General features: G+C 48.2%; 5 protein-coding genes and 1 long non-coding RNA gene across 7 annotated transcripts; 5 read left to right on the plus strand and 1 right to left on the minus strand.

Moving 5' to 3' along the window:
• Positions 1-32,553: 32,553 nt before the first annotated feature.
• LOC120969387 (uncharacterized) lies at positions 32,554-40,819 on the minus strand. Of its 2 annotated transcripts, XR_012188522.1 has the most exons (4): positions 39,983-40,819; positions 39,484-39,822; positions 39,327-39,383; positions 32,554-32,883 (listed from the first exon to the last, which is right to left on the minus strand). It is a non-coding gene; the product is annotated as an uncharacterized lncRNA (long non-coding RNA). The 2 variants fall into 2 exon arrangements; XR_012188521.1 differs by having other exon boundaries at positions 39,484-40,819.
• A 1,839-nt stretch (positions 40,820-42,658) lies between these two features.
• On the plus strand, positions 42,659-44,394 carry LOC109771210 (uncharacterized). The gene has a single exon (XM_040396567.3). It carries the CDS (start codon positions 43,557-43,559, stop codon positions 44,256-44,258), a length of 702 nt encoding a protein of 233 aa, XP_040252501.1. The 5' UTR covers positions 42,659-43,556; the 3' UTR covers positions 44,259-44,394.
• A 2,806-nt stretch (positions 44,395-47,200) lies between these two features.
• Positions 47,201-49,453, plus strand: LOC109771209 (uncharacterized). The gene has a single exon (XM_040396568.3). The coding sequence runs from the start codon at positions 48,616-48,618 to the stop codon at positions 49,315-49,317; it is 702 nt and encodes a 233-aa protein (XP_040252502.1). The 5' UTR covers positions 47,201-48,615; the 3' UTR covers positions 49,318-49,453.
• A 1,245-nt stretch (positions 49,454-50,698) lies between these two features.
• LOC109771208 (uncharacterized) lies at positions 50,699-52,911 on the plus strand. The gene has a single exon (XM_020329901.4). It carries the CDS (start codon positions 52,042-52,044, stop codon positions 52,723-52,725), a length of 684 nt encoding a protein of 227 aa, XP_020185490.1. The 5' UTR covers positions 50,699-52,041; the 3' UTR covers positions 52,726-52,911.
• A 2,808-nt stretch (positions 52,912-55,719) lies between these two features.
• On the plus strand, positions 55,720-57,240 carry LOC109771207 (uncharacterized). Its single transcript, XM_040396569.3, has one exon. It carries the CDS (start codon positions 56,008-56,010, stop codon positions 56,947-56,949), a length of 942 nt encoding a protein of 313 aa, XP_040252503.1. The 5' UTR covers positions 55,720-56,007; the 3' UTR covers positions 56,950-57,240.
• A 3,246-nt stretch (positions 57,241-60,486) lies between these two features.
• LOC109771202 (uncharacterized) lies at positions 60,487-63,615 on the plus strand. The gene has a single exon (XM_045231764.2). The coding sequence runs from the start codon at positions 62,746-62,748 to the stop codon at positions 63,451-63,453; it is 708 nt and encodes a 235-aa protein (XP_045087699.1). The 5' UTR covers positions 60,487-62,745; the 3' UTR covers positions 63,454-63,615.
• The last annotated feature ends 7,799 nt before the right edge of the window (positions 63,616-71,414 follow it).

Raw genomic sequence — 71,414 nt, forward strand, 5'->3', positions numbered from 1 at the left:
TAGTGGCGGCGAGGAACGGAACGGCGACGCGTGACCGTCCGCGCGGTGCAGCGAGGGGCACCTAGGGCTTGGGAGGGGCGATGCCATGGTGGTCGACGTGAGAGGGAGGGGGAGGAGATAGCGATGAACGTGAACGTGAGGGGGAGGAGATAGCGATGTCGTGGGAGGCGCAGTATTTATAGCGAGCAATGGCACACCTACATAAGATATGGACTGAGCTGCACTGACTTAACTGCAGGTCCAGTTGCGTCACTGACATGTGGGCCAGACCCCTGTTGGGCCCATATGTCAGTGACCCAATGCACCTGCAGTAAGTAACTGAAGCAGCGTCCCGGAAGATATGTTGCGTGATTAACGTAGTAACAGCTACGAGGGCATATTTGTTGGAGTAAATTACGGGGGAGGGAAGGGGTGGAAATATTGCTGGTCACAACGGATTGGACGAGCGCGGGGGGAGGAGAGTCATGCATGCATATTTTTTCCACACGGGGTGGAGTGGTGGGACCGCCGGAGGGAGAAGGAGAGTCTGGCAGGCATATTGTTTCCACACATGGAGAGGAAAATATTTGGAGACGAACGGGCTTCCTGCAGGTATGGGGAACGGTGCATAATAAGTCTCATCTTGCATGCCGGGCTAGGTATAGTCTCAAGTCATTAAAAACATACACGCCCCACACATGTTCATATTTCAAGGTGCACTAAATTATTGCATGCGATGGTTAAGGCTGGCCATAATGGTGGTATCTTAGCTGGTATCATGCACACGGGAATAGCAAACATGCTGATGTGGCAAAGAATTAAAGAAGAGAGGGGGTTAGAGTAACTAGTGTTCATGCATGCATTGGTAAACACATTTTTTTGTGAAGAACGACAGCATTAGTTGATTACTTTTGCAGACTACAAAAATTATTCCACCGCCTCTATCTTGCTAAGAGTAGGTGAAGTTTTTGTTAGAAGGGAGGTAGTAGTACTGTAATAGCTAACCTTGGCCCTGTTTGGATCCATGTGTTAGAGTTAGTTCAACTAACCCAAAAAAATCTAACCCACCCAAGAGGTGCTTATTTGGGTTAGTTCTTCTCGGGACACTAAAAAACACATTTTTCTCTCGCTCTCCCCGCAGCAGATCCCTCCCCACTTCCTCGAAGCTTCTCGTCCTCTCCCTCCCTCCCTCCCTCTCGCACCGCCCATGAAGGCACCTCGCCATATCCGCGCTCCATCTAACCCTGTCATCCAAACACCTCTTTCGCTAGAGTTACTTCAGGGTTAGTTTAGGATTAGAATCTTTAACTCATCTAACTCATCTAATAGTAGTTCTTATACTCATTATAATCAGTATTGTAGATATTGATATTTTTAGTATAAACGATTGACGGGAGTAAAAAGGACCAGAGGGAGTATCATGCATGCGGAGTAGGCAAAAAAATTGATCATTTATAGCCGGTCGAAGTCTCAAAGGGCATGACCACGCGAGGGAGGCGAAGGTCGTGGGAGGCGCAACGGTTGACGGAATTAATTGAAGTTACACACAAGCCGGCATGGCGTGCGAACAGGAAGAAGCTATACCGTCAGGCCTACGATATGGGTATAGTAGACATGACATCTTGTGGGTCCTGCATAGTTCTCGAGAACTCTTTGGGGGCTTGCAGCCTTTATCCACCGGGCAAGCCAGCAACCCCACGCCGTTTGCATGCCCTACTCGTCCCCGTCTTCTACTAGTACAGTACCTTACAACAGTTCGCTCCCAGTCGTCTCGTCCTTTCACATTACGGCAGTTCCACTAATCCTAACCCTCCTCCCAAATCCATGGCGTCCCAAAACTCCATGATCGGCGGTGAGTACAAGGTTAGAACCATCACCGGCGATGAGTTTGACGTCATCTACACCCGTTCTTCCGCAATGGTGAAAGAATGCCTTGCTCGCTTCAAACGCATGTTCGAAAACTCAAATGATGAGTGGGTCGCTGGGCTAGATGTTGAGTACACCACAGTCCTGGGAAGCGAGAAGAAACTAAAGGAGGCAGAGAAGAAGAAGCCCGCCGTGATCCAGGTTTGCGTGCATGACTTATGCTTGGTCTACCACATATGCCATGCCGACGTTGAGTGCGAGGAATTTAAGAAGTTCCTCAAGGGCGGCCGAGTCAAATTCGTTACTATAGACTTTAGGAACGACAAGGAAATCCTGGGTCGGATAGGCCTCATTGTAGGCCAGCCCTTCGATCTCCAGAAGGCAAGCCTGGTGTCCTCCTCTCAGCCTTCAATGCTGACCCTGGCAGCAGCCATGATTGATCGTTCGTACGCTAAACTGAAGAAACCTCACCATGAGTTTCATCATGCATGGGAGTCGAAGACATTAGATGAAGATCACATCGTGTACGCAGCAATGGATGCCTACCTTTGTTTAAATATCTACAAGGGTTGGATGAAGAAGCAGATCCCAGTGTCCGGTTCAAGCAAAGAAGCGTCGGCGAAGAGGAAGAGGAAGAGGGACGAGGACGAAGTCGAGGACGTGGACTCGGACTCCGAGCAGGTGGCAGTGCCGTCGCTCATGCTGGTTCTACTGCAGTGTCAAGCGAACTAGTTGCTTAGTTTATTTTCAAGGGTGTGTTGTGCTGAGGCCCCAGCAGAACTATGTTTATGTTCTTTCTCCTTATTTGAACTCTTTAGTACGTACAGTAGTACTATGTCTTACTACTGTTCTTCTGGCAGTTGGTACTACTGCTCGTATCTTCGTGTTCCTACTGTAGTTAATACATTCGTACTAGTAATATAATTTGGGTCAGTCGATTTGTGAAAGAAGTTCGATGGAGTGAAGGAAGAAGATGGCAGGGTGCCCATGATCTATCTAATGAGTGTTGGGTGTGGAATGCAGTTCGCTGGAAAAAAAATGGATCGTGCCCAGGGTTAAACGGATGGCGGGGGTGGGCGGAGCATGGCGGTGGCAGGCGGTTCAGGGGAGGGCGCGGCGGCGGCGGCAGGTGGTTAGGCGTGTGGCGGGCTGACAAGATGAACCATGCATCTATTTCAGAGGTTGAAGAAGCCCTTCTAGCCATCCATGTTGCATCAAATGACTCACAAGAGTCGACTGACCCAAATTTCTCCTTCAGATTGCAGGATCCACGTGGCATTCAAGGTCTCGAAGGTAGATTCCGCGTCCACACCCGGTTTGCGGGCTCGATGCGCACGCGACCGGCTTCCACCGCGACAGCCACCATGCGCGCCTCCTCCGCGCGGGCAGAGACGACAATGACACGCTAGTTCCTCCTCGCCGGCGTGCTGGAGCACGCGCTTGTCCTCCTCTTCGTACGCTGCGTGCATAGACGCGGCTCCACCAGCTGCTCGCGTGCTTGGCAGCACGGCGGCATCGCGAGGAGGGACTGCAGACAACGTGAGCGGGCGAGCCTTCGGCTTGGCGGCGACACGGCGGTGATGGGCGAGAAATTGTTGGCCGGAGCAGGCGGGCGCCGGCATGCGCAACGGCGGCGGCGGCATATTGATGAGTGCGCGTATGGGAGCTTAGTTTAGTTTTATATAGGGTTGGTCAAACTTAAAAGAAAACCGTACTAGTACACATAAACATTAGACTTAGGCAGCGCTTTTATTAGTTACCACAGCCACGATACGGAATCCTGTGCAAGCGCGTGAATCGCGGCCGCGCGGTCGATCGAACGGTGCGTCACCGTGTCGCACTCGAAGGACATCCACCGAACCTTTTTGTGTGTGTGAAAACAATCCCCGAATATTACTCAACTTTATTTTCCGGGAAAAGTTCTTGACGCTACAATATTTCCATATATTTGAATTTAGCTCCAGTTCGTCTTTATTTGGATTTGGACGTTTTAGGTGCGCCCTAGTTTTTTTTAATACTGATTTGGGGCTGTTTGGTTCCCAGCCACCGTTTGCCAAGCCAAAATTTGGCAGCCACAGTTTAGTTGGCATGTGTTTGCTTTTGCCACACTTTATTGCCCCTATGGCCCACTTGTCATAGAGACAATTTTTGCCAACTTTTGCCAAAGTTTGGCGTCCAATTTCTCAGCCACACTTGTGTGGCTTGCCATACTTGTGTGGCTAACCACACTTTGGCTTGGCCACACTAGTCTCCAACCAAACAGACCTTTTGTGTGTGTGACTGAGAGAGAACGTGTGTATGTGTCCATATGTGTGTTGTGGCGGAAGGGCAATGTGGAGACGTTGTGCGTGTGATAGAGACATAGAGAGGTGTGAATGTGCAAATGATCATGCATGAGTGAGACATAGACAGATGTCGATACGTTGTGTATACATGAGAGAACAGTCTTCTATTTTACTTGTGAGAGAGAGAGAGGAGCATCCGTAACACAACAACCATCTCTCTCGATTCGTCCGTCCCTCGCACGATCGCATGTAACACATGCATCAACGCGCACATTTTGACACCCTCACCCGGCCCACCTCAAGGCCCGCACATCGCTCTCTATCTTGCACGCACAATATCTTCGTGAATACCCTGTTTAGAAAGTAGCTTTCCATCACATACACACACATTTCTCTCCTTAGGTTTGTTTTCTCTCAATATCTGACACACACACACCCCCTCCCCCGAGCACACAATTCATCCCCATCCAAGGTTTTATGGCGACCACTTTCGCTTGTGCTTCTCTGCACCCCAGCATGCACAACACCTCAATCTTCAAAGAGGGCATCGAGGAGATCGAAGACGGCGACCACACTGCGCTAGAGAATGCGGGGCCATTTGGAAGCAGGATGATGTGACGACGGCTGACTGACTCCTCCCCCCACCCTCTCTCTCTCGCACAAAATTACCAATCCCTCTTTCCCCCGCACAAATTTATCAATCCCTCAACCCACGAGATCCTTCCCCTCTTGTCCATGTTTTTCTAGCTCTCTCATCAAACATGTTGTCTCTTCTCCTTCCACGTGTATAGAATCCGGATGCACACGCATCTCACATATATTACATGTCTCCATCTTTCTCACAGACCTAACTTCTTCCTCTCTCTTTCTCTCTCTATCTCCCTCTCTCTGTTTCGTTAGGTTTGTCTCCTACTCTCTCGTCCACATACATACAATCTTTCCCGCCCTATCTGCTCCATCTTCGCAAGCTCTCTCTGCACGTTGCATTCACACATTGGGATATGTTCAAAATGTTGCTTTTATAATGGCTGATGTAGAGTTATTGTTGGTTTTGTTGCATCCTACAAAGTAATAACTATGAAATGCATTTTGATTGTCATTTGACTGGGATTATGCGAGTTTGACCATGTTGTGAAGTACTATAGACCTCGTATACATCTTGGAATTCGACAATGATTGTAACTATTGAATTGTATAGACCATTACATTCGAAGTCAGTAGCCTAATATATTTATTTCACAATTTCAACAAATTATTAATTCACTACATACTAAGAAAACAAATGTGTACACCCTTCGTTTTTATTTAAGTCTGCGTATTAGCATTGGTCAAAGTCAAGTTTTGTAAACTCTCAGAAAGTTTACAACAAAAAATATTAACATATACAATAACAAATAAATACCATTAGATTCATTATTGAATGTACTTTCACATCATACATATCTGTTATGGTAAATGTTTATATTTTTCTATAAACTTGGTCAAACTTTAGGAAGTTTGACTTTGGTCAAACCTAATATGCAGAGTTTACTAGTACTACTCGCTAGTTGCTTAGCCGAATCACCCAACATGCCACACGGGGAGTTTAGTGTCACAAAATTTTGAGGTCAGCGGGAAAATCTCCCGCGACCCTGATTCGAGCAGTGGGAAGTTACCATCATAGCCTTCAGAACAGGCCTACGGATGACGGTTGGTAGGGGGCTGTTTTCGTAACTTCAGGTTCACCCTACCCAGCCAACCCCACCCCGGCACCCAGAGTAGTACACCTGAATACTCCCCATTTTCTATCCCCACCGCAAAATAGACTTCTCCACGGCACCGCAGCCTTCGTGCTCCTCCCCTTCTACATCAGCGCACTCATCCACCGCAACGCATCTGCCTCATCGACGACCTCGTACGCCGCACTAGATCCGGTCCACCGTCGTCGTCGTACACGGAGCCTCTTCCCCGGCACCGTCTTCCACGGTCTCGGATCTGCTTCCCGGAAGCCGACGCCAAGCGCAGAAGCACCGCCGTCGTGGACAATGAACTGACTCCCGTTGCCGACCATGACTCACAGAGGCCGCCGCGACCATCGTTCTCCTCCTTGATTGGTAATGTGTGTATTGAATCACTTAGCAGTACATGTGCAGTTCCAATTTTGTTCATACCTACCCTTCAAATTTCCTGGGTGCTAATGTTCCCGTAAAAGTAATTGGTTATAGCCTCCATTGTCCAACAGAATATCAGCTTGTAATTGTGCGTCGCTCCTGTATCACGCTGTGCTTGGGTAGGTATTTCATCTGCAACCAGTAGTGTGGCAAATGATGGATAGTTTTTTAGAACTAGCAAGATGCCCATGCGTTGCACGCATCAAGATGCATTTGTATGAGTAGTTTATCTTGTGGGAGAAAAGGATGAACGAGGGAATGCCTTATTTGCAAATGCGGAGAGGGGTGTGGGTATCTTTTTGCAAAATTGCCACAGTTTCCTTCCTATCCGTCAGATATAGATCGGATGGCCTATATTGCAGGATGGCAGGAACACCATCATCACCAACTCTGTTTTTTATAAGAGTAGGAAAAAAGTAGAGAAAAAAATAGAGAGTAGAGAAGTAGAGATAAATATTAAATATTAAATAAATATAACATTAGATAAGAGAGTAGAGATAGCAGAGACGTCGGGAAAGGATTGCGCGCGTGGGAAAAAGCGGCCGGGCGTGCGCTAGTTTTGGCGCGCGGCGTCCGACGCGCTTTATAAAATCCAACGCCATCACACCGCTCTGTGCCTTGCCACCACTCTCTCCCTGCTCTATGCCTCGCCACCGCTCTCTCCCCGCTCTTTCTCGCCTCGCCGCCGCCGTGCCACCATGTCGCCGCGTCACCGAGAAACTTGGGGATACCGCGGCGTCCGCGCGCGCCCCTCCGGCGGCTTCTCCGCCGAGATCCGGTTCCGCGGGATGCGCCTCGGCCTTGGCAATTTCGACACCGCCAACGAGGCCGCCCGCGCGTACGACGCGGCGGTGTGGCGCCTCCGTTGGCCTCATAAAACATTGAACTTCCCCAACGTGCCGACGCGGGAGCGGGCGCAGGAGCTCGCGCCTCTACCGCGGCTTATCACCGACGAGGATCGTCGCGACAACCGGAGGCGGGAGCACCATCTCGGCATCGCCGAGATGGACGAGGAAGCCATGGCGCTGTGGCGCCAACGCTTCCCGCAGGACATCATCAACGAGCGCGAGTTCTACGAGCAAAGGAGGTCGGAGAGGGATAAGAGGAGGGCGGAGCGAGCCGCCTATCGCGAGGACAAGCGTAGGCGAAAAGTGGACGCTCAATTCAACATGAGGCTAGGAGCAGCGTTGCCCTGGGAATCCGGCGATGATCGGTATCTTCACGCCTACAGTCAGACGTCGGAGGAGGACATCACCGAGGAGGAGTCGGACGACGAGGAGTAGTTGAATAATCTATTTTTTATCTATCTATGCAGAGAACTATCCTCTACTCTCTATCTCTACTTCTCGATCTCAGCACTGTAAACGCTTTTTTAAAGTGCCGCGCGTTGCGATTCTGTTGGAGGTGCTCTAACATGGCAGACGAGTGCTTTAATGTTGCCCACAAGATGCGCGAGTATTACTAGTAGTATATTTTTCTTGCCATGCTGAGATTTTAAAACCACGAGTGCGAACATGCAGAAGTTCAATGAAGACCAAACACGGGATATTGGGGACATCTTCAAGGAGCGTGGCAAGTTAAAGAGGAGCTGCACCGAACCTGTAAAACGAGCTTTGGTAAGTAACACCCTTCCAATTACTTTCGTTTAGCCTCGTGTTCTTCGATGTGTCGTAAGAAGAGTCTTAATCGTCCTAATGTAGGAAGTGGGTGTTCTCACCTTGTAGTCTGTTTTTATTTTATTTTCCTTTTGAATTCACTTCTCCCAGTTCTGTTTATCTGGCTTCTACTAAATGGATCTGGGTTGCTCTGAGTATTGATCTAAAAAAGAAGTAACTTCATGTCAGGATGTAGTTCCTGCGAGGAGGGAAGTATGGTTAACCTCGAGATCATGTTTCCAGAATGAGTCTGGATTACACACAAGGTGCCAGTTCCCTAATGATGCTGGATTAGACACAAGGTGCAAATTCCCAGATGATGCTGGATTACACACAAGCCAGGTGGAGTCGTCAGCTGTTTGTGTCCTCGTGGCTCTAGTAAAGGCTGAAAGAAAGCGTGCAGCAGCCCTTGAGAATGTAGCTGAGTTCCTGAAGAAGCGAAAAGAGCAATCAGATGCTCTCTTCACCCATGCCAAAGAAGAGATGGAAGAATCCAGAAATAAGCTAGCAGTGGCAGAGCAGGCTAGGCGTCTCCTGCTATCTAAAAGTGTTGTCAATACAAAATTTCCTTCATAGTAGCTAGGTTCAAATGTTTATCCAGTCAGCATGCTTGTTGTGATGTCCGTGCATCTACTGATGTGGCATAAAATATATTTTTCGGGTTATGTAATAACAGCAATTACTTTCCAAACAATAACAGACGAAGTATTGGACATGGTATAGTTCACGCGCAAGCCCGACATTCCAAGTTCAACTTCCACATCAAACTCATGTTCACAGATGTCTCCACATTCATACATAATGTCCACAACCATGATTCACTTCAAAGCCAAAAAAATTGAGGAGAGTTATGAATAAAGAAAAACATGTAGTTCCTGCTACAAGTGCGAGCACAACAAGTCAAGACCATGCGTAATTAATTATATTTTGGTCATTTTTTGTGTTCTAAAATGTCGGCCGGCTCGCGGAAGGACGTGTTGCCGGCACATGCGCGGAAAGCTGGTTGCATGCGGCGAGGAGGCGTGTTCAGCCGGGCCTGCAGCGAGTGGGGCCCTCTTGGCGGATGCGCCGGTTCAATGCGTGCGCTATGAGAAGTCGCGTCCGTGTCAGAGCAATCACTCCCTCAAGTCCTTTTTTGTTTGCGTATAACAAAATCTCGTTTTCCATTCACATTTTACAAGTAAAATTCATGGACAAACTTTGACCCAAAATACGATGGGGACTAGTAAACCAGAACGAAGGTAGTAGTTTTTTTTAATCAAAGAAGGGTTTCCCCCTTCAGATTTTCATTACTGAAAACCAACATCTAAATCTAAACCATAGTATTTGCCCTAGAACTACCAAGTTCAACATCTCGCAACATAAACCCATACAACCATACGCCAAGGAGGTACGTAGTACTATGAATTCCATTTTCGCTCCATACCAATCGTTCTAAAAACTACTTAGTACTTATAACGCGCCATTGAAAATCGGAACTCTTAACCCCGCTAAAAAATGATATTTTAAATGTGGCTATTCGATCTGTGGCAACTGGCGAGCCACCGCCTCCAAGTCGTTCACCTGTGGTCCCGACCATCAGCTCCTACGGATCAAATTATCATGCGAGCTGACTATTCCTACAAAGGTGCGCTCCACCACGTACCCGGTACCCGCGAATGCAGCAATCATGCACCTAGGGTTTTAGGGTTTATTTGTTAACGTTGCCTTTACGTAACACTCATGTGTGCGAGACAGCGAGAGACCGACTGCGTGCGTGCACCTCTTCTCTTCGTATATGTACTCCACCGTTTGTCTGGTGTCCAAAAAATTATAATAACTACTAGCAATGTGCCAATGCGTTGCCACATGATCAGAGTAGATTAATACATATTCACCGATTTGATAGAAAAAAAGTCTAGTTTTGAAATACGTATATCACTAAAAAATGTTATGTTTCACTCAAAATATATTCCTTTGGCAGTTTTGATGAGATAAGGGAGGAATGTTGTTGGTTTCAAGATTCGAGAAGTGGTATATGTCTAATTTCTACTCTTACTAGCAAGATGCCCGTGCGTTGCACGGAACATCAAGATCTTGTGGGAGAAAAGGATGAACGAGGGAAGGCCTTATCTGCAAATGTGGAGAGGAGTGCGGGTAAATTGCCATAGTTTCGTTCCTATCCGTTAGATATAAATCGGACGGCCTATATTGCAGGATGGCAGGCCCACCATCATCACCAACTCTGTTTTTATCCCTACTCTTATAAAAAGCATAGTCGGTGATGATCGTGTGCCTGCCATCCTGCAATATAGGCCGTCCGATCTGTATCTTACGGATAGGAAGGAAACTATGGCAATTTTGCAAAAAGATACCCACACCCCTCTCCACACTTGCAAATAAGGCCTTCCCTTGTTCATCCTTTTCTCCCACAAGATAAACTACTCATACAAATGCATCTTGATGTTCCGTGCAACGCATGGGCATCTTGCTAGTTGTTGCAAAAAGCCCATGTGTGTGAGAGAGAGAGGGAGAGAGGAGGAGGACGGAGTGCATGTGTGACAAAGACACAAAGAGTGTGTGTGCGAGAGGTATCAGCTTAAAATGAGGCGATAGTGTGTGTGTGCACGATCGAGAGGGCGTGTCTCAAGAAGGGAAGAAAAATCTACATAGATACAAGGAGCGGAAGAGAGACATGTATGCGATAGTGGAAGCACGAGTGTGCGGGTGTATAAACCTATCTAGAGGCTAGTCGATAAATGTTTGTGAGAGAAATACGAGTCGGGGGTGCGAAAGCGAGAGTTTTGTGTGTGTGAGAGAGAGACGGTAGTCGGGAAGGGGAGTGGAAGCAGGAGTTGTGTGTGTGTGAGAGAGAGAGGGGGGAGTTTGTCTGATCGGTAAACAAATGAATAATGTCAGTCTGGGATGGAGACGAAAAGGAGACCGCAACAAATGTTGTGTCTACAGGAGAGAGAGAGAGTAATTTTAGTGGTATGATTCATATCTAGAGACATATAGGGTGTGTGAGAGAATCCCATAGAGAGAAAGACAAAGTGAAAGACGAGTGGAGACTGTGTGTGTGGCGGTGAAAAAGAAAGCTTAGGTACCTAGTGATACGAGAGAATGGTAGAGACGTGAGAGATAATGAAAACCGTGTAATTTATAATGATAGGGAGAGTGTGACACTTCTAAAGGAAGACGTCGAGAGACCATGTTTGCGAGGATAGGAGAAACATGAAGTGAGCGTGCGGGTGAGCTGGAGAAAAGAGAGTGATAGCTACATGAAGGAGCATGCATGCGAGAGAGATGGGCATGAAAGGAGTGAACATAAAAGGGATTCAAATATTTGAATTCGAGATGATGATACATGTAATCCATACTCGAACCAAAATTGATCTATAAAACATGCATACTCATATGAATTCACGCGCATCTATGTTATTTAATATGTAGATATTACTGATCCATACATTTTAGTAGAACATAATTTGGTTTAATTTTTTGAATTCAACCTTATGATTTTGAGATCATTGTATTTGTAAATCATATTATACATATAAAGGAGCAGAATTCTTTGTTGTGCTTTTGAAAGTATATATAAAAAATGATGTATATAGAATTTTATTCCAATCGAAAATGGATCCTGCCCGAAAAAAAAGAATACAAACGGGAATCGAATTGAGTTGGCACGGTAAACGTGCACTCTGCAAAATTTGAACGAAGCAGGGAAAGTCGTAGTAACCGCCCGAAACCAAAATCTGCGAGATGGAAATTACTACTGCCTATCCCTGCCACGCAAAGCCTATCTACTCGATTTCTATAGGTTTCGATAGGGGTAGGTTTGTAATTTCACCCAAACGTGACATAACCGCCTCTCACCCGGATTCATACACGGTGGGCGCCAAAACACAGTGTGTCCTCGGCCGAAATCGACTCCCTCCCCGATTCATACACGGTGGGCGCCAAAAACAAACTCTCCTCGGCAAATATTCGGTGTATGCGAGATTACCGTCCTATCCCCAACCGACTAATATTGCTGCGATGTAGGAAATTTGAAACGGGCGCTAAGTTTGTAAATTTCCTCGCATTTGAGACAAGCGTGCCCTGAATACATGGTTCCCCCCCCCCTTCCTCTCCACCTCCATTTCCCCATTCGTACTCCGTGGGCGCCAAAACACCCTCTCCACCACAGCCTCCTCCGTCCGCCACCCCATCCACCGCCGTCCTCCTCCACCATGCCGGAGCTGATACCCCGACGCCGCCGTCCATTACAAGAGATCGACCTCTCTCATCAACGGCTTCGGACCGGGATCCTTGCATCCCATCCTCTCGCTTCATCCCCGCCGTCGTCCACCTTGCCGGCACCGCTCCTACAACCGTCTCGTCCACCGCGCCCCGCCGCCACCGTCTACCCTCCTAGATCTGCTTCCACGCCGCCGACATCCATCGCTACCGCAGCACCGTCAAATTCTCAGTAGATGCATACACGGCGCCGCACCAGAGGCGATACTCTTTCGTATCTGCTCAACTTATTTATCGCAGCAAGAAAATAGATCACCACTGCTTTACTCTGATTTCTTGTCCATCACTTACTTGCTAGTTGAGAGCAAACATTGGTTGCGAAGTTGCCTTTGTCCGGTTTGCATCTTCAGATCCGCCATGGCACGCTCAACACTATACTCCCAATGCTTATGGTTTTCCCCTTTTACATTCCACACTAGTTAAATCACAGTAGACTAAATTTCAAAATTGGGTCAGTCGATTTTTCAAAGCTCGCCGGAGTTCGCCGGTGCGAACGAAGGGGCTTGGGTGGGGACTTTGGTTGTGGGGGCAGTGGTGGGTCTCGACAAACGAAGATAACTCGACGCGGGTGGGGGCGGGGGTGGTGGAGCAACACAGGCGGTGGGGGCCGATGGTCCGGCCGGCGGCCCGTGCGGTGTTCTGTATGGGAAGAATCAGAGACGAGGAAGAAGAAGGGTTAGGAGACATAGGATCTTCATCCAACCGCCAGAAATGGTCGACTGACCCAAATGCAGACATGCCTTTATATTCACTACCATCATCGTACCTGCTTAGCACTGCTCCTGAATCCATCAAGCTAAACAACGTGCCACTCATAATTCCAAACTTGTTGCTCAAGTACAAATCTGATATGATGCTGATATCACTAAAACAGATAACATTTAATTGGTTAGGTAATGTTCCTACTTTACTTTCAAAAAAGCACGTGCACCACATATAGAGAGACAGCATGGAGTTTCTTTCTTAATGCGCTCTGGTTCATCATGTGTGGGCACTGCACAACGAACATTTTATTATCCAAAATCTGCTTGCTCTTCTTTAGCATGTTCCTCTTCCGTTCTTCTTTAATAAGTACTCTCTCCATTCCTAAATACAAGTCTTTGTATAGATTCCACCATGGACTACATATGGAGCAAAATGAGTGAATCTACACTCTAAAATGTATCTGGATACATCTGTATGTGATCCATAGTGGAAATCTCTACCAAGACTTATATTTTGGAACGGAGGGAGTATGATAGTAGTACAGTATGTTCCTTGTAGTGAATATGAGCAGGGACATTTGAAGTGTAGAGGTCTATACGGTCGGTTGGTATGGACACTTTGAACTCGTCGGGCCTCTTTGATTCGTAGGATTTTGTAAACATGGGAATAGGATTTGTAGTGGCCTGCCCACTTGAATCCTATAAGAATAGCAAGGAAATGCGGGGAGCTGTGTCGCCTTTGAGAGTTACACTGATATTAACAGTACCGCACCTTCAGTTGAAGAGAGATGGTATCCGAAGCCTTTCTAGCCATACCGGCAATACTAGCACATATATTCCAGCAAGTTCCACTTTGCTGATTTTACTCTGATGCTTACTATTTTCCCGTTATATCTACACTATGATCTGTGTAGCTGCTTTGTGTCGCACTAGCAGCAGTCCACTCTTGAAGCTAAACACTGCAATGACTTACAAAATTGGCACCAAGGCATTGAGTGCCATTCTGGATGCAATGAAACTCATACGCTCCCCACCTGTTGATTCTTGTTCAGAATATGATCCTAATGACTATTCTAACCTCGAGGAGTCAAAGGCAGATGGCCTGTCCTATTCACCCATCAAGGTGCCTGTTCTAATTTGGCAAGGTTTTATTGATTGCGCGTATCTTGCATATGTTGTCTTGCATTTCTTCTACTTTGTTGCACCGCCATCTGCTTAGTTTACTCATCATATATGTCGAGATGCCATGCCCATCCATTATCAATACATATTCCATCTGTCATCATACCATGTTTTTCCACTCAAATGTTGTTCTTGTGCATCAGACATAAAAAAGGAAGAGGGTGATTGCTGAACATGAAGGAGCACCAGCAAAGTCCTTGAAAAACGTGGTTGTGCCGGAGAAATCAGACAGCACCCCACTTATATTGGCTGTACAACCAGTGACACAAAACGTAGGACCGACTCCAGCAGACTGTACCCATACTTCACTGGCCACACCACTAGCCGCACCACACAGGACCTACACTCCAGCAAAAGGTATGCCTATTTCAGTTGCCATAGCACTAGCCGTACCATAGAAAAATCCCACTCCAGCAAAAAGTACAGCAAGTCCACTGGCCGAAGACCTATCCCAACTACAGAGACGGCCAATTCCTGCAGATTGGAACCCCATTCCAGTTATTCCCAGTTTAAAAGACAATGTTTTCAATGTTGTTAGGGACTACGTGCATATATTCCCATCATGGGAAGATTATAGTGAAGACAAACACCATTTTCACATCTTCCTCTCCCACTTACGTGTAAGTGCTATCATTCATGGTGATTATTTTCCTGTTTTCTGTTGATTGAACACATCAATGATTTACATTACATTGTTGTAAGTAGGCGAGGGTCAATCTGGATAGTCATAACGAGCAAAGCTTGCTTGCGCTTTTCAAGGAAGCATTGCAGCAGTATTGGTGTTACCTGAGGAAATCACACTTTGATGGCAAGTCTATAAACGAATTTCTGGTGAAGTCTCCTGTGCTAAATTTAGAAGACATTGAATGGAAAAACCTTGTTATGCACTGGTCTTGTTCCGAGGATGAGGTACTGCCTATGATATCGCATGACAATTTGAACTTCTACTTTTCCGCATGTGCCTTACGGATCTTTTTTGCAGGAAATCTGCTCGAAAAAGAATTCCGGTTTGAAAAGAACGACAGGATATCGCAAATATGCTGCCCGCTGCTTTGCTCTTGTTAGTACCTGTTGTCCTGTATCACTGTACTTGCATACATACCTGGTTCATTATGTGACAGCAGTATGCATGATAGCTTGCTTATCAATTGTTCGCTCCAAATTATCTGATCTGTATGAATGGTTACATTAGTGTAGAATATATCCAATGCCAATGAAATTTTTTAGCTCTGCATTGTTCTTGTAAGTACCTGCTGTCCTTTATCAGTGTACTTATATTGACAGGTAGTTGTTCATCTACCATCACTCTGCAGCTTATTTTCCTTTGACCTCCATTTTCTACACATAAGATCTATATTTACTCTTACCATAAGGTTGGATAACACCGATGGTACTGAAGAAGTTTAGCTCTGCATTGCTCTTGGCTGTACCTTTTGCCTGTATCGATGTACTTACATTTATAGCTACTTGGTTATGTAGCATCACTCTTCATCTTATCTTAAATATTCTCCATTTTTTCTTATATTGTCACATCTATATTTACTCTTAACAAAATGTAGAATAAAGGCAATGCTTATGAAGAAGATTCTGTGGTAAACTCCTTGAATTGCCCCCCCCCCCCTCAGCATGGACAAGGGCTTTATAGAGCCTGCCTTCACCAATCACTACTAGGAAAAGGCCTACTAGTGGCGCACCAGTTTTTCCTACTAATGGCGCACTACTGGTGCGCCACTAGTACCACGCCACTAGTATTAAATACTAATGGCGCACCACTGGTGCGCCATTAGTATCTGGTATACTAATGGCGCATCACGCCGTGCGCCATTAGTATAGACCAACATGCGCCATTAGTGTGCCTCCCAGGGGGCGATATTTACACATGTGCTTTGCCATACTAATGGCGCACTGTGGGGTGATGCGCCATTAGTATCCTTTGACATACTAATGGCGCACGTTGGGGTGATGCGCCATTAGTATGAATATTAGGCATTTTTTCTTTTCTGATATTTGCACAGGTTACAAAATATATTATTGGACAGAATATAGACAGCACCACACAGCAACAGCAGATTCATCGAATACAATAGAAGATTAGTCTCCGAATACAATTCATCATATTAGTCTCCGAATTCAAAAGACCGAACAAAGATAGAACATTACAAGTCTCGAGACCGCGAGTAGCGAGTTTGTCTTCACATTACAAGTCGATATCGATCATCTAAACTACCATCACATAGAAGAGAGCTGCGGTCATCACGATGAGCATCATCGCGATGAAACTAGTCTTCATCTGGTTCCTCCAACGCTCCCTCCTCTCTCCCGCTAGATAGCGCGCGTATCTAGATTCCGCCTCCGCCCTAGTGGTGTACCCTTTGTAACTATTACCGCTGAAACGGTGAACCTGTCTCCGACACTCCTCCCAGTCGTCGTAGACTCCGGGAACCATACCCTTGTACACGACATACGACGGCATCTCTATGCACTAGCCAAACAACAGACAATACATAAGCAATATATAAGTATGCAACAAAAGGATCGGAAGATAAAAGCAAGACATTAATAGCACGATTCATGGTCCTACTAATAAATAGCATCGATTACATCTAAGTTGAACGACTGTCCAAACCAAAGAGACATACAAGTTCATTAAAGTTTAATTAGAACATGAGCTAATCGATGTTTCAAAACTACACATAGCATCACTACTTTCGACTCGACTCATGGGACCGGAGCGTGGATGAAGCCGTCGTCTGTCGTGATGGTCATGAAGTCGCGGGCGTTGTCAGCCTGCATTTGTAGCGTTGTGTCTATCTCACTGTTGGACGGTTGATATTTGAGGTAGAACTGCCCCGAGGTACGAAGGACATCTTGATGGATGATTTCTGCAAACTCCGACTGGATGCGAAAGAATTCTTGTCGGATGTCCGCGTCCTGGATTGCCGCCAAGCTTGCGGCCCAATCTTTGAGATTATTTGGTAGCAGAAGGTGATTATGGTCCCGTACGATTGCCCGCATGTGATGGAGGGCATAGTAGGCATCCTTCTGACCGCCAGGCGGCTGCTTGACGCAGGGGAACGTCGTATTGTGGGTGAACACGTGCCTGCCGTACCTACGAGCTGGCCTCTTAAAGGTGCCTCCAGATGCGGCGTAGCCGGGGAGAGCATCATCAAGAAATTTCTTGATATTTGTGTAGTCTAGCTTGGAGTCACGGTCCGGGTCGAAATACGTGGCCATGGAATATTTCGGGCTTAAGAGGATGAGTGTGCAATGTGTGTCACTGCACAGAACACGGAATGTTAGAAAAAAAGAACAATCGAAATCTAAGAAATCATATGTTACGGGGCGGTTAGGGGATGACTTACTCGGGAAAGTAAGGCACGAGGAAGTTATCCTTATCTGGGTTTGCCAGAATGACGCCTTCGAGGTGTGAACTCGCGACTTGCCGGTCCCCAGCGCTGCCCAAGATCTTGGCGCGCATGTAGAAGGGGTCGACTATCACAATGTCCGGGGTCTTGTCTCTAATGATCCGCATCTCCATACTCAGCGAAAACAGCCGAACGAAGGTGTAGTGCAGCGGATGAAGGTTAAACATAGCAAAGATGTCATCAAACCGCAGGACGATCGTACCCCCGACGGCGCTATCCACAAAGCCCTTGCCCTCTGGCACCTTGGCCACGAAAACCGGGTATGCCACATCATTCTCTCTGAGACACCGCTTCTCCAAAGAAAGAACACTGTCATGCAGACTCCGCATAGCACCGGTTGCAGCATTGAGCATATTTGTCGGTAGCATCGCCCTACCCGCCACATGCACCCTCCTCGAGATATCCTTAGGTGAAGGTGGCCCGTCCTGAGCACGGATCGTACTCGGTGCCGGTTGGCTCGCACCGGCGCCCTTGTTACTCTTTCGTTTCCATCCCTTCTTCTTGATCTGCTGTAATGGGATCGAGTTCTGCTCACAGACCGCCTTCTTGAGTGTGTTGGGGCTGATAATATTTCGCACCTCAGCTATCTGACGCTCGGTGAAGGCGGCAGCTGGAGGCGTCTCCTGAGAACTGAACGCCAGACGACGCCTGTTGCAATTGGGTTTCTCCACCGTACCAGCTAGATCGCGGTCGTCTTTTTCAGGGTTGGGTTCTTGAGAAGGAGGCCCGCAGAACTCGTCACCGTACCCATGTTCGGCAAAGTACTTATCGATGTTGGTAAATGTACCGTCGTCGTTGTCGTCATCGTCCGGATCCTATGCCATATGCATGTCCAGATCCTGTGCCGAAGGGATGTCCGGTAGCGTTGCGGCGTTCTTGCCATGGCTTGGCGCTGGCACGACTGGCGGTCTTGTCTGTGGGGTGGTGTCCCCCGCCCCCAAACGAATCTGGCTCTTCGGCCAAAGCAGGGGCCAGCTTACGCAGGCGCTGAGGGTCATCACATCATCTTCGTCGGCCCTAGCGGGTCGAATCAGAGGTAACAACTCGTCGCAGCCTGGCAGCACCCGAACCAGTTCAACCCTATACAAGGTGGGTGGCATCAGATTACCGTGGAACACGCGGTTACCCGGTTGAACGATTCTGCCCTTGGCGACATCGACCAACTCGCCGCCCACGAAGTGCAGGAGAGTGCAAGGAACGTCGGCGGCGCCCTGCGAAAACATGTAGGGCGTCAGGGATGCCCAATCAAAGGCAAGGAGATGAATTCATCGGCCGAGAGGCTTAGTTACCGTGATGCCGTCGAGCTCGGCTAATGTCGAGGCACCGCAACGGCGGGCGTGCAACTGACGGAGGGGCCGCTTGCTGGCGAGGTGCTGGCCGGCGTACACCCGGGTGCATTAAGCTGCAATGCCCGTGCCGGCGCCGGAGACACGAATACCGCCTCCGCCGGAGACACCAATGGCGCCGCCTGCGCGTTGTGCGAGTTGCTGGCCGTGAAGCTGGGAACCGGGGGAGGCCCCTGTTGGCCGCCCGCAATCCACGTCGTCAGCCCCTGAATCAAGGTAGGCACCATGGCGGTGAGCGTCGTTCCCAGTTGTTGTTGCACTTGCTCTTGGACAATCTCCGAAATCCGCGCCACTTGTGCCTTGAGTTCTTGAACCTCGCGCGACTGGCTTTCCGAGCTGGTCTTTTTCTCCTTTCGCCCACCAGCGGTATAGTATGACGACCATTTTGTGGACAAGCCTTTGCCGGCCACACGACCAGCTGACGACGGCTTACTGAGCTTATCCTTGTTTTTCATTACGTTCAACGCCCTATTTAAAGGGGTGTCGAAAGGGGAGCTCTGAGACGACCCCGCGCTACTGCTTTCAGCCTCCTGCGGAAGGAATGTGAACCATTTAGAAATTTGGCTTCATTAATTAGAATGCAACCATATGGAGCTAATTACGCGGGGGTGTATTCCTTACCAGAACAAGCTCAAGTGCCCTGGTCTTCGGATCCGTGGTAAGCTCCTTTGTTACCGGGTCCTCCTTGTACCGGGCCCTGACAAAGTTCCTGGTCTGCTTGTCACGGAATTTCTCGAAGCGGGGGGGTAGGCCTTGCTCGGCACGCTCCGCGTCCTCCTTGTCCCATATAGGCTCCGCCACTCTGTAACCGCCGGGACCGAGTTGGTGGACCCCTAAGTTCAACTGCCGCATTTCTTTCCCCCACTGACTTGATTCGGAGGTTGCGCTGCTCTCGCACTTGATCTTGAACTCCTTGTAGTCATCTTCGCTGATCAAAGGATATTTCGCCTTGATCTTCTCATAACTATCACCTTTTTCAATCATTGCCTTCACCGTGCTTCTCCAAGTAGACAGGGCCGTGCTCATCCTCGTGAGGGCGGCACTGTTCACTTTATTCCCTGAGAGGCATGTGTTTGCAAATTCAGCGGGGAACTTGTATCGTTCGTGCAGCTTCGTGAAGAGGAGGCTGCGCAAATTCCCTCGGTCCTTATGCCTTAGGTTCTCGGTGTTGAACGAGACGGTGCTCCGGAGAATGCACCCGAGCTGAACCGAGTACCCCTTGACTACTTGTTTGGGCGCCGTTGGATGCCCGTCGGAGTCCACTTCAGTAAATTCCTCCTTGACGGTGCCGAGCACGCTCGGGCGCCGGTCCTACCGTTGCCTCTTCGGTTGGCTGCCATCTGTGCGTGCGCCGCCATCATCAGTGGTGGCATCCTCGGCGGCACCATCAGTGGTGTCATCCCCGACGCCACTAGGGGTTGTGTAGTCGGGATCGGTGTCTTCCGCGGCGTCCTCATAGCGGTGAGGTTCTTCCTCCAGCTCCTGGGACAGCTCCCAGAATTGCTTGCCGCCCGAACCGCCGGCCTCATCGTTGTGGGCCATGTTTGGCTCTAAATAGGAAAAAAGTTTGGTCAAAAAGTTGGTTATTGTCAAGGAACAAGATCATGGTCTCATCATTTAGGGTTTGTCGACACCGAGGCATCCTAAAAGCTAAGCTTTTATCATTTAGGGTTTGTCGACGCCGAGGCACCCTAAAAGCCTAAGCGTACATCATTTAGGTTCTCATCGACACCGAGGCACCCTAAAAGCCAAGGTTTTATCATTTAGGGTTTGTCGACGCCGAGGCACCCTAAATGCTAAGTTAAGTTTTCATCATTTATGGTTTATCGATGCCGAGGCACCCTAGGTTGACTGATATATATGGGTATCTTCTAATAATATACCCTACTTAATTAAGGACAAACACCAAGAGATAGTAAACATATCACACTTCTATATGTATAACACAAGAGGCAGTTGATCCTACTTAATTAAGTACTAAGATACCTCGGCCCATGCATTAGTCGCAAGTACCCCATATGTCCTATTTTTAGCAAAGTCATGCTAAAATTCACGGAAAATTTCAGCATGACCTTTGCTGAAAATAGGACATATAGAGTACCCAAATTTGCCGGAACGGAAGTTAATCGACATTCCAGCAAACTCAAGGGCCTCTCGGGGTACCTACAAAATCATCACGACACGATGGTCGGAGACATGACCTTTGCAAAATGGTCGGAGACACGATGGTCTTTCTCAATGTGATCAATTGATGGATCAACACGTAAAACATGTCCAATAAGTATGATTTATAGAGTCAACATCAGTATGAATATATATAAAGTTTTTCTTCATCAGCCAGGCCCATGCAAGTAACTGCATCCAGCAACTATTTCTGCAACTCTGTAACTAACTACACTCTGTATTTATAGAGTCATTTCAGATGAGATCAGAATGAGCTCCAGCTGCAGCTGCAGCTGAGGGATCCATGAGCCATCATGCCAGCCAGCCAGGAAATAAACTTTACTTTCCAAAGGAAATAAAAATACAATGCATACATACATACTTAAGCAGGTAGATAGATAGATAGATGAGCATGTTCAGTTTACAAGAATGAATATAAACAAGCAAAGAATGCATGCATGCATATCAAGAGTTGGCATCTACTGCTACTGCTACTGCTTGCCTCTGCTGCTATTGAATATTTATAATTAACTGAAATTGTTCCTTTAATTACAAGTAAATGCAACTTTTCCATAATTAAAACTAAACTGTTCCTTCATGATATTCTCTCTTCATCTACCCCTGGCTACTTTCTCTCTTCTCTTCTTCAGTTAATTAACTGAATTTTACTGATGTTGTTGTTAACTGAATTTTACTGATGTTGTTGTTGACTTGCTGTTAATGAACAGTGGCTAAAGATATATAAAACTCCATTGCAAATGTGCCATGTCAATACAACAACTCTTAGAAGTGAAGAACAGGTTCTCCAAAATGAGTAGAAAGGGAGCATGCTGACATCTATACAAGCCAATAATGATTTACTACTTAATGGAACAGGGTAAGATAAACACCAGTCAATAAATTTACTACATCAAAAGGAGTAAAACTCAACAATGCAGCACTATCTCTGAACCTAACCTTTGTTTAGTATGGGTATGACAAATCAATGAGTTGGTCATCACAATGTCAAATGCCATTGGAAGACAAGAAATCAGGTCATCACATAACAACAATTGGATGGCCTCGTGACCAACCAAGACATCCTTGAATGGCTGCCAAGTTACTACTAGCAGGCTCAAAAGTCAAGTGTAATCACATGTGTGCTAAAGCCAAAACCAGATGTGTGCTAAAGCCAAAACCAGATTGATTAATCAGCTATCACCACCACCATCTGCTTAAATAATACACACTTTTTGAAATAATTTGATGGGATGGCAGGTGATGTAATACCTTATATAACAATCTTGCAGCTAGATCAGCAGCCATGTGCTCTGTACTTTGTGTACGAGCAGGTCAATGGCCAGCAGTACCTCTGTACTTGTTCATCCAGTTTAGTGGTTCCTAGGTATGCATGAGCTGTGTTAATCACTATATGATGCTGATACCAACACAGTACACTAGTCCAAGTTGTACTAACCTATGTCTAATCCACCCTAAAAAACTTATATCTAATGCGGTTAGGCCGGATCATTGTCCGTTCCCTCTGCAGCATCTGCACATGACCAGAGAAAGGGTTGTGACTTTGATACTTACTGTGGATCTTGGATGGAGTGTCCAGTGGGATTAAAGTAATCCTTTGCTGAGTAGGATTATCTTGGATCGAATATCCAGTAGGATTATTCCATATTTAAACAACACATACAGATTATACTTAACTACATTTCTCGAGGATCAAGCCATCTTCGTTTGATGATATCTGATCCCTGAATACTCCAAATAGCAACCTAATCAATGGCTGATTGGCAATCATACAAATGATAAGTTAGCAGCTATCCACAGTTGGTCGCACAGTTTGCACACACTTGTTTTTTAATCTTATATTTTAAGGAGAAAAACACAGGTTCCAAATGAGATGTTTTCTGCTCCAAATTGCAAGCATTGGCTCTCCATTTGAAGGCACCAACAATCCAACATAGCATCTAGCTGGGAATTACTCCAGTTCCATTCCCAGATAAATAGCTTAATTGGGGGTGGTTCGGTACTATTTATCCTGGCAGATTTGATTCCTCTGATAAAAAAATGGAAAACATCACATGGGGCAACAATGCAGCACACAAGAGACACACAACAGGGCAACATTTATACATATATCACAACATGGGCACTCCCTTTCAGCAGGGCGCCAACAAAGCATTTCAGTCTAAAACCCTCTCATCCATTTCATCTACTGAACAAGACGAAACACGGCGGCCCGTAACACTACAATAGAGAGATTCCCAAAATTCGAGGCCTGGGGCGAGGATCAGTCTCGTGGACAGGAAGTACTAGAGCATCTGGATCGTTTGTTATTATCAGGCCTGCGGGGTGGTGCTGCTGGAGATGCTGTCGGGGCGGCGGGCGCTGGACAAGAAGGAGGAAGGAGGAAGGAGGAGAGGTACCTGGGCGGGCGCGGCCGGTCGCCAGAGGGGTCGGGGTCGGCGGCGGCGGCGTCGAAGGGATGGCTCGAGGGCGTCCGAGCTCGTCCGGGTCCTCGTAGTCGAAGAGGAAGACGGCGACGGTCCTCCTGGGCGCCTCGGTTGGTCATGGGGAGGCCGGCGGCCACGTGCTTCGCGGGTCGGCGCGGGGACGGCGGCGCGGGGGAGCTGCAGTGCTGGGGGCGCGAGGGCGGCAGGGGTGGAGTCCGGCGGGGGTCGGGGCGGCGGCGTCATGGGTCTGGTCAGCGCGCAGGTGGATCTGGCGAGGGAGAGGGGCGAAGGGGATCTGACGAGGGAGAGGGAGGAATTAGCTAGGGGGAAGCTTACTAATGGTGCACCCCGAAGCGGTGCACCATTAGTATGTTTTTTTAGATAGCAATGGCGCACCCACGACCGGTGCGCCATTAGTAATCTTTTTTTTATATATAGCAATGGCGCACCAGCCAGAGGTGCGCCATTAGTAATCTTTTTTTATATAGCAATGGCGCACCAGCCAGAGGTGCGCCATAAGTAATTTTTTTAATTATTATTTTTTGTTGCATCTAATAATTTTTTAGAAAATGAATATGAATACGAAACAGTAATATATTTTTATAAAAACAGTAATATTTTTTTAAAAAATATCATCAAATTTGTTATTTGAAAATATTTATGAATATGAAAAAATATCATCAAATTTATTATTTGAAAATCATCAAATTTGTTATTTGAAAATATGATCAAATTTGTTTTTTTTGCAATTTCAGTTGCATTCATTTGTGACGGTGGAGCGGGCCGGGGAGGGTGCGGGGGGTCGTCGGCGACGGTGGAGCGGGCCGGGGAGGGTGCGGTGGGTCGTCGGCGGCGGTGAGGCGGGGGAGGGTGCGGTGGGTCGTCGGCGGCGGTGGAGCGGGGGAGGGTGCGGGGGGTCGGCGGCGGCGGCAGGTGGAGCGGGGTAGAGGGTGCGGGGGGTGCTCGGCGGCGAGGGGGACCGGATCTGGCGAGGTGGGATAGCGATCGAGATGGAGGGGGATCGAGATCGAGTGTCCATGAAATTTAAAAATATTCATGAGTTCAAAAAGTGCCCATGAAATACAATCGAGAAATGAAGGCTACAATTTAAATACAATCGATCTTAGCTAGCTATTTGTTCACAATCTTCTTGCCCTTATTTTTCGCAAATGGAGTTCTTCTCTTGAACGGACGTCCTTTAGGTAGGGTGGTCCTGCTTCTTCTTGTGGTGTATGCTGATACTTCATCGTCGTCGTCATGTTCCATCTTCGGGTCGCCGTACTTGTCGAAGTCTTGCTCATTGGCGACTCCATCCATTCCAATGATCTTCCTTTTGCCTCTCCTCACGACAACACGACTGGGCTTTGACGGGTCGGTAATGAAGAAGCATTGGTCCACTTGGGAAGCCAGTACCCATGGCTCATTTTTCGCGGTGACGTTCGCGCCTGCGGTCTTGGATTTGGCTTCGGGTATAACCATGGTGGTGAAATACCGGTCTTCTTTTATGACGCTCTTGGCCCATCTGACACGGAACATCGGGACCTTCTCTCCAGCGTAGCTCCGCTCCCAGATCTCCTCGATCCTTCCGTAGTATCTGTCCTTGTCGTTACCGGTGTAGGATTCCATCGTTACCCCGGAGTTCTGATAACCATCACTCTTCATGTCCTTGTCCTCGGTGTAGAATGTGTAGCCGTTGATATCGTACGCCTCATACATCATCAGGTTATGCTCGGCGCCCTGTGACAAGGCGAATATGAGTTGTTCTTCCGCGGAAGAATCCTCATGTAAAGGGTACGACAGAAGCTTCTGCTTGAACCAACGCGTGAAACATGAGTTGTGCTCTTTGATTATATCTCCGTCCGTCCTCTGTTGGCCTCGGTCATTGTACGTCTTCTCAATAAAGGTTTTGTGCTCTACCACCCAAGGATCGACCACGTCTATGTGTTGTAGCGCGACTAGGTTTGCTCTTTCAAAGTCGGCGAGTCGACCCTCGAAGTCGACATGCATTTCGCGGCGACCCTCATGGTGACCCCATCCAGCGAGCCTGCCGAGGTGCCTGTTGACGGGCAGACCAATGGGGTTCTCGATGCCTAGATAATTCGTGCAGTAGGTGATGCACTCTTCGGTCAGAAAGCCCCTGGCTATGCTTCCCTCTGGACGTGACATGTTGCGAACGTATCCTTTGATGACACCATTCATCCTTTCGAATGGCATCATGCTGTGCAGGAACGTCGGCCCGAGTTGGATGATATCCTCCACGATATGGACCAGCAGATGCACCATAACGTCAAAGAATGCGGGCGGGAAGTACATCTCAAGCTCGCATAGTATCACCACGATCTCTTCCTGTAGCCTTCTGAGTTGCCTCACGCCAACCGACTTCCGGGAGATGACGTCGAAAAAGTTGCATAGGCCAAATAGCGTTTCACGGACGTGCGCGTCCATGATCCCACGGATTGCAACTGGAAGTATCTGCGTCATCAGCACGTGACAGTCGTGAGACTTCATCCCGCTGAACTTCTGCTTCGCTGAGTCTAGGTATCTGCTTATCTTCCCCGCGTAACCGTAAGGAAGTTTTACTCCTACGAGGCAGGTGAAAAACTGATCGATCTCCTCCTGACTTAGAGTGAAGCACGCGGGAGGGAAGTCATTTCCGGTCTTCTTGGCCTTTTTGCCTTTGCGACGACTTTCCGTGTCCTGCTTCGCCTCATCATCATCATCATTAGCGTGAAGCTCCTCCCTGATGTCCATTGATTTCAAGTCTGCCCTTGCTTTCGGCCCATCTTTGGTCCTCTCTGGCATGTTGAGCAGGATACCAAGCAGACTCTCGCACACATTCTTCGTGATATGCATGACATCAAGGCTGTGAGGTACACGGTGGATCTTCCAGTACGGCAAGTCCCAGAAAACAGACCTCGTTTTCCATACCTTCAGCAGCGGCTCTGGCGCTTTTTGCTTCTTTCCCGTCTCTGGCGCCTTTTGCTTCTTTCCCGGCAGTGGGCAATCTTTCCAATTTTTCAACAGCTCATCTATTTCCTCGCCGCTCCTCATATGCGGGCATCTTCGGGGTTCGGTTTCACCATCGAACAGATCCTTGCGTTTCCTCCATGGGTCATCATCACGAAGCCACCTTTGATGTCCCATGAACACGGTTTTCGAAGACCCAGATCTCTATCTAGCTGGCGATACGTTGTGTCATCCATGCACCTGACGCATCCAGAAAATTTGTGGACCACCTGCCCCGCGAGATATCCGTAACCGACATAGTCGTGCACCGTCGTGAGCAGTGCGGCTCTCATAGGGAAATATTCTTTCTCTGCGGCGTCCCACGTATTGGCTGGCGTTTTCCACAGCATGTCTAGCTCCTCTTTCAGCAGCCCCAGATACAGATTGATGTCGTTCCCTGGTTGTTTCGTCCCTTCAATTAGCATACTCATGTGAATGTACTTCCTCTTCATGCACAACCAGGGGGGGTTGTACATCCACACAAACACATGCCAGGTGCTATGTGTGCTTCTCTGGCTGCCAAACGGATTGACTCCATCGGTGCTCGCGCCCAGCACGATGTTCCTTGGATCCTTCCCAAATTCTAGGTGTTCGAAGTTCAACGCTTGCCACTGGCTCCCATCCTTAGGGTGACTCAGCATCTTGTCTTTTTTATTTATCTCCGGATCATTTGCGTCATCTTCTCGCTTCTTCTCCTCCCTATCCACGTGCCAACGCAGGAGCTTTGCTACCTTAGGGTCCGCGAAATACCGCTGCAGACGAGGAGTGATCGGAAAGTATCACACCACTTTTTGAGGAGCTTTCTTCCTCTTCTTGTATCGAGTGACGCCGCACACCGGACATATGGTAGACTCCGCGTGCTCGTCCCAATAAATGATGCAATTGTTCATGCACACATGGTATTTCACGTGCGGTAAATCCAGAGGACACACGATTTTCTTCGCCTCCTCGAAACTGGTCGGGCACTTGTTCCCCTTGGGAAGACGTTCGTGCCAGAATGACATGTTCTCGTCGAAGCATGCGTCGGTCATTTTGTGTTTTACCTTCATCTCCAGAGCCATGAGCGTTACTTTCAGGCGGGTATCCTCGGGCCTGCATCCTTCATACAATGGAGTAACCGCGTCTATCTCCAGTTGATCCAGCTTGGCTTTCTCTCGGGCGGCAGCTCTTGCGTTATCCGTCTGCTTGAGAAGCAGCTCTTGAATATGAGGGTCCTGCACCCAGCCCATCGATGGTCCATCGTCGTCTGCTCCGCCAGCATCTTCATCTTCATGATCATGCCCTTCGTCTGCTCCGGCATCTTCCTCATCATCATGTCCGGCATCTTCTACATGATGACTGTATACAACATCACCGTCGTGATCATGTCCCGGAGATTCTTCGTCTTCTCGCCCGCCCGAGCCGCGGTGGTTGTCTTGCTGTCCTTCCTCATTTCTTGCCCGGCCCCCATGGACGACTTCATAGTCATCTTCATCACCTTGCCACCGATAACCATCCATGAAACCACGCAAGAGCAGGTGGTCCCGCACCTGCCCGGAATCCGGGTCCGCAATAAGGCTCTTCAGCTTGCATCTTCGACACGGACATCTTATCTCCGTCTCGTTCTTTTGAAGCATCTCGGCCTTCGCGGAGCTCAAAAACCTATTCACGATGCCTTCGGTCATCGTGCGGACCATGGTCGCCTACGGGGTAGAGCAAAACGATATTTTAGAACCAAGAAAAAATTTGGCATGACTTTCCCTAAAAATAGGACCAAAAAGAATGCATAGTGCCAAAATTCTCGCCGAAACGGAAATGAATCAACATTCCAGCAAAATATTGGCAACTATCGCATTTCAAATACCGGTACCTGCAAACACAAACATATATGCAACACCACAAACATATGCAACACCACAAACATACATAGATCTAGCTAGGCCATAAAAAGTGCATGTGCACGTTGTTGGAGGGAGAACAACATAAAGATAGCTTCCCCCTTACTTACCTATAAAAAAAAGGTAATTTAACCACTTAATTTGGATGAATTTATGGTGCAAATGAGGTGAGGAGGAGGAGGCAGCCGAGACAAGCTTGGAGGAGGAGGTGGAGAGAATGAAGTGGGGAAAGTGAGTGGGTAGGTGTGGCTGTCCAAAATATCTAGCTGGTCCCAGGTTACTAATGGCGCACCACCTACAAATGCACCATTAGTAACCCTGGTTACTAATGGCGCACCTGCTGGTGGTGCGCCATTAGTAGTTTCGCAAAAAAATAAAAAAATATACACTAATGGCGCACCAGGGCACAGTGCGCCATTACTAGTTTAAACTAGTAATGGCGCACTATACACTGGTGCGCCATTAGTAGTTTTGCAAAAAAAATATAGTAGTGGCGCACTATGAGGCTGGTGCGCCATTACTAGTTAGAACTAGTAATGGCGCACTCTGCCCTGGTGCGCCATTAGTATGTTTGGAAAAATAATAATAATAAATTTGTTACTAGTGGCGCACCGTGTGTCTGGTGCGCCACTGCTATATAGTAGTGGCGCACCACATGTCTGGTGCGCCATTAGTGGTCATTTCATCTATAGCCCTTTTCCTAGTAGTGAATAATGTAAGTTTGTCCTTCTCAAGCCTTCAAACTTTGTTGTGTATATTTGGTTAGGCATGACTGCAACAGCTGTTTATTTTTGGTGTTTGCATTAAATTGCATGTTTAAAGTTTAATATGTAGTTCATAAACAAAAGTTTGTCCTTCTCAATTTAAGTTTTCAGTTGTACAACCAAGTTCCTTCTTCATACCATGTAAATTAAACTATACAGAGCAAGTGATTTTCTTTTGCACTGCATGTATGCTTATGTTCTTGATCCGTAATCCAGTGGTGTGGTGAACTTACCCACTACAGCACAATGTCATATTCTGCAATGTCTTAACTATGAACAATGTCATATCATTCTACTATTATTTAAACCGTCTCTTTATTTGCCAATCTGAAATGGGATAAATTGACAGCACACTAACCATTGATACTTATGAGTTCTTGATCTGTAATCAAGTGGTGTCGTGAAGCTGCCAACTCCTTCACAATGTCATTTCCTGCCATGTCTTAACCTGAACAATACCATATTGTGTTAATGCAATTTTAAACTGTGTCACTTTATTCGTCGGTAAGAAATGTGATGAATTGTCAGCACTGATACTTTTATGTGCAAAACCTATCATCTGTCTGCTTGTTTATCTTTCAGAGTGAGGAGGATATAAGTGTTAAATAAGCGCAGTCTCATCAGCTTGCTCAGCTGCTTGTGCTGCAGCTCCCCAGCAGGGCTAACCTTTCTTGAACTCTATTGAAGTGTTGTCGGTTTTGTATATTATTTTGTCGGCGTGTTTGGTTGCACCGGTGATGATCTTTGATGCCCCGTGTATGTAATCTGCTGTCTGCTTGTGCTTTATTATCATAGTGGCGAACTTTGATGCCCAGTGGGAGTAATATGCCGTAATTTCTTTATTGTATAGTCTAGGTTTTTTCTTATTCACGATGTTGCAGTTATTTTACTGTATATATATATATCCTGTCTTCGCAGTAAACCGGCCAAACCGTAAAATTACGGTACATAATCGGGCCGTCATGCAATCACGATGTATGATCCGCATCATGGGCCCCGTCATCTTGGTCTGTTAGAAGGCCTAAATGTAAAGTGGCCCACTAGTAGAGTCGGGCCTTTAATAGGCCGAGTAAACCGCCCGCCCTCTTTTCGCAAGAAAACTCAATGGGCTTTTAATAGGCCAAAATTGTCTCGGTCCTTGTTTGGCCCAATCAGATTATCAGCTGCGAGCAGGCCGGATGCAAACCGGGCCATAGTTAGGCCCAACTATATGACGGGCTTTTAACAGGCCGAAATTAATATAGGGCTAAAATGTTAAACGGGCCCTTAATAGGCCGAAACTAATATCAGGACGAATTACTAAATGGGCCTTTAGCAAGTGGGCCCAAAAGCATAGCGTCCAGTTGACGGGCCGAATCTGATATGGGGCATAATTTAGCCCAAAGCCTCTTAAAGGGCTGGACCTGATCTGGGCCATAATTTGGCCCAGAACGTGGTAGGCTTTTAACGGGCCGGATCTCATATGGGCCATTATTAGGCCCGGAACGTCGCAGCCCATTAATGGACCGGATCAAATATGGGCCGGCCGTCCAAAACATGGCAGCCAGTTAATGGGCCGGCCTACTAGGGTCCTCAACATCTTGTGGGCCTATAGCTGGGCCGGCCCATTAATGTCGGCGAAATCTCGTGGGCCTTTAACTGGGTCGGCCCATTATGGTCCACAAAAATCTTGCGGGCCTTCACCTGGGCCGGCCCATTATGGCCCGCAAAAATCTTGTGGGCCTTTACCTAGGCCGGCCCATTATGGCCCGCAAAATCTTGTGGGCCTTTAGCTGGGCCAGCCCATAATGGTCCGCAAAATCTCGTGGGCCTTTAGCTGGGCCGGCCCATTATGGTCCGCAAAATCTTGCGGGCCTTTAGTTGGGCTGGCCCATTTAAACTTTATGGGCCACTTTTGGGCCGGTCCACGTGCCAACATATCATAGGCGCATCTCGCCCATTGGATGAGTGACACATGTGCCAACGCGGAGCTGACACGTGTTTCCGTCAGCCATTTTACACGTGGAAAATCCCCATTGGTCCGGGCTGTTAACGGGTTATCGGATCCAAAACCGGACCCGATAGCTTAACGGCGTTCCGTTACGGTGGATGCCACGTGTCAGTCACCCTTGATGAAAGCACTTCTGTGACGCGCGATTTATCATCATGGAAGTGGACACTTCCGTGATGATAATTTTGGTAATGTCATGGAACACTTCTACGACATCACAGGTATGACTATCTTGATTCTGTCATAAATTTGTCATGGATGTACATGCATGACAGAAAACGTGACCTACTGTGACAAACACGTATCATCACGGAAGTGTATTTTTTGTAGTGTTGATGTCTACTACGTAACTTTATTCTTATAGACACGTGTTGGGCCTCCAAGCGCAGAGTTTTGTAGGACAGTAGCAATTTTTCCTCAAGTGGATGACCTAAGGTTTATCAATCCGTGAGAGGTGTAGGATGAAGATGGTCTCTCTCAAACGACCGTGCAACCAAATACAAGAAATCTCTTGTGTCCCCAACACACCCAATACAATGGCAAATTGTATAGGTGCACTAGTTCGGCGAAAAGATGGTGATAAAAGTGTAATATGGATGGTAGAAATATATTTTAATAATCTGAATAAATAAAAACAGCAAGGTAGCAATTAGTAAACGGGCACAAAAACGGTATTGCAATGCTTAAAAATGAGGTCTAGGGTCAGTACTTTCGCTAGTGCAATCTCTTAACAATGCTAACATAGTTGGATCATATGATTATCCCTCAAAGTGCAGAAAAGAATCACTCCCGAGTTCCTATTAGCGGAGAACAAAAGATAGAAGTTGTTTGTAGGGTATGAGACCACCTCAAAACTATTCTTTCCGATCAATCTTTCCTAGAGTTCGTACTAGAATAACGCAAGCTATTCTTCCCGATCGATCTAATCAAGAGTTCGTACTAGAATAACACCAAAGAAAATTCATATTCATAATACTCAATCCACACAAAGAACTACAAGGAGACCCCAAAGTTTCTACCGGAAAAGATAACAAAAACGTGCATCAACTCATATGCATAGATTACCCCAATATCACCATGGGAATCCGCAAGTTGAATGCCATAACACATATCAAGTGAATCAATATGATACCCCATTTGTCACCTCAAGTATTCATATTGCAAGACATACATCATGTGTTCTCATCTCTGAATATTCAATCCGACAATACAAAACTTCAAAGGGTAAAGACTCAATTCATCATAACAAGAGTATAACGGGGAGAAACATCATATGATCCGACTATATTAACAAAGCCCATGATATAGATCACGAGAGAGAGAGAGAGATTAAACACATAGCTACTGGTACAAACCCTCAGCCCCGAGGGTGGACTACTCCCTCCTCATCGTGGTGGCCGCCGGGATGTGACGCCCCCGATTCGACCGTACACTAATCATGCACGCAAATGTGTACGATAAAGATCAGGGACTCACGGGAAGATATCACAACACAACTCTACAACATAAATAAGTCATACAAGCATCATAATACAAGCCAGGGGCCTCGAGGGCTCGAATACAAGTGCTCGATCATAGACGAGTCAGCGGAAGCAACAATATCTGAGTACAGACATAAGTTAAACAAGTTTGCCTTAAGAAGGCTAGCACAAAAGTAGTAACGATCGAAAAGGCAAGGCCTCCCGCCTGGGACCTCCTAACTACTCCTCGAAGCCGAACTCCATGTAGAATCATCCTCGGGATCTCCAGCTCCTGGACTCCAGCATCTGGTTGCGACAATCAGGTATAGAAAGGGGAAAAGAGGGAGAAAAGCAACCGTGAGTACTCATCCAAAGTACTCGCAAGCAAGGAGCTACACTACATATGCATGGGTATATGGGTAAAGGGCCATATCGGTGGACTGAACTACAGAATGCCAGAATAAGAGGGGGATAGCTAATCCTGTCGAAGACTACGCTTCAGGCCACCTCCATCTTGCAGCATGTAGGAGAGAGTAGGTGGTAAGTTCACCAAGTAGCATCGCATAGCATAATCCTACCCGGCGATCCCCTCCTCGTCGCCCTGTTAGAGAGCGATCACCGGGTTATATCTGGCACTTGGAAGGGTGTGTTTTATTAAGTATCCGGTTCTAGTTGTCATAAGGTCAAGGTACAACTCCGGGTCGTCCTTTTACCGAGGGACACGGCTATTCGAATAGATAAACTTCCCTGCAGGGGTGCACCACATAACCCAACACGTTCGATCCCATTTGGTCGGACACACTTTTCTGGGTCATGCCCGGCCTCGGAAGATCAACACGTCGCAGCCCCACCTAGGCACAACAGAGAGGTCAGCACGCCGGTCTAAATCCTATGGCGCAGGGGTCTGGGCCCATCGTCCATTGCACACCTGCACGTTGCGAACGCGGCCGGAAGCAGACCTAGCCTAGCAGGCGTTCCAGTCCAATCCGGCGCGCGCCACTCAGTCGCTGACGTCACGAAGGCTTCGGCTGATACCACGACGTCGAGTGCCCATAACTGTTCCCGCGTAGTTGGTTAGTGCGTATAGACCAAATGGCCAGACTCAGATCAAATACCAAGATCTCGTTAAGCGTGTTAAGTATCCGCGAACGCCGACCAGGGCCAGGCCCACCTCTCTCCTAGGTGGTCTCAACCTGCCCTGTCGCTCCGCCATAAAGTAACAGTCGGGGGCCGTCAGGAACCCAGGCCCACCTCTACCGGGATGGAGCCACCTGTCCTTTCAGCCCCCTCACCAGAATCACTTGCGGGTACTCAACGAGCCGACCCGACTTTAGTCACCACATGTGTCATGTATATAAAGTATATAGTATATACCCGTGATCACCTCCCGAAGTGATCACGGCCCAGTAGTATAGCATGGCAGACGGACAAGAGTGTAGGGCCACTGATGGAACACTAGCATCCTATACTAAGCAGTAGGATGGCAGGTAAGAGTAACAACTGTAGCAACAATGACAGGCTATGCATCAGGATAGGATTAACGGAAAGTAGTAACATGCTACACTACTCTAGTGCAAGCAATATAGAGAAGAATAGGCGATATCTGGTGATCAAGGGGGGGCTTGCCTGGTTGCTCTGGCAAGGAGGGGGTCGTCGTCGATGTAGCCGATCACAGGGGTATCGGCAACGGTCTCGGAGTCTACCGGAGAGAAAGGGGGAAGAAACAGTAAATATAAAGCAAACATAGCTTCACAAAGCACAACGTGGCAATATGATGTGCCGGGTGTGACCTAACGTATGGCTACACGATATAGGTGAAGGGGGAATTCAACCGGGAAGGTGTTCCCGGTTCCGGACCTGTGTCAGTCAGATGACCGGAGGGAAAATGTTCCATGTTCAGCATGCTAAGGGCATGTGACAGATGAACGGACCGCGTATTCGGATTCGTTGGATTTTTCTGAGCAACTTTCATATAGAAAACATTTTCATCGGAGTTACGGTTTAATTACTATGAATTTCTAAAGGTTAAGGTATTTTCTAGAATTATTAATATTAACATAAAAGGAATATTGCATTAGCATGACGTCATTGTGACGTCAGCGGTCAACAGGACTGCTGACCAGGTCAAACTGACCTGTGGTTCCAGTGGGTCCCACTGGTCAGTGACTGGACTAATTAACAGTGGTTAATTTAACTAAACTAAGTTAATTAGCTAGTAGGCCCCACCTGTCAGTGTCTAATTAGTTTAACTAAATAAGTTTTAATTATTAAAACATTGATTAAAGGAATGGGGCCTGCCTGTCAGTGGCTCTGGGCTGCCCAGTCAGCGAGTTGACTGGGTCAACATAGTCAACAGGGCCCCATGGGCCCACACGTCAGCCTCACAGGGGAGGCCACGCGGCGCCACGTCGGACACTGGCCGGAGACGCGCCGGAGTTGACTCCGACGAGCCAAACGCGGCGGCGCGGCTCGGGAGGGGCGCGGGTTTCGCGCACAGGGGGTCTGCGGGGTTGTGGCTGGGCGCGTTCGACGCGGCTCGGCGCCGCGCGTCCAACGGTGGTGGCCGGAGTGGCTGGAACGGACGGGGGCGAGCGCTTCGAGCTCGCCGGCGGCGAGGTGCTTCGGGCGAGCAACGGCAACGGTGGTACGGCGCGAGATCGGACAATCCAGATAGCGGGGCGAGGCCTACGTGCACGCGCGAGCAAGATGGGCGCGAGCAAAAGACCAAAAGGTCGCCGGAACGACGCCGGCGACGAGCTACGCGGAGGCGCATCCGGTCGGAGCACGGGGTCGGCGCTACGGGCTCGACAAAGCGCGGGGGAGGGGGGCAACGGGCCCGCACGGACGTGCTGAGCATGATCCCGAGCTCATCTGAGCTCGACGTGCAGCAACGACACGACTACGAGCACGCCAGCGGAAGCAGAGGCACGGCAACGGCGGCGAACTAGCTAGGGACGAATGCGGCTGCGGGAAGGAGGAATGGAGGGAGAGAGGAGCTCACCGAGCGGCCAAGAAAAGCCCTCGACGGATTAGTAGCTGCGGGGTTCGTCGGAGACGACGAGGATCGTCGGCGACAGAGGCGGAAGGGGGCGGAGCAGAATGCCCTCAGCGGAGCCTCCCAGCTCCTGCTGATGGTCGGAGACGAAGGAGCGGAGAACGCCGGAGCTCGTGGAGGCACTGGTGAAGCTCGGGGTCGCCGGTCGCCGTGGCGGTGCGAGAAGAACAGGGACGACAGCGTCGGGCGACGTAGGGGGGAGAGGCCAGAGGAAGAGGGGGCGCGAGGGGATAGGGGTTAGGGTTCCAGGGGGGAGAAGGGGGCGCCGGGGTCGGCTAAGTAGGCGGGATGGGGCGCCGATGGTCGCCACCACGGCCATGGCGCCGTGGATGGCCGCCACGGCATCGTCTGCTTCTGTAGCGGGAGGAAGGGGAAAACAGGGTGTGTTGGGCTGGGCTGTGCAGGCCGGCTAGATAGATGGGCCGGGTGGCCCAAGGGAGGGGGCTTTGTTTTATTTCTGTTTTCTTTTGTTTTTTACTTTTATTTATTCTTTTCTATTTCGGCTAATTGTTTGGACATCAAATGAGTTTTGTAAAATATGAGAGCTGGCCCACAATTCACAGCACAATATATTCTACCACCAAAAACTAGTTTGGGGTAAATATCATTTCATAATTTTTTTGTATTAATAAAGAGGTTATTAAATAATGTTTTCAGCCACTGTTTGAGGTTGTTCAAGTCACTTAACAAATTTCATTAATGTTGTTTACAATTTTATCCTAGCCTCTGATTTATCTACTATTTATTGAACATTTTAGTTTTAATATTTGAAAACTTTTATTGTTTGCTTGATTTTGAATTTTGAATTATAATCGGTTTCGAACTAACACCAGATTAATAACGGTAATCATGGTGACGTGGCATCGTTAACAGAGGTTTACTGTAGCTTAATTATCCGGGCGTCACACGGGATGATGAAGATGGCCACCGGAGATGATTCTCCCCTCCGGCAGGGTGCCGGAATGGGGTCTAGATTGGTTTTCGCGGATACAGAGACCTTGCAGCGGCGGAACTTCTGATCTAGGTCTTCCTCGAAGGGTTTCGGAATATTTGAGAATTTATAGTGCCAAAACGGCGTGCGGGAGGCCACCGAGTTAGTCCAAGTTATGGCAAGATTGCCACCACCAAGTGCCTTTCCAGTACCGGTTCGTCTAACTTTTCTCTCCTTCTCCAACGCATCTCTCTAGATCCCCGAGACCCACTGGTCGTGGTTGGCAGACCAAGGCACCGAGAGGCAACCACCGCCGAAAGAGACCTTCCTGGTCGACCCCCCTACTCCCGGGAAAGGACTGTTGTTCAAGAGTCATGGGCTTCTTTTTGTAGATGGTTATTGTGATACGGATTGGACAGGTTGCCTGGATGACAGAAGATCAACTTCAGACCATTGTGTTATTGTAGGAGGAAATCTAGTGTACTAGAGAAGCAAGAAACAACCTGTTGCTTCCAAATTATCTGCAGAGGGTGAATACAGAGTCATGTCTCAGCGACTGGGTGAGTTGTTATGTACAAAAAATCTATCATAAGAGCTAAAGATATTGATGACCAGTTAGACATATGCTTTATCAAAGAAAAGCACGACACTGGGATTATCAAGATAGAACATGTGAGTTCAGGGCAACAAATTGCAGATTGCTTGACTAAAGGACTAGGAACCAGAGAATGCAGCTTAGGGTGTGACAAGATTGAAATGATAGATATCTATCACCCTCTTGAGAGGAGTGTTTCAAAGACTCGCACCCATGAGCTCACGGTCACAAGGCAACAGATCTACCATTGCGCCAAGCCTCCCCTTCAACCATAGTGATAGTATGCGTGCACAAAATCCAATCTCGAAGGTGTCAGCCAAAAGGATAGCTCATTTATGCCGAGAAGGAGTATCATGCAAATTACTCAGAGGTACGATACCTAACAGAGTAATTTTTGGTATTGAGCTTGGCAGAAACAGCTAAATTCCAGCTTGGAGATACTGGACGTATACAGCTCAGGGGCGCCAGACCTATAGTGGACCGGAGGCGGGAGCAAATTGAGAATGCTCGAATGTGTTGGATAAAATAATTCAGAGGTACCAGAGTTAATAGAGATGGGTAAGAAAGAGTTAATAGAGATGGGTATGAAATGTAAAGAAGCTCGGAGGTGCTGAGAACGATATTCGACACTTTTGGATGAGACTTAGGGAAAAAGGTAGTTTGCTCAGCAGAACTCTCACAAGTCGTTGAGTTTGGTACTACCGGCCGACAGGTCAGAAGGTACCAGATAAGTGTAAAAGTGGGGAATGTGAGAGATATGAAGTGTAATATAAAAAAGGCTTTATCCCGCTTTATATATAAAGCAATGATCATTCACAACCTGGTACAAAACACACGCCATCACAATATACGCACACACCCAAGGCAGGATACATAGGCGCTGATCGCAGCAACACCACCCCTAGCACTACAAGAGCAACCAGGGTCCTCAACCGTGAGCACACCACCACAAAGAGATGAAGCCGCATATGACGAATCGTGGGCTCCAAGGCGGCGCCTTCAGGAAGGTTACGACACCAGAGCGCCGCCACCGCCCGACTCGGGGATCAGAGTTTCCCCTGGAGCAACACGACGGGTAATGAGAGCCACGACAACGCCTTCAAGAAGGGAACGAGCTTCGCCGCCACCGGTCCATCCGAAGATAGATCAGGTTTTCACCCCGGCCAACACACATCGCCACCGAACGTCACACCCCGGCAACCACGCCGCCCACACGACCATGGCCATCGGGCAACATTGAGCCACGGACTCTGCCCATGAGCACCGCAGAACCACCACCAGGGCCGCCACCCCGGCATCCAAGACCTTGACACCACCTCACCAGAGACCCTCCGCTACCCCAACGAAAGATACGAGCGGAAAGGACCCACCTTTCACATTTGGATGACCCCCAGCGCTCGGCCAAAACTGGTCCTGCAGCCGGGCGCGAGACGAGCGATGGACCACAGCTGGGGGAGGGGCCACCCTTCGACGAAGGTAGTGACCGGACGACAAGGAAAGGGATCGAAGGTCGAAACGAGCCAACGCCGGATAGCCAGTGCTGCTGCAGCCGGCCCGGCGAATGAAAGCCACCCAGAGGGCCGAGTCACCTCGCCGCCACTGCCCACAGCCGGAGCAGCAGCTACGCCGGGCTGGTGCCCCAACCAGCGCCTCTCACCGGAAAAAAAGCGTCAGATCCGGCCGGCACGCTCCGCCACCATGCCACCGCTACCCCTGTCAAGCAGCAAGGGAAGAGCACACCACGAACCATGCTGCCCGCAGCCCTTGCCGCACGACGGACCGCCGACGACAGATTCAGCCGGATCTGGCCGTGGCCGTCCCGCGCGCCACCACCCGACTTGACCCCCACAGCCGCCGCACACCAGCCGACGCCGTCACCATCCCGCGCACCAGCCGTCGCGCTGTCGAGCCCCATTTATTTGAATTTTTTTCTCCAAGCAGTTGTAACATAGCACAGCGATAAGCAACTGGATGTGCGTGTGCAGCAAAAAGGAAAGTTGCACGAAACTTGGCTTCTTTTTGAGATCTTGATATGTACTTCCTCCGTCCCATAATATAAGAACGTTTTTGGCATTAATGTAGTGCCAAAAACGTTTTTATATTATGAGACAGAGGGAGTATCATATTATAAAACTCAGATGAGATACCAAATGTTTCGGATACCTTACCAGCCAGCGATGCTGCACGAGTGGAATCAAATCCTGCCGCCAATACTTTAGACATGGCTACAGAAAGTAAACAAGAAAGCATCAGCTTGTCTTGCGCATGATCAACAAGATTCTTCTTGTCGCAGATTGTTTTTGTTATAAGTAGAGAGGAACCTACATAGGAGTTTCTCTGGTTCTCACCAGTCACCACTTCTCTTCCAACTCCATCTAGACAACACAGGAACGCTCTAGCTTCCATTCCAAGCATGGATAGACTAGCCATCTAGAGTCGGTGTCGGCAAACATCTGGCCGATGAAATTGGGGTCGAAGAATGGCCACCGGAGCTAAACATGGATGTCTCTTCAGTTTCTGCAACCATCGAAGACGAGATTATCTGAGGTCAGTTAGAAATATGTACATCTGCGTTATGAGATCATCGGGTTGTCTAGCAGCTAGTCCAGCTTTCCAGAGTCTCCACATACAAAGGTGATGGTGCTCTGTGATGTTGCCCGATGTCTGCAGTGGCATCGAAGAAAGCAGTGAATTGAAACATGAATGACCAAGAGCTGCACTTAGTTGTAAAGAGTGAACATGCATTATGCAACATCATCTGACGCAAGCTGACAAGATAGATAACTGATGACAAGGAGGACTACAGAGTGGTCAGATTACTTACATGAGTAAGCTATCAGAAGAAAGTTAAGGAGACGAGTACTTCTGAGTTCTGGTCTGAAGGAAACAGAGCGAGCAGATTACCTGCAAGAGGGAGGGAGACAAACACTTTTGAACCAAAATTGCAGCTCATGTCCAAGCAAACGGGGAAGACAGCGTCTACCTTCGAGATACCTTTCTATGAATCTACGTGATTGGTGTCCACCTTTCAAGGTTACCATTATCCATTCAAACGAATTTCAATGTACAGAGAAGTGAAGATCTCAATCACTAAAACCAAGAATTTTCCACCTTTACCGGAAAAGGGTTTCCCCCGCTTTGTATTCCAAAGCAACCAACACCGATACAGGATCGCTGGGGCGAACAGCACAACAAGCCCAAAAGAAAAAGAAGAAGAAGCAAATGCCAACAACGGCAGCTCGACAGAGCACGGATGACCCGCCACCGCTACGCCCACCAGACACAAACCACTACAACCCGAGGCTCCGGACCACCGCGTACAAAACAGCACCTCCAAAAAGGAAAGCGACGCCGATGACGCTGCTGCCCGGACATGTCCTAGGGTTTCCCCGGCACGCGGAGGGAGGTGGGGGATGGATATCACCGACACCCTCCAGGAAGGAATGGTGGCACCCGCAAGTGTCACCGCATCGGGGCCGAAGACTGGCAAGGATTTCTCCCGTACTCCAATCCCCACCGCCCCACAGACCGGAGCCGACCAGCCAGACCGCCGCCCACCACCATGCGCCATCGCGGTTGCGCCGTCACCCACGCCGCCTCACTGCGAACACCAACACGAGGCCAAGAGGATCGGGGAGAAGCGCCCCGCGGAGGGAGAAGCACCACCGAAGCCGAACGGGAGGGAACCACCTCCACCGCCGTCGTGCGGGAGGCCAGAACCTCCGGCACCGTCGCGGTAGCCATCCGGACGCGGCAGCAGGGCATGCCAGGCCACCCCTGGCCCGGCCAGGCCCGAAACAGGCCCGCTAAGCCCCGCCGCCATGCTGCAGCAAGCTGGCGATGGCGCCGCCAGCACCCTGCCGCTCATCGTCTCTCCCCCGCCTCCCGGAAGCCACGAAGCGGACCCGCCCCGCCGCCGGCCCGCCCAGGCCCAGATGGGGCCCGAAGGGCCCAGATCTGGGCCGAGCGGGCGCCGCCAGGCCGCGCCGCCGCGTCACCCCGCCGCCAACGGCGACGCCGCCGTCCAGAAGTCCGCCCCCGCTCGCGCCGGGAGCCCCCGCCGCCGCGCTGGACCGCCGCCGCCTAGAAGCACCGCCCGGGGTTGCCCCGTCCCGCGCCGGCGGACACCCGAGAGGGGAAAAGCCAGGGGGCCGCCGCCACCAGCGTCGCCCGGGCCAGGCCCGCAGCGGGCGCCAGCGACAGAGAGGAAGGGGGAGGGAGAGGCGCGCGGGGGAGAGGACTGGGCGCGGCCGGCCGCCCGCGGGGGCGGGGCGGCGCGGTCGCGGGAGAGGAGGGGAATCGAAATGCCTAATTAAGCTTGTGTGGAGACTTTAAGTTTGGTCTTCATTTTCCACCTTTACGATCTCAGGATGCATGGGTAATATTCTTCTATGTCCCACTTTCGAGCAGATAATTGATTTGGATGGCCACAGGAGCAATAGACTTCTCTCTCGCGACCGCGTCGCCCCCCCCCCCCCCGGGGCGACCGGCCGCGCGTCGGGCCTCCTCCCTCCAGGCTCCCCCCTCCCCTCTTCCTTCTCGCCGCCGTCGCCGGCGCCCGCGGCCGGCTTGGCCCTGGGGCTGCTGGTGGCGGCGGCCTCCTGGCCCTTCCCCTCCCGGTCGCTCTCCGGCGCGGGCGGAGCGGCTCCGGGGGGTGCATCTAGGCGGCGGCGGTCTGGCGTGGCGGCGGGGCTCCGTGGCGCATGCAGGCGAGCTTCTGGGCGGCGGCGCCGCCGTTGGTGGCGGGGCAACGCGACGGCGGGATCTGGCTTCGTCCGCTCGGCCCAGATCTGGGCCCGTTGGGCCCCATCTGGGCCTGGGCGGGCCGGCGGCGGGGATGGCTCCGGTTTGGCTTTTGGGAGGCGGGGAGATGCGACGCGTGGCTGGGTGCCGGCGGCGACGACGCCGGCCTGCTGCATCGTGGCCGGCGGGGCTTAACGGGCCCGCTTCGGGCCTGGCTGGGGCAGGGGTGGCCCGGCATGCCCCGCTGCCGCGTCCGGACGGCTACCGCGACGGTGCCGGAGGCACGGGCCTCCCGCACGACGGCGGTGGAGGTGGTTCCCTCCCGCTCGGCATCGATGTTGCTGCTCCCGTCGTGGTGAGCTTCTCTCCGGTCCTCTTGGCGGTGTTCGTAGTGAGGCGGCGTGGGTGGTGGCGCTACTGCGTTGGCGCATGGTGATGGGCGGCGGTTGGGTGGTCGGTTCCATTCGGTTGGGCGGTTGGGGTTGGAATGCGGGAGAAATCCCTGCCGGCTTCGGCCCCGACGCGGTGACACCTGCGGGTGCCACCATTCCTCCCTGGAGGGTGTCGGTGGTATCCACCCCCACCTCCCTCCGCGTGCCCGGGAAAACCTAAGGACTCGTCCGGGCAGCAGCGTCGTCGGCGTCGCATCCCTTCTTGGAGGTGCTGCTTGGTACGCGGCGGATCGGAGCCTCGGTCTGTGGTGTTTTGTTTCCGGTGGGTGCCGCGGTGGCGGGTCTTCCGCGCTTTGCCAAGCTGCCGTCGTTGGCATTTGTTTCTTCTTTTTCTCTTGGTGTGTTGTGCTGCTCGCCACAGCGTTATCTGTACTGGGTGTTGGTTGCTTTGGAATACAAAGCGGGGGAAACCCTTTTTTGGCAAAAATAGAGAGCAGTTTAGTTGGATTAAGGTTTGCTCATATAAAACTTCACCAAAAATAAAGATAATTCGTGTCTGAGATTCAATTCGTATGACTAACAACACGATTGCGTAAAAAGAAGTGATGATCATAAACACATAAAAAAATCGTTGCTGTACCGTTTTGATTATAAAATGATGATGCATCTCACACCGTAGGCACGTAGCTCAATCTGAAAAAAATGGGGGATAAAACGTTGAACAAATCGTACTCCTCCAGTGAATCTTGTCCTCCGTCGCCTAAACATGCCAGCTTCAAAGCATGATCATTCAATTAGTGATTAGCAACACTTCCCATCAAAGAACAAATCTTAATAAATTGAGAACATGGCAGTAGCCAGAAATGGCACGCTCACAGCTAGATGTTGCATTAGCATCCATTAAAAAATGGCTTGAGCATGCAACACCATCGGACCACAACCACACCGCTGGTTCTTGCTGCCAATTGCTGACTATGATATGCTGCCTCGTCTCGAGGACAGCGGACACACTAAAATATGCCCTAAACATGAGACGACTTTGCTGTAATAATCGCTATGCTTCTGCCAGATCTCGATCCATGGCAGACAGCATCTTGCAAATGAAATGGCATGATTCCTTGTGTCTAATAGTCGAACACTCTAGCTTGTATGCCTCTTTGGTATAAATAGGCATCAGAAGAACGGTAGACACATCAAACCAAAAGTCGCTCTTTCATTCTCCTCTCTTCAACCAGAATACAGAGAAAAGCTTCAAGATCAGAAATGGCCTTCCACCTAAGATCGATAAGTTTGCCATCAAGGCCTCAGGCCAACGCGACCGAAGTCGAGCAAGAGGTGCTGAGCCTAGAGGCGAGCATCTCTTCTTCGACCACCACCATCGGCACCATGTGTGCCGGTCTGAGGAGGCTCGGAGACATCTATAATGGTGTTGAAGAGATTATTGGCCTGCCAAGCAACCAGGTTGGCAAGATGTTGGATTCAGAGATTGAAGGCTCTCTCGAGCTGCTAGATCTCTGCAGCACCATGCAAGAGATCTTCGTCGAGATGAAGGCCATCATCCAAGAGCTACAGGTAGCTCTAAGAAAAGGAGATGCTGCAACTGCTCAAGCCAAGATCCAGTCTTATGTTCGTTTGGTGAAGACGGCCAAGAAACATTTCAAGAAGAGCGCGAAGAAGGCTAATGCTATGTCTGCAGGTTGCAAGATGGTCATGCTATTGACCAAAGCTAGAGAGATTTCTGTGTCTTTGCTGGAGTCCACAGTCCATCTCTTGTCAAAGGAAATCGGAATGCCAAAACAGTCTCTTGTCTCCAAGGCATTTCACAAGAAGAAGGCAGTTGTCTGCCATGAGGAGCAATTGCAGGAGTTAGAGTGTAGTATTGGAGATCTCGAGAATGGGGCGGGACATCTGTTCAGGAAATTAATCCAGATCAGAGTTTCTCTCTTGAACATTCTTAGCTCATAGATACTCCAAGTCACTCTACACCCTGTGATTGGCATCTGCCTTTTTGAGGATTAGCCGGTCTTCATACAATTTTGCCATATGTATACAGTACAAATGTACAGAAACTTAGAGAAAGAAAAGGTGAAGTTTTGATCTATTTCATGTCTTGTGATCTCTACGTATATTTCCTTTCGATGTCCTTGGATAGTGGATCATGTTCCTTGTGTGCTAGGTCAAAGCAGCGGTGCCTAAGGTTGTTATTAGCAGAAAAATAAATCTAATTACTCCTTGGGGATAAGCATGATGATTCCGTAGTTTAGACGAGCCAGGTCAATAGATCCTACATAAAACTCCTCGAAGAGGTCCATCACCTCAGGTTTGAGGACATTCCAGAAGGTCTGGAAGAACCTAACTGGGAGTCCATCCGGACCCGGTGCGGATGTCGGGTTCATGCCCTTGCTGGCCAACCACACTTCATCTTTGGAGAAAGGGGCCATGAGGGCCGCATTCTCCTCCGCCGTGATACACAAGTGTGTAGCCCAGAAGTCGGTAGCCAGGCCTACGCCTCCCCTAGGGGAGGAGGAGAAGAGAGCTTTATAGAAAGCATCGACGTGTGCGCGTATGTCGGCCGACCGTGTAAAAGGGTGTCACCGTCCCAGAGGAGGGGGATGGTGTTACGGCTCCTCCGACCGTTAGCGATGGCCTGGAAATACGCTGTATTGGCATCCCCCTTGAGGACCCATTTCTGAGTACCCCGTAGGCGCCAATAGGCCTCCTCATCGGTGTATATGACCGTCAGCTGATCCTCAAGATCGTAACGGAGCAACCACTCGTCAGAGGAAAGGCCTGTGGAGTCTGCCCGGAGGTCTAGGGCCTGTATGGATTCGAGAAGAGCCTTCTTCCATTCTCGCAAATCCCGACCAAGGTTCGCACCCGGCCCTTCATGAATTGTCGGGAGCGCTTGGCGCAGAAGTGCCAGGAGTCGAGGGCCGAGACCGGTGGGGAGAGAGGCGGGCCTCTACCCATCGTGCGCGAATGGCCTCAGCAAACTCATCCTGGTTAAGCCAGAATGTCTCGAAATGGAATCGCAGCGGCAGAGGGGGGCGATCGTTCTCCGAGGAAAGAAGGAGGGGTACATGATCAGATCCGATCCTAGTGATGGCCCTGAGAGAGGTGAGTGGGCACCGAAGCTCCCACTCAGGCGACATGAAGACGCGATCTAGAACGGATCGCGCTGGGTCCGCCTGGCGGTTGGTCAAGGTGAATCTGGCACCAACCCTATCTAATTCCCGGAGGCTAAGAGAGGCGATGCAATCATTGAACATCTGCATCCGAGGGTAGTTGACAAGGCTATTACTTTTGTCCTCAGTGGAGCGGATGAGGTTAAAGTCACCACCAACCACCACCGATAATTGGGCCACTGAGACCTTCCTCTGCAGCTCGGCGAGGAAGGTCTCAGACTGGCGGTGATCGCTGGGGCTGTAGACTATGATAATCTCCCATTTGAAATTCAGAGCTCGTTGGAAGACCTCCATGCTGACAAAGAACTCGCCCCGGTCCATGCTTCCTACCTCAAAGGTGGCGTCCTTTACGCCTAAAAGGATGCCACCCGAGTGGCCAGTGATCCCACTAGCGGCCGAGGGTAGTTTGCTCAGCAGAACTCTCACACCTCATTGAGTTTGGTACTACCGACCGACAGGTCCGAAGGTACCAGATAAGTGTAAAAGTGGGGAATGTGAGAAATATGAAGTGGAATAGTTGGGGATTGTTTAAAGATCTTGAAAAAGAGTTCATCTGTGGTTCTTCTACATGTGCCCATGTAGATAGTATGGTTGTCCTTAGACTCTCAATGTGAATCCTTGATCCACTAAAATACTAAAAATTTATAAATTTAAAGCCTTAGGCTACAACCATCTTGAAGAATAAAAGTAGGAGTCACATCGATGTTTCCACCTACAAAATAGACTAATCCTGAAATAAATTTACCAAAAATCGTTAGTCCTAATTGTCTTGCCATTAATCCCCAAACCCATATTGGGCCTAGATGTACTTTCATATATAAAAGCCCATCTTGGCCAGGCCCATGAATAGTGATCACAGTGGCAACATAAAAAAGAGGGCAGCCCGGTGCACATAACACCTGCTTGCGCAGGGGCCGGCCACTTTGAGTCTTTTGTATGTGGCCTTTCCCTGTATTTCTGCAATAGGTTGTTTCCGCTTTCCAGGACTCAAACCCGATCATAAGGCAACAGATTTAGTTCTGCACCAAGGCCTCCCTTCAATTATAGTGATAACATTCATGCACAAAATCTAATCCAACTATTTTTTTATTGATTTTGTTCCCCCCACCCACCCCAAAAAAATTATTCATTCAGTTAATAACTTAAATATATTTATTTGAATATTTTTGCTGCAGGCGGTTGTAATATAGCACAGTGATAAGCAACTGGATGCGCGTGTGCAGCAAAAAAAAAGATGCACGAAACTTGGCTTCTTTTTGAGATCTTGATAAGCATCATATTATAAAAACTCAGATGAGATACCAAATGTTTCGGATACCTTACCAACCAGCGATGCTGCACGAGTGGAATCAAATCCTGCCGCCAATACTTTAGACATGGCTACAGAAAGTAAACAAGAAAGCATCAGCTTGTCTTGCGCATGATCAACAAGATTCTTCTTGTCGCAGATTGTTTTTGTTATAAGTAGAGAGGAACCTACATAGGAGTTTCTCTGGTTCTCACCAGTCACCACTTCTCTTCCAACTCCATCTAGACAACACAGGAACGCTCTAGCTTCCATTCCAAGCATGGATAGACTAGCCATCTAGAGTCGGTGTCGGCAAACATCTGGCCGATGAAATTGGGGTCGAAGAATGGCCACCGGAGCTAAACATGGATGTCTCTTCAGTTTCTGCAACCATCGAAGACGAGATTATCTGAGGTCAGTTAGAAATACGTACATCTGCGTTATGAGATCATCGGGTTGTCTAGCAGCTAGTCCAGCTTTCCAGAGTCTCCACATACAAAGGTGATGGTGCTCTGTGATGTTGCCCGATGTCTGCAGTGGCATCGAAGAAAGCAATGAATTGAAACATGAATGACCAAGAGCTGCACTTAGTTGTACAGAGTGAACATGCATTATGCAACATCATCTGACGCAAGCTGACAAGATAGATAACTGATGACAAGGAGGACTACAGAGTGGTCAGATTACTTACATGAGTAAGCTATCAGAAGAAAGTTAAGGAGACGAGTACTTCTGAGTTCTGGTTTGAAGGAATAATAAATAGATTGACCAGATTACCTGCAAGAGGGAGGGAGACAAATACTTTCGAACCAAAATTGCAGCTCGTGTCCAAGCACAGGGAAGACAGCTTCTACCTTCTACATACCCTTCTATGAATCTACATGATTGGTGTCCACCTCTCAAGGTTACAACTACCCATTCAAACGAATTTCAATGTAAAGAAAAGTGAAGATCTCCATCACTAAAAATCAAGAATTTTCCAACTTTACGATCTCAGTTTGAACATCCAAGTATGCATGGGTGAAATTCTTCTATGTCCCACTTTCGAGCAGATATTTGATTTGGCTGGCCACAGGAGCAATAGACTGAAAAAAGAGAGCGGTTTAGTAGGATTAAGGTTTGCTCATATAGAACTTCAGCAAAAGTAAAGATAGTTCGTGTCTGAGATTCAATTAGTATGACTAAAAACACGATTGCGTAAAAAAATGATGATCATAAACACGTCAAAAAATCGTTGCCATGCCATTTTGATTATAAAATGGTGATGCATCTCACACCGTAGGTAGCTCAATCTGAAAGGAAAAATGGGGGATAAACGGTTGAACCAATCGCAACACCCATGATCCTTGTCCAGTGGATCTTGTCTTCCGTCGCCTAAACATGCCAGCTCCAAAGTATAATGATTCAATTAGTGATTAGCAACACTTCCCACCAAAGAACAAACCTGATTCAATTAGTGAATAGCAGTAGCCAGAATGGCACTCTCACAGCTAGATGCTGCGTTAGCAATCCATTAAATAATGGCTTGAGCATGCAACACCACTGGACCATAACCACACTGCTGGTGCCTGCTGACGATAATATGCTGCCTCGTCTCGAGGACAGCGGACACTCTAAAATATGCACTAAACATCAGACGACTTTGCTTGTGCCAGATCTCGATCCATAGCAGACAGCATCTTGGAAATGAAATGGCATGATTCTTCATGCCTAACAATCGAACACTCTGGCTTGTATGCCTCTTTGGTATAAATAGGCATCAGAAGAACGGTAGACACATCAAACCAAAAGTCGCTCTTCTATTCTCCTCTCTTCAACCACAATACAGAGAAAAACTTCAAGATCAGAAATGGCTTTCCACCTGAGATCGATAAGTTTGCCATCAAGGCCTCAGGCCAACCAGACTGAAGTCGAGCAAGAGGTGCTGAGCCTAGAGGCGAGCATCTCTTCCTCCACCACCACCATCGGCACCATGTGTGCCGGTCTGAGGAGGCTCGGAGACATCTACAATGGTGTTGAAGAGATTATTGGCCTGCCAAGCAACCAGGCTGGCAAGATGTTGGATTCAGAGATGGAAGTCTCTCTCGAGCTGCTAGATCTCTGCAGCACCATGCAAGAGATCTTCGTCAAGATGAAGGCCATCATCCAAGAGCTACAAGTGGCTCTAAGAAAAGGAGATGATGTAACTGCTCAAGCCAAGATCCAGTCTTATGCCCGTTTGGTGAAGACGGCCAAGAAACATTTCAAGAAGAGCGCGAAGAAGGCTAATGCTGTGTCTGCGGGTTGCAAGATGGTCATGCTATTGACCAAGGCTAGAGAGATTTCTGTGTCTCTGCTGGAGTCCACAGTCCATCTCCTGTCAAAGGAAATCGGAATGCCAAAACAGTCTCTTGTCTCAAAGGCATTTCACAAGAAGAAGGCAGTTGTCTGCCAGGAGGAGCAATTGCAGGAGTTAGAGTGTAGTATTGGAGATCTCGAGAATGGGGTGGGACATCTGTTCAGGAAATTAGTCCAGATCAGAGTTTCTCTCTTGAACATTCTTAGCTCATAGATGCTCCAAGTCACTCTACACCCTGTGATTGGCATCCGCCTTTTTGAGGACTAGCCGGTCTTCATACAATTTTGCCATATGTATACAGTACAAATGTACAGAAACTTAGAGAAAGAAAAAGTGAAGTTTTGATCTATTTCATGTCTTGTGATCTCTACATATACTTCCTTTCGATGTCCTTGGAGAGTGGATCATGTTCCTTGTGTGCTAGGTCAAAGCAGCGGTGCCTAAGGTTGTTATTAGCAGAAAAATAAATCTAATTACTAAGATTACCACCATCACCACATGGCTGTACAGTCTGGCTGTGCAATTAAAGTATTTATAGTTTTAGGATTGATATATGCCACAAATTCCAAACTTTTGAACTGAAACTTATAGATGCTCAAGCTCCATATCGTTCAAACATGTCGTAGTGACCAAAGTATTCCAAAAACATCTCAACTTCTGCTTGTTCTTGGGGACAATATAATACTAACATTAATTTGATCTAGATTTACTAGTGCAAACATTGCGTGCAAAATATACTAACAAGCAATGTTTTGCAAGCTAATATGATAGCTGTGTGCTGCAGATAGAACAGCAATTGGGACGGCTGGTAAGAAAGCAGAGTAGATGAATTAGTTAACGTCCGAGGCTAGAGAGTGGCCTCGTGGCGGAAGCACGGAGAGCCAGAGAAGGTTGGATGCTGGCGTCGATCCTGGCGGCATGCCGGGCATAAGTCCACCGCAGCATTTGGGTTGCCACTCCGCTGCTTCGGTCATTGATATCTTGTTTTTTTTCTCCTTTTGTTTTCCATTTCTATTTGAGAAATTTCTCATTTTTGTGTATAGGGCTGGATTACCGAAAAAGGCTTTCGCCCCGCTGGATTACACACTGGTCAAACTCTTAGGCCGTGACGTATCGGCTCATATAAAAGCACATCTTGGCCCAGCCCATGAAGTGCAACCACTGACAGCATGCGCGCACAAAGCCTAGCTACCTTTGCTAAAAAACCTATTTATTGTTGATTTATACCCAAAAAGATATTTCATCCATTCATTAAGTAACTTCAACTATATTTATTTAAATATTATTGCTGCAAGCAGTTGCAACATAGCACAGCAATTAGCTGAACTGGATGCGCGTGTGCAGTAAAAATAATTCTGCATAGCACATGGCTTTCTTTCGAGATCTCGATGTGCATCACACTGTATTCTAAAATTCAGATGAGATACCAAATGTTTCGGACACCTCACCAGCCAGTGATGCTGCACGAGGGGAATCAAATCTTGCCGCCAATACTCGAGACATGGCTACAGAAAGTAAACAAGAGAGCGTCAGCAGATTGTTTTTGTTATAAGTAGGGAGGAGCCTACATGGAAGTTTCTTTGGTTCTCTCACCAGTCACCACTTCTTCTCTTCCTGCTCCATCGAGACAACACAGGAACGCTCTGGCTCCCATTCCAAGCATGGCTAGCCATCTAGAGTCTTGAGCCGACAAACATCTGCCGGTGAAATCAGGGTCAAATAATGGCCGCGAAGCTAAACGCGGCTGCCTCATCTTCAGTTTGTGCGACAATCGGTGCGAGATTGACTAAGGACAGTTGGAAATACTTACATCTGCATTGTGAGATGATGGGTTGTCTAGCAGCCCGGCCAGTTTTTCCCGAGTGGACATGGATTATGCAACAACATCTGAAGAAAGCTGGGAAGATAGATAACTGATGACAAGGAGGATCGCAGAGTGATCGGGTTACTTACAGGAGCACAGGACCATCTCGCTACTTGAACCAAAATTGCATGCAGCTCCTGTCCAAGAAAATTGTAATGCCGAGTACAAAGAAGTGGTTTCTAGTCTCCATGATATTGCAAAAGAGAAAAAATGTACACACGGTACAGGTGAAGCAACTGCGCACATTAGAGAGCAAAGGAGAGTCTGTTCACAAATTGTTCTAGAAAATATGTTACTCTTCTAAGTACACTAAGCTTCTAGCCTTCTAGGTACCCATCTCTGAAACTAGCGACTGGAATCATCCTTTTAAAGGATTTGCTAATCATACAAACATATTTTAGTTTACAAACAAGTACAAATGTACATCAATGAAAAAAATAGAACTGAGGCCTGCTTCTTTACAACTACAGCAAAAAAAGGGTCATAAATGTTTGAGAATCATTTAGTATGATAAACAAGAGTATAAGATTGTACATACAGAAAGTATAAGAACAATATGGTGACCAAAGTGGATGAAAAAAATGGGCATACATGGCAGCTCCGACCTATCTTGTTTTCCATCACCTAAACATGACAGCACCAACCCACAAGGCTGCAACCTGTGGTTCTCACCAATGAAAAGACCTGATTAAATTAAATAATGGCTTGAGCATGCAATTATGCAAAGAGCCACCATACACACAGCACCACACGGCTGGTTCTTGATGCCAATTGCTGGAACATGGTAATTGATGGCTCATCTCGGGGACAACAAACACACTAATAGATGCACTGAACATGAGACGACTTTAGCTTTTGTAATCGATATTCAGCTGCCAGATCTCGAGCTATAGGAGACAGCATCTGGGGGATGAAATGGCACGATTCTTCGTGTCTAGAAATCAAATACTCCTGGTTGTATACTTCTGTGTATATATAGGGCTCAGCAGAATGTAGACGCATCAAACCAAAAGGCTCTCTTTCTTCAGCTCCTTTCTTCACCCACAATACAGAGAAAAGCTTCAAGATCAGATATGGCTTTCCCCCTAAGATCGATAAGTTTGCCTTCTAGGCCTCACATCAGTCAGGCGGAAGTTGAACAAGAGCTGCTGAGCCTAGAGGCTAGCATCTCTTCCTCCATTACCATCGGCACAATGTGCGAGGGTCTTATGAGGCTTGGAAACATCTACAATGGTGTTGAAGAAATCATTGGCCTACCAAGCAACCAAGTATGCTCCGCCCAGGAGAGGAAGATGTTGGATGGAGAAATGGAAGGTTCTCTCGAGCTACTAGATCTCTGCAGCACCATGCAAGAGATCTTCGTCGAGATGAAAACCATTATCCAAGAGCTGCAAGTGGCACTAAGAAAAGGAGCTGAAGCAGCTTCTCAAGCCAAGATCCAGTCTTACACTCTCTTGACGAAGAAGGCCAAGAAACATTTCAAGAAGACCGCGAAGAAGGCTACTTCTGAAGGTTGCAGCATGGTCATGCTATTGAGCAAGGCTAGAGAGGTCTCTATCTCTCTGCTGGAATCCACAGTCCTCCTCTTGTCAAAGCAAATTGAAATGCGCAAACAGTCTCTTATCTCCAAGGCATTTCACAAGACGAAGAAGCCAGTTGTTTGTGAGGAGGAGCAATTGCAGGAGTTAGAGTGCAGCATCGCAGATCTTGAGAACGGAGCAGGACATCTGTTCAGGAAGTTAGTTAAACATCCTTAGCTCATAGATACTCCACATCACTCTTAGTGACCTGTGATTGGCATCCGCCTTTTTGAGGATTAGCCAATCTTGATACAGTTTTCCAGTATGTATACAGTATACAGTACAAATGTACAGAATATACAGAGAGAAAAGGCAAAGTTTTGATCTATTTCATGTTTAATGTTCTCTTTATACTTTCTTGATATCGACCTCACTTAGTGGATCTTGCTCCTTGTACATTATGTATGCCAGGTCAAAGCTAACAAGGGCTAAGGATGTGATTACCACAAAAACTATCAATTAATTACTATCACTGAAACAACCTCCATACCAAACATGTCATGGTGTACAGCACTGAAATCCATCCCCGCCCCCCCCCCCCCCCCCCCCCCAAAAAAATCCATCTCAAGTTCTACCTGCTCTTGGGATAATTAAATCCGAACATCAAAACTTGCCCCGCCACTAAACTGTTTTGCTCCTTTCCATATAATGCTCAACAAACTAACACCGATGGGTTTCCTATACGAAAATAATAGCTGTGCCATGAAGATAGAATGTCAATCCAGATGGCTGCTAAGATAGGCTGGACGCCAGTGACGATCTGATGGAATGCCGGGCATATGCTGGTTACAGAGCCAAGAATTATGTGGACCCATCAGCTAATATCAAAACCAATCTTCGCTTGGCCCACGAACATCAACCAGACTGACAGCATGCATAGAATTAAATCCAACCATTTATTCATCTATTTAGCTAAAAATGAACCTATTTATTCATCTACAAGGTACTAAATATATCTGTTTCAAGATTATTGCAGCAGGTAAGTGCAACGTGTCACAGTATGAGCTCAATGTAGGTGCACGTAATGCGCTAAACTTTTCCACACAGCACATGGCTTCTCTCGAGATCTGACTATGCATCACATTAACAAATTCAAATGAGATGCCAAGTGTTTCAGATACCTTGCAAGCCAACTATGCTGCACGAACTGAATGAAATTTTGCTGCCAATACGTGAGACATGACAACAGAAAGTAAACAAGAGAGCATCAGCTTGTCTTGTGCATGATCCACAAGATTCATCTTGTCTCTAGGCAGATTATCTGTTATAAGTAGAGAGGAGCCTACAAAGGAGCTGGTTCGCTAACCAGCCTCTTTTCCGCTCCAAGAATGACTTCCCATCTAAAGTCGGAGCTGAAGAACATCTCGCCGATAAAATCAGGATCGAAGATCAGCTGCACAGCTAAGACACGGCTGGCTTTTCACTTTCTTTTTTTTTACTATAAACAGTAGGGTAAAACCCCACTGCAATTTTTGGCTTTTCACTTTCTGCAACCATATACACAGTGTGAGATGGTCGGTGTTGTTTCTTGATCTCTGGCATTGCCATACAAGAAAGCATACAGCTGAAGATGACTCTGCAAGAACTGCATTTAGTTCACAAGACATATATCCCCTCCCCACCTGATGACTGTTGAAAAAAAAGATCTGAAGAAAATTAATTAGAAATATATATCTGACGACAAGGAGTACTACAGCGTAGTATGATTAATGGGTAAAGGTTATGTGAAAATCATAATATAAGTATATGTCCAGGGGCACACACCAAATTAAAGGCTCATTTCTGCAATGGTTTAATATGAAACGGTCATGCTACTCACACGGTGGGTGGTTTGAACAAAAAAATAGGGATAATATTGGTCCAATAACCTGCCCATGATCCTTGTCAAGCGGATCATGTTTTCTATCACCATAGCATGCCAACACCAGCGCACGAAGCTTCAGTTTGTGATTGGCAAGAGTTTCCACCAAAGAAAATACCCGAACTGACGACAGGGCGGCAGCCAGCATTACACGCTCACAGCTAAATATGCTTCGTTAGCAATCCATTAAAAAATGTCATGAGCACGCAATAATACCAAGATCGACCGCCAGACTTCACCACACTGCTGGTTCTTGCTGCTGATTGTTGGAACATGATAATAGGATGGCTCATCTCTAGGACAGTGGACACACTAAAAAATGTACTAAACATGAGACGACCTGGCTGTTGTAATTGAGATGTTGCTGCCAGATCTCAAGCCATAGAAGACAGCATCTGGGAGATGTAATGGCGCGATTCTTCATGTCTACCAGTGGACTGCTACTGCTTATACACTTCTGTATATATAGGCCTCTTCTGCGGTGCTGGACTTCGCGGGGTTCAGCAGCTCGGAGGCGGGCTCGCGGGGCAGCCGGCTGGTGGCGGCGCGCCGGTGCCCTGGGTCTCGTGCGTGGCGGGGCGGCTGCGGCGCTCCCATCTCGGGAGGTGGCGCGCGGTCGGCCCCTGCTGGATCCAGCCGGATCTGGTGGTGGGGGTCGGCCGGCGGCGCGTGGTGGCGGTGGTGCGTGCCCGGCGACTCCGGCGCTATGAGCTCGCCGGGCGACGCGGGTAGGGCAGCGGCCGGGCGTGGCCGTTGCTCCGGCCGTGGGCGGCGACGTGTGGAGGTCCGGCGGTGATGGACTCACGGTGTCGTGGCGGTTCCATGGTGGCTTGGCGGATCTGCTTGCAGCGGCGGCTAGCTTCTCCGGCGTCGGCTTGTCTGCGATCGGACCGTTTCGGCCTTCACTCCATCTCCTCGGCGCTCGGTCACTTCTCCCTTCAAAGGGCTGGCCCTTTCCCAGCTACGATTCATCGCTCGTCTCGCGCCCGGTGCAGCAGGACCGAGCTCGTCTCGCGCACAGTGCCGCCGGACCGAGCTCGTCTCGCGCACGGTGCAGCAGGACTGACCTCGTCCCCGCCCCACGGTGCTGCAGGACCGATCTCGTCTCACGCTCCGGGCTGCAGGATGGGTCGATGGATGCCAGTGTTGGCCGACCTGTTGGGTCTCGATGCTGGGGGTGGGCCAGGGGTGCAAAGGCGGATCCTTTTTTGCTCGTCTCTTTGGTTGGGGTAGCGGCGGGTCTCGGGTGCGGTGGTGTCAAGGTCTTGGATGCCTGGGCGGCGGCCCTGGTGGCGGTGCACGGTGCTCTTGGGCAAAGCCCATGTCTTGGCGCTGCCCGGTGACCATGGCCGTGTGGGCGGCGTGGTTGCCGGGGTGTAGCGTTCGGCGGCGGTGAGTGTTGGCCGGGGTGAAAACCTGCTCTTTCTTCGGACAGACCGGCGACGGCGAAACTCATTCCCTTCTTGAAGGCGTCGTCGCGGCTCTCACCGCTCGTCGTGCGGCTCCGGGGGAAACTCTGATCCTCGGATCAGGCGGTGGCGGCGCTCCGGTGTCGTATCCTTCCTGAAGGCACCGCCTTGGAGTCCACGGTTCGTTATATGCGGCTTCATCTCTTCGTGGTGTGTGCTAGGGGTGGTGTTGCTGCGCTCAGCGCTTTTGTATCCTGCCTTGGGTGTGTGTGGTGTTGGCGTGCGTTTGTATTGGATGATGTGGATCTTTGCTTTATATATAAAGCGGGGCGAAAGCCTTTTTCGGCAATGGTACATCAAACCAGAAGTTGCTCTCCTCTTCTCCTCTCTTTCACAACAATACATACAAAAGCTTCCAGATTAGATATGGCTTTCCACATGAGATCCATAAGTTTGCCTTCTAGGCCTCAGGCCAATGAGACCGAGGTTGAACAAGAACTGCTGAGCCTAGAGGCAAGTATCTCTTCTTCCATTACCATCGGCACGATGTGTGATGGTCTGAGGAGGCTTGGAGACATCTACAATGGTGTTGAAGAGATTATTTGCCTACCAAGCAATCAAGTTAGCTCCTCTCAGCGGAGGAAGATGTTGGATGGAGAGATGGAATGCTCTCTTGAGTGGTTGAACCTCTACAGTAACATGCAAGAGATCTTCATCGAAATGAAGGTCATCATCCAAGAGCTGCACATGGCTCTGAGAAAAGGGGATGATGCAGCTGCTCAAGCCAAGATCCAGTCTTACACCCGCTTGGCGAAGAAGGCCAAGAATCAATTCAAGAAGACCACGAAAAAGACTCCTGCAGATTGCAAGATGGTCATGCTATTGACCAAGGCCAGAGAGATATCTGTCTCTCTGCTGGAGTCCACACTACATTTCTTGTCGAAGCAAATTGAAATGCCTAAACAATCTCTTGTTTCCAAGGCATTTCACAAAAAGAAGGCAGTTGTCTGCAAGGACGAGCAATTGCAGGAGCTAGAGTGCAGTATCGGAGATCTTGAGAGTGGAGCAGGACATCTGTTCAGGAAATTACTCCAGAGCAGAGTTTCTCTACTCAACATTCTTAGCTCATAGATACTCCCAAGTCACTCTTGACGCCCTGTGGTTGGCATCCGCCTTTTAAGGAATAGCTGATCTTCATACAAGTTTCCCATATGTATACACTATACAGTATAAATGTACAGGAAATATAGAAAGAGAAACCAAAGTTTTGATCCATTAGACCATTTCATGCTTGAAGATGTGTTTGTGATCCGAGTATAGTTTATTTTGATATCCTTGGTTAGTCGATCTTGCTCCTAATGCATGAAACATGCCAGATCAAAGTCACAACGTCTCCACCACCACCACATGGCTGTGCAGTCTGGCACTACAAGTGAATATATTTCTTGCTTCAGAATGCAACAAAGTCCAAATTAGTTAACTCAAATTATAATATAATCACCATCTGCATCATTTAAGCATTTAAGCCAAAAAAATAGCACAAACATGTAATTTAGAGCCACAACTCTGCTTTTGTCCTACAGGATTAACAATAATTTGGGCAAGTCCTAATTAAGAATTCAAACTTGCGAGGGCGCAAAGTTTGTGTTCCTTTCCTATAGTAATTCTCAGTACACAAACAACAACCAATGTTTTATATGCTTATTGGCACACATCAAAAGCGTGTTTTTGTACATGCTCATAAGAGATCTTCAGAATGGAGCAGGAAATTGTTCAGGAAATTATTTCAGAACAGAGTTTCTCGATACTCCACGTCACACTATGCCCTGCGATTGGCACCCGCCTTTTTGAGGATTAGCTGATCTTGATGCAGTTTTTCCATATGTATAGAGTACAAATGTACAGAAACTGTAGAAAGAGAAACCAAATTTTGACCTGTTTCAAATTTTGTGATATCAATATAATCGACTTTTTTTTGAAACTATGATGATTTTTATAGCAAATTCGGAAACTATACACCCTAATGCAGAAAAATCAAAAGTATCACCCTGTCGGCCTCCTATTGGCCGAAGAGGGACTTTTTGGCCTACCATTGGCCGAAGAGGGACTTTTCGGCCTACCATTCGCCGAAGAGGGACTTTCGGCCAACCGCGGGCCAAAAAGGACTTTTCGGCCAACAGTTGGCCAAAGAGTCCCTCTTCGGCTCTCTACTGTTTTAGAAAATTCATATCAATTAGGATTTTTAGTATTTTAATTTGATTCTTTTTGCATTAGATTAGAAATTTTATGAAGTTTTTGTAGATATCAAGTTTGACTAGATTTGAAAGTTTGAATTTGAATTTTTATGAATTTGCTCAAATCACTAGATTGCCTATAATTTGAGCTAGGAGTATTCTTTTTAGATGGTTCTTTTTGCTACTGGTTCTTTGTGACTTTGTTTATCAGTAGTAATTAATTGGGGAATTTTAAGATTATTTAAAATTAGGTTTTCACGAAAACAGTTCTGTTTTAGTGTTATATAGGTTTTGTGCTATTTCTTTTAATTTTAATTGCTTTAAATTGTTTTCTTTATTTTTTGACATATTCTTTTAGTTTCTGTTAAGTTATTAGTAGATATTTTATTTGTAGTATTTTTTTGTATTTTATTTCTTTTATCCTCCATTTTCTTTCCCGTTGTTCTTTCCCTCCATTTTCTCCCGCTATTTTCTTTGCCGCCATTTTCTCCCGCCATTCTCTCCCGCCATTCTTTGCCTCCATTTTCTCCTGCCATTTTCTTTCCCGTCATTTTATTTGCCGCCATTCTCTCCCTCCATTTTCTCCCGCCATTTTATTTCCTGCCATTCTCTCCCGCCATTTTCTTTCCCGCTATTTTCTTTCCCGCCATTCTCTCCCGCCATCTTCTTTCCCGCCATCTTCTTTCTCGCCATCCTCACTTCTCAACTTATTAAACGAGCCTCATGTTGTCCACGACCGTAGATAACATCGTCTGACACGGTCTGTGTCTCCTGCGTCGGTGCTGCTGGTAGAGTGTGAAACACTGTCTGAGAGAAGTCATAAGTGTTTGCAGCTTCGTCATCATCATCGGAGAGTGTTTCACACTTATGACTTCTCTCACACAGTGTTTCACACTCCACATGAAGGCATCATAGTCATCCTCCGTCGATGCAGCACTCCTTAGTGTGGCGGGAGAGAATGGCGGGAAAGAAAATGGCGGCAAAGAAGATGGCAGGAAAGAAAATGGAGGGAAAAAGATTGCGGAAAAGTATTTTTTTTTCATGTATAAAACGGCAATGGTTGTACAGGATTTATAAGGAACTTTTAAATATAAACTCCTATGAAGCTCAAAACAAGTTTTCTAGTAGGATAAAAGAAATAAAATACAAAAAAATACTACAAATAAAATTGCTACTGATAACTAAACAGAAACAAAAAGAATATGTCAAAAAAACTAAAGAAAACAATTTAAAGCAATTAAAATTAAAAGAAATGGCATAAAACCTATAAAACACTAAAACAGAACTGTTTTCATAAAAACCTAATTTTAAATAATTATAAAATTCGTCAATTAATTACTACTGATAAACAAAGTCACAAAGAACCAGTAGCAAAAAGAATCATCTGAAAAAATACTCCTAGCTCAAATTATAGGCAATCTAGTGATTTGAGCAAATTCATGAAAATTCAAATTCAAACTTTCAAATCTAGTCAAACTTGATATCTACATAAACTTCATAAAATTTCTAATCTAATGAAAAAAGAATCAAATTAAAATACAAAAAATCCTAATTGATATGAATTTTCTAAAACAGTAGAGCAGGTGTTGGCCGAAGAGGGACTCTTTGGCCAACTGTTGGCCGAAGTCCTTTTTGGCCAACGGTTGGCCGAAAAGTCTCTCTTCGGCCAACATGAGGCCGACAGGGTGATACTTTTGATTTTTCTGCATTAGGGTGTATAGTTTCCGAATTTGCTATAAAAATCATCATAGTTTCAAAAAAAAATCAATATAATCTCTCTAGGGCTTTGTGATGGATATGCATGACAAAAGAAAATGCTATGCTGTCAATCCATCTAAGTATTTGTTTGGTTCTGCTAATTATAGGAACTAAGCGGTTTGTTTTACAGGTTACATTTTTGCGGTAAACGATAACGTCAATGATGTTAGACCTACATGCACGTTTCTTTCACAAGTTAACATTGCAAATTTACTGGTTGCGTCATACCTGCCATAAGATTCATGGTTAGTACACGATCCTTATTTTGTGGATCTCACTGGTCATGCATGGGACATGCCAGGCCGAAGCCAACATGATTGATGGCTGTACTTAGCACATAAATCGACTAGCCAGATTTCCTTCTTAGCACATAAATCGACTAGCCATGGTATGCTCAGTTAAGATTTTGGTATATATCTACATTGTTATTCAGTTCAGATGATAAATCTTGCATTGCTGTCATATAACTAAGTACGATGTGATTGATCATATTATTTTTAGTTGCAATCTGGCAAATTCACTCAGAATATTTTCACTATTGACTGTTACGGAAGTAATATGTATTTATTTCTTCCAGTTTATACCTGCAACACTTTGGTGTGAGTTAATGAGATGGTCATGCCAATTGCATGCTATGCTCATCAAGACCTCAACACTATGTAATAGAAAGGATGTTGCTCTCCTCGAAATAGCATGCCAAGTTAGCACTACATAACAATTAATTAGGATTCCCAATTAAAAAACTATTTGAGCTAGCACGTATGACGAGAACAAGCAATAATCGAGTAAACTGCCGCGCCTTTCATTGCTGTCAGTAGCTTAAGACATGAGAACGTGTTAGGCCTAGTTAGGAGCACCTAATGCACCCTTAGGTTGCAACGGATCACATGAGGTAGTTAATAGCCCTAGTGGAAACATGCCAGCGATGCTCACCAGACAAACACATCGTGTAGCGTTGGAGCTCAAAGGTGAAGTCAACTGTTTCCCCACCACCAATAAGCAACAGCTAGCTCTTTCTCTCCACCAGCTCACCAATCTCATGATCTGGATCTGGATCTGACATCAAACTGCACGCTCGTGCAGATGATTTTGCTGCCCATAGTGGAGCCATGACAAGGTGCCCATAAGCTCAACCAGAGGCGAATAGTTCAAGATACTACTTACACTGATCAGACATAACAAAAGAAAAATCAGCTTGTCGTGGAGATGGGTGGCAGCAGCGCAGCATCCCATTAGCAACGAGATTCCTGTTGTCTGCAAGGCCAGCCTTTGCAAGGCTTGTGCTTATATAGAGAGGCAAACCATACCGGTTAAGCACCATTGCAGCAAAATTTCTTTTCTCTGAATCTCTCTTCCGTTTCCAGATACATAGAAAGCACACCACACCATCCCCCATTCCAGCCATGGCTAGCCAGCAAAACTTCTTTTCTCTCTAGGCGAAGATCTCTTCACCTTCGGCTACCATTGAAACAATGTTCGATGACTTCAGGAGGTGTGTACTTGTGTACAATAGCATCGAGGAGATCATATGCACCCAAATTATCCTTTGCCAGAGCAACAAAGGTAAGCTGTGGAGCTCGAGCTACGGCACTATCTTGCACTGATCGACATCTGCAATGCCATCCTAGAGAGCTTTTCTTAGCTCAAGACAAGCACTCAGGAAATTACATTGGCTCTCAGACCAAGATACAGTCCTTCATCCGTCTGACCAAGATGGCGCCAAAACAGTGGGAGAAGATCAACAAGAAATCTCCTTCAGTTGACAAGGAGGGTTGCAGGGTGGTCAAACTGTTGGCTGGAGCAAGAGAGGTCGTTGCTTCAATGCTTCAGTCACCCACGCGGCTCCTACTGAAGTAAATTGCGATGCTGAGTATAACAAGCGGTATCTTGTCTCTAAGTTCACTTCTATGCAGCAAGGAGCAAATACTGAAACTGGAGTTTCGTTGTTCTTAGGGCAGTGCTTAGACTTTGTTGAGGAGATTGATCAGAGCAGAGTTCCTTTTCTGAATGATACATTACCTATGGTTCCAGATACCGATCTATTAGAGGATCAGTTTACTGTTTATGCTGCTGATAGCTTGGACAGCATCTTCAAGAAAAAACTACTCTGGAGCATTTAACTCAGACGGATCTTCAGAAAATACAGTTACTCAGAAATGCTCATCATTGCTGGCCGTCATACAAGCTAATACTCCCTCCGTTCCAAAATAGATGACCCAACTTTGTACTAACTTTGTACTACAGTTAATATAAAGTTGAGTCATCTATTTTAGAACCATACTGTTCAAACCATAGGTAATATAACTTGGTACCATACTGTTCAAACCGAGTTTTGGAATGTTTCTCTACAAGATGGCCATGTTATTCAGATGCCATGTGTTGCTCAGCAACAAGCAAAGGATCCTTGTACAGTGGATCTTGCTATCCATGGCCAAATCAAGCCAACTCGAATATCCAAGGTTCAGCAAGCAAGTAGCATGGGTTGTGCGACACATCACACCTATTCAAATCAATAAATATATAATAACTAGATAACACGTATGCACCAACCCATACTCGGTTAGGACACCATGCAAAATTATGTCAAGATCCACCAATAGAGCAAACCACCGGTTGATTCTTGTCGCCAATTAATGGAACATGACAATGTGATATCTCATTGGAAGAATAGCTACTGCACTAAAGAATTTGAACTACACATGGGCTAAGATTCCAAATGTTGCACCAGATCTCACAAACTTGGTATACAAAACTGTGGAGATGAGTTGGCATGATTCCTTGTGTCTACCATTCTAATGGCGCTGTATCATACAGTTCCTCTGTATAAATAGGCCTGAGAAGAAGGCTAAACACATCAAACCGAAAGGTGCTCTCTCATTCTCATATCTTCAAACCTCAAGTACTCAACACAGAGGAAAGAGTCTTAGCAACAGATATGGCTTGCCATCTTAGATCAGTTAGTTTGCCTTCTAGGCCTCACACCAAGGTTGAAGAGGAGCTGCTCAGCCTAGAGGCAAGCATCTCTTCACCCTCCATGACCATCGAGACAATCTCTGATGGTTTGAGGAGGCTTGGAGACATCTACAGCACCATTGAAGAGATCATGTGCCTTCCAAGCAATCAAATTTGCTCTTCCCAGCAAAGGAAGATGTTGGAAGGTGAAACCGAGTGCTCCCTTGAGCTACTGGATCTCTGCAATGCTATGCATGAGGACTTCACCGAGTTGAAGGCCATTATCCAAGATCTGCAAGTGGCGACCAGAAAAGGAGATGACACCGCTGCTCAAGTCAAGATCCAGTCTTACACCCGCCTGGTGAAGAAGGCGAAGAAACATTTCAAGAAGGCCGCGAAGAAGGTTACATCTGAGAAGGAGGACTGCAGGATGGTCAGGCTGTTGAGCGAGGCTAGGGAGATCACCACCTCTCTCCTCGAGTCAACAGTACACCTCTTGTCCAAGCAAATCGCAGTGCCAAAATGGTCTCTCGTCTCCAAGGCATTCCAGAAGAAGAATTCGGTTGTTTGCAAGGAGGAGCAGTTGCAGGTCCTAGAGTGCAGTGTTGGAGATCTTGAGGCTGGAGCAGGAATTCTGTTCCGGAGATTGCTCCAGAGCAGAGTTACTCTCCTAAACATTCTTAGCTCATAGATACTCTTCAACATGTGCTACTCTTGCACCGTGCGATTGGCTTCCACCTTTTAAAGGATTGCTGATCTTTCTCAGTGTGTGTATATATGTAGAAATGTACAGAATACTCCATACAGAAAGGAAACAAAAGTTTTGATCGAACTCATACTGTGAATTCAACCTTTCCATGCTTCTGAGATTCCGCGCTGGTCCATAACTACCTTCTTGTTCGTACCATGTATATCAATGTAGCCACGTTGCCTAACACCTGCTTAATCTCATGATTTTGGTTTAGCATCTTTCACTGACATGACAGGTCCAAACTACAAGGCAAGCTTGCAAATGGATAACATGCTGACCAGATTTTCTTCACGGCCACACAGCCTAGCCTGCCATTGCTTTGTTTCTATTTGCATCCAGCATTAAAAACACAATTACAATAAAAGAGATAACAACTTCAATTTGTTTGTTGGCAAGGCGTGGTGGTTGCAAAACAATTTGAAAATTTTCTGGAATCCATATCATTTGTGCACATACATGATAGTGCATATAGTCATGTGAAACACTTTATTGAAATTTTCTTAATAGTTTTCAAAAATTGTTCGTTTCCTTAAGTTTATATTGCATCAGTTTTGATTTTGAATGTTGTAGTTTCATCACAATCACTAGTTAGCGGTTACCCTTTACAAAGGTTATGCCAAATTTAGTGGTGACATGTGGCGTAAGGCATGTTCAACATGTGTTACCATCACGTTGTATTGGTGGGATTTTTTTCGAACCTAGTAGAGGATGTGTAAGATCGTTTGGAGTCTAGGGGGGTTGAATAGACTAACAGTAGTAACCACCTAAAAATCTAGTCAATTTTAATCTTCACAAATTTTAAGCTTAGCAAAAAGATGCCTAACACCATACACATGCAAAACTACGAAAGAGTATAGTGTGGAAGCAAAACTTGCAAGTAAGGTAAGAGAGTTTGGGAGAGAGATCGCAAACCCTGATTGTTCCTAAAGGTTTGGATGGTTGGCGCCATCATACTCTGGCAGAGGTTCAAATCACAAAGGTTCTAAGACTAAGTACCACAAAGGTGAAAGTGTTGGTAGCGTCGCCTACTAAGGATACACAAAACACTTACCAACCTATACCACCATCGCGTATGAACCACAACAGTCAAGCCTCACTTGGGATAGATCTTTATGAAGTAGGCGATCTCCTAGCCCTCACAAACTTTTTGGTTCATTTACACATTGAAGGCTCCAAACACACCTAGCCAATCTAGGAGGCGCACACCCTCCCAAAGTAACAAGATACACTTGCTTGATGATGAATCTCTTGCTTGTGCTTCAAAAGATAATCTCCTCCATGCTCAAACCCTCAAGCGGTAGGAGCCGAAGCGACCAGCCAGGCAAAGCCATCGGGACCAGATCCCCTTTCACCTCTCCTCCCCCGCATCGCCCCCGTGGACGACCGGGGGCAATCACTAGCGCCCGGGCACCTCCCTTCCCTTCCCGGCCCTCCTCCCTCGCTGCCGCCACGAGGCGCCGCCAGGCGTAGGTGGCAGCGGGGCCCTTGTGCCTCTCTGCTCGGCGCGTGCTGGCGCAGGACGGCTGCTCGAGTAGGGGCTTGGGGCTGGCGCGGGCCCCTCGTCGCAGCTACGGGCGAGTGGATCGCTGGCTCGTGAGTCTACGGCGGCGCGGTGGCTGGCTGCTGCCGGTCTTTGGCGCGGCGGTTGCGACGAGGTTGGCTTCGGCGGCGGCGTGCAGGTGGTTCCCTGGCCAGGTCCGGCTAGATCTGGCCCCGGGTGGCGTGCTCGCGGCGCAGGAGGTGGCTGGAGCTCCGGCAGGGGCTCTGGAAGGTGGTGGCGGCGGGAGTGGTCTGCTCCGGCGCGGATCTAGTAGGCTGGGGGTGTGGGCATGTCGGGCTGTGTGTCTCGCCCCTGGCGATGGCGTGCTGGCTGTATGCAAGCCACCTCCTTTGGCGCCTGCTATACAGCGGGCGGCGCGGGGTGGTGGTGGTGTCCCTTGCGGGTTGCTGTGGTGGGCGTGGTGACGGTGGTGCCGTCCTGCAGGGTCCTCGTCGTCGCAGATATGGCGGCATGATTCCGATAGGCAGCGTCGGGCGGTGGTGGCGCCATTCCTTCTCCTTGATCCGGACCGTGGGCGTCTTGGATCCAGGACTCGCGCTTGGGCGAACCAGTTCAGGGCCCGAGGCGGGTCGGAGGTTCTTACTCTGGGCAGGGATGGTGGGCTCGGTCCGGGTGGTGTCCACGGGCGAGGTCTGCCTCCTCGTGGGCACGGTGCGAGGTGGAGGTGGTCGTGACGTTGCTACTCCGTCTGGCGGATCGGCAACGATGGCCACGAGTGTGGCGTCGTGAGTGCTTGCCTGGGCCAATGTCATAGGGCTATGGCCGGGGCTTGCTTCCTGGTGGCCGCCGACAGGCACTGGATCGTGTCCCCCTGGTCCACCGGGACTGGTTGGGGACGCAGGTGTGGGCGCTTCCTACCGTGGAGGTGCTGACCCAGATCTAGTGCCTGATGTCGGGCTAGGAGTGGATGGTGTACTTCTACTCCTCCTACCGTGGCTAGTGCGTTGTGAAGTGGGCGGATGGCGAGGTTTCCGGCCTTGGATGTCGGGGCGGCGGCCCTGGAAGGCGGTCTGCATGGTTGGCTCTCCGGCGGGCGCCATGGCGACAGTGGTGGCGATCCCCCTCGGTCGTGTGGGCGGCGGGCGGGAGCAGTTGGTGGCTTGGGCCGTTCTCTGCCTTTGGTAGTGGCGGCGCCCCGATCCGGATCTAGAGTTCTGTCCTCAGCGCGCTTGTCCTGGAGACCTCCTGGTGGCACGGGGGAGGTACTGAGTGAAAGCTCTGTGCTTTTTCGCGGACGGCGGCGACGCTCGCGGGTGCCGCTTTCTTCTTGAAGACATCGTCATGGTGCTCCTCTTCATGTCTAGGTTCCAGGTGAAAACCTTTATCCGGTGTGGACTCGGCAGCAGCGGCGGTCAACGCCGTTTTCCCTCATGGGGGTGTTGTCGTGGAGCTTAGGTGTTATAGGATGTAGCGTGGCGTTGTTCTAAGTTCTTCCTGTGCTTTATGTTGGTAGCATAGTCGCATGTGTCTCGCATGTTCCGATTTCTTGGGATCGGCACTGTATGCAGGCTACCTCACCACCTTGTATCGTTCGGCCATGTACTTTGTTCGGGTTTTTGCTTTATATATAAAGCGGGGTGAAAGCCCGTTTCGAGAGAGAGAGAGGTTGGGTGGCTAACAGATTGCCTAGAAACCAAGAAGTAGAAGACATATTTAAAGTTTGGCATGAATGTTGGAGTAGAATGTTATTTGGCTCAGCATAAGACTTAAAGGTTCTCTCTTATAAGTGGATATTTGAAATAAAACTATTCAGCCTGGTGGGATAGACATGGGGTATATATAAGCTAGACTCAAAATCTGAACATTACACACTTTTATGTGCAACTTTGAGTCACCAAATGGCCGGCTCGGAGGGTTCAACTGAACTGCAAAGAGATAACTTTTGTATAGACGTATTAAAAATCTACTCAAATTTTAGTGGCCAAGTTTTAAGCTTTTCTACCAAGATTGCTTAGGTGTCGATTATTATGGATGAGATATCGCATGCTATACCCAACAAGCGTGGATAGACTAAGTCGACTAGTGAGTGTCTATGGACTCCTTGGCCTACAACACGATGCACCAAAGACGACACTCGGAGCAGATAAGAAAAGGGACACTATTTCTCGGATCAGACTGTGGCGGGAGATATGCTCCTTGTAACTATACGAGATCGGATTGTGGGGGATAGCCCAAAGATAACTTCCTAGTTTACTAATAGTAGGATGCCTATATAAGGCATCAAGAGCCCTTTCCAGGTAGGGGATATCCAATCTACCCACAACATGTATGTTGTAAGCTCGTACCAATATACGCAAAGCAGGACTAGGGGTATTACCCATCACAAGGCCTGAACTTGGGTAAAACCTCCAACGGATCGTGACTCCTTGCGCCTCCGCGCCACGCAGCTATGCTCCTTTGCATGGTTGAAACGCCACGCGCCGTCCCCATCCATGCCAAAGCGTGAGAAAGGGGCACGCCGATGCCGCGCGGGCTTTGCTTGGCGGCCTGAGGGGAGGACCGGAGCTCTCCAAACGGACCAGCCCGGCCCGGCCCATGTTAATTGTGCCCGGCGTGGTTAGTAAACGAGCCATGCTAGGCCGGCCCTCATGCTGGGCACTCAGGCCCAGGAAGGCCCAACTGTATTCGGGCCGACATGGCGGCGCGCCAAGCACGGTAGGCCCACATGTTGTTGGCCCAGGATGGCCCAGCTGCTATTCGGGCCGACACGGCGGCACGCCAAGCATAGTAGGCCCACGTGTTGTTCGCCCGGGATGGCCCAACTGCTATTCAGGCCGACACGGTGGAACACCAAGCACGATAGGCCCACGTGTTGTTTGAACTGCTGTTTTTTGGGCCAGCTCTGGTCTATTGGGATGTTCTTTTAGGCCATCCTGGGTTGTGCCGTCCCGGCCCGCGTGCCCAGCTTCCAGGCCCAAGCATGGCCCCTGGCGTGGCGTGTCGTGCCGGCGTGCTAACGGGCCGAGCGGGCTAGCACGGCCCAGATGGGCAACTCTCGAGAGGATGAGTGGTGGTGGACGGCGGTTAGGGTTTGCCACCCAGGCGCTCGCGGGGGAGCAACACGAGGCCTTCGTGTGTGATATGGTACTAGTAACATTTATCAGTGGTGCCATATTAGCCCCCCCTACACACACACACAAACACACCACTAATGGCCATTTTGGTATGCCACTACTAAGCTTTCCTGTACTAGTGGAGTAGCTGCTCAAAAGTCCCGCATGTTAAAATTTATCAGACTGGCTTTAGGTAACACTGCTTCAGTAACAGTAAAGCTCATCCGCATCCATTCTCTAATCTGATTGGGTGAGATCATTACCACAGAACAAGACTACCAGACTCTTCTACTTTTTTTTCTCGAAAGGGGTAGCCCCGGCCTCTGTACCAGACTCTTTTACATGAGGTTAACAATAACCACAAGTAGCTAAAATAAAGGTAGGAATACCCCGCAAAATGGATATCCTCTATAATACTAAGCTCCCTAGTTTTAAAGAGCCCACATTCAATTGAGGTCTCCAATTGAGATTGGGTCACCCGATTTTGACCGGGTCAACAATTTCTCAAAGCTTTCTCATTCAATTCTTTTATACCATGCTCCTTAATTTTTAAGGCCTCACAATTAATTGATGTCTTCAATTTAGAATTGGTTCAACTCGATTTTGACCGGGTCAACAATTGTAAGCTCCCTAAATTTTAAGGCCTCACAATCAATTGAGGTCTTCAATTGGAATTGGTTCACCCGATTTTGACCGGGTCTACAATTTCTCAAAGCTCTCCCATTTATTTCTTTATACTATACACTATGCTTCCTAATTTTTAAGTCATCACAATTAATTAATGTGTTCAATTTAGAATTGGGTCACTCGATTTAGACCGGGTCAACAATTTCTCGAGGAGCTCTCTCATTCAATTATTTTAATTCACTATGTTCTCCAATTTTGAAGCTCTTTCATTCGATTGAGGTATTCAATTTTAGATTTGGTTTACTATTTTGATCGGGACAATGATTTCACGATAAAGGGTTTCCCCCCGCTTTATATATAAAGCAGACAGCTGATACATCCAGTTTGCTAGGGCCACAGCACAGCAGAGCCCAAAAGGAAAAACAAGAAGAAAAAGAAGAGAAATAAATGCCGACATCGGCAGATCAACGGAGAAAGGAAGCCCGGCAACCGCTGCACCCTCCGAAGAAGTACCACCACGCTCCCAGCATCCCGAAGCGCCGTGCACCAAGTAACACCTTCAAGAAGGGATGGGACGGCGTCGCGGTTGTTGCCCGAACAAGTTCTAGGGTTTAACCCGGTACACGGGGGATAGTGGGGAAAGGATACACCCGATGCCCCTCAGGAGGGACCGATGGCGCCTGCAGGCGTCACCACGTCGGTGCCAGACAAGCCGACATGGATTTCTCCGGATCCACGACCACCACCACCACCCCAGGCATTTCGACATGCATCACACCAACATCCGCCGACCAGCGTGTGCCACCACGATTACCGGGCAACCCTCGCCGCCTCACTGGAGCTGCCAACACGAGACCTGGAGATGGAAAGGGAACAACGGCCACGGGAGTGGCCACAACGCGACCGGAGGGAGGGGACAGCCTCCACCGCCTCAGCGGGGCCGACCGGACACGGCGACAAGGACTTGCCGGGCACCGAATGCCCGACCGGGTCCACTTGGACCCGGACAGTCCTGTCACCACGCTGCAGCGCACCGATCGACGAAGCCCTCACCGCCCGAGACCACCGCCACCACGCCACCAACAGGGAACGACGCTGCCGAACACCGAGCCACCGGCCCGCCCAACCTGGAAGAGGCCCAAAATGGCCCAGATCTGGGCTGGGCGGGCACCGCCAGGCCCAGCGCCACCGCGCCGCCCCGTGGCCAACGGCCGCACCGCCGTGTCGAGAACCATCACGGCCCGCGGCGTCACCACCGACGGGCAGCACCGAAGCCGGCCGAGGCGCACCGCCGCCGACCATCACCGCCCGAGCAGGGGAGGGCCGCGCGCGGGGAGACGCATGCCCACCGCCGCCAGCACCTCGCGGCCGAGGACCGGCGGCGCACGCTGACGGCGGCGGGAGGAGGGAGGGACGTAGGGGAGAGCTGGAGAGGTGCGAGGGAAGGGCCCCCGGCCGCCTCGCTCGTGGAGCCCGGGGAATGGAGGGGGTGGGGGGAGGAAAAGGGGAACGAGAGGGGGAAGGGGTTGGCAGCTCCGGCGGGCTCCGGCCGCCGCCGCCGCGGCTCCGCGCGGGGGAGCCGGCGGCGGCGGCGGGGGAACCTTAGGAGCGGGGAGCGGGTCTCCACGGTTCTGTAATTTTAGCGAAGTGGTAGCCCGGGACAATGATTTTTCAAATCAATCAGCAACAACTGGCCTATAGAAACATACCAATCTTGCGTGCCCTCCCACCACCTAGAAAAAAACTCCACCATCCGATACCGTAGCATCAATATAATACATGCAGGTACCTACGTAGAAATTTCCCCACATAAATGTGGGTTTGTTAGCGGATAACACAAAATCACACCGCAAAAGGCCCACCAAATCACTGTGTTATAAAAAAACACTCCATCATCTCCCTGCCCCGCCAAACTAAATGTACCATCAATTCAAAAATATAAGGGGTATTAGTTTTTTGTTAAGTTAAATTCCTTTGACTTTGACCAAGTTTAGAGCCAAAAATATCGACATCCACAATATTAAACAAAAAAATATGGAAACCCATTTCATGATGAATCTAATAATACCGATTTGATATTATTTATTTTGATATATTTATCTACAAATTTGATCAAAGTTAAAAGGGTTTGATTTTTTTAAAAGCAATACACATTGCATTTTGAAACAGAGTGGATTTTTTTAAGATACCCAACAACCTCAACGGCGCAGCAAAGCGTGTCCAACCCTTCTAGTACTTGGAAGATTCTTTATTGTCCTCATGAGACTCTGAACCTTGCAGTAACGTTATTATGTTTTAGAGGGAAAGCACGAGGCCATGATGCAAATACAAAGAATGATATTGATGATCTCTTATCAATTGCAGGATCTGCACTTGTGTTTTTAAAAAGGTCCCGACTTCATATTACTAATGTAGAGTTGTAATGAGTACGTGCATATAAAATATTTCTTTTCTCGTGAGGAGTTCGTGCATATAATTGCTGGCCGTGTGGAATCAATATAATGGAGTAGCATGACAGCACGATGCAAATCAATTATAGTTACCTAGATGCACGGATGCACCAAATTCAACTGAAAACTGAATTGACAAGAACGTCACAGGGATGGTTGTCGGAGTAATTGACCACGGTTAGCCTCATCGGCACCCCATGGCATTTCAAG

This window comes from Aegilops tauschii, chromosome 7, assembly GCF_002575655.3.
Source record: "Aegilops tauschii subsp. strangulata cultivar AL8/78 chromosome 7, Aet v6.0, whole genome shotgun sequence".
NCBI lineage: Eukaryota > Viridiplantae > Streptophyta > Magnoliopsida > Poales > Poaceae > Aegilops > Aegilops tauschii.

Bases quoted from the DNA above. Each gene is read 5' to 3' on its own strand.
- LOC109771208 (XM_020329901.4), top strand. From the start codon at position 52,042: ATGGCTTTCCCCCTAAGATCGATAAGTTTGCCTTCTAGGCCTCACATC.
- LOC109771210 (XM_040396567.3), top strand. From the start codon at position 43,557: ATGGCCTTCCACCTAAGATCGATAAGTTTGCCATCAAGGCCTCAGGCC.
- LOC109771207 (XM_040396569.3), top strand. From the start codon at position 56,008: ATGCGGCTTCATCTCTTCGTGGTGTGTGCTAGGGGTGGTGTTGCTGCG.
- LOC109771209 (XM_040396568.3), top strand. From the start codon at position 48,616: ATGGCTTTCCACCTGAGATCGATAAGTTTGCCATCAAGGCCTCAGGCC.
- LOC109771202 (XM_045231764.2), top strand. From the start codon at position 62,746: ATGGCTTGCCATCTTAGATCAGTTAGTTTGCCTTCTAGGCCTCACACC.